This window comes from Cimex lectularius, unplaced genomic scaffold (genome assembly GCF_000648675.2).
Source record: "Cimex lectularius strain Harlan isolate CLEC.00 unplaced genomic scaffold, Clec_2.1 scaffold90, whole genome shotgun sequence".
NCBI lineage: Eukaryota > Metazoa > Arthropoda > Insecta > Hemiptera > Cimicidae > Cimex > Cimex lectularius.
This window is the reverse complement of record NW_019392684.1, coordinates 206-69751: the sequence shown is the minus strand read 5'-3', so window position 1 is coordinate 69751 and position 69546 is coordinate 206. Positions and strand designations below refer to the sequence as shown.

Sequence of the window (69546 nt, the reverse complement as noted above, 5' to 3'; positions counted from 1 at the left end):
TTTACAGTAAATGACAAAAAACAGATGGAAATATTCTAATTTTCTTTTTGTTCTTACCAAATAATTTATTACTGTAATTTATTGTAAATATCATTTGGTTTTAAATGTTTGTTTAAATTAGCGCTCTGATTTTGTTTCATGTCAGTTTATCAGTATGAATAATTAGTTGAGTATATAATCTCCACGTTTTAAATTGATAATGTATTACATGACATCTTTTGTTTTTCTTAATTTTTGCTCTTTTTGAAAAATATGTTTTCATTGATATTTTGTAATATATTTTATTTTTGATTAAGTTTTCTGTAAATACATATTGAATAAAACAATCATTTTTTTCTGTTCTAAAGACAAACAAATAGTACAATGATATTGCAGTTATTTGTGTTGTTGCACTTGTTAGGAATCATAATTATTATAGTTTCTAGAGTAAGCATTGTGATTCTGGTCATTATTTTTCAGCTATCCTAGTTTAATGTAGTTTTTTATCCTAAATATGTTCATTTCCAATGCAGTGATTGCTTTTTGTGCGTAAGTGTGGGAGCTTTTTTTTAAGTACGTATTTTCTCTGAGACTTTAATAATAAGACTGCTTAAAGTTAGTTCTTTCATTGTAAACCACTTGGAGGAATATTATGATGATATGAAAAAATTGCAATAAAAAATTTAATAGTACACCTAGTATAAATTTCCACCTAATTTTCATTTAATAATTAGTCTAAAAAAAATGACATCAAGTTGTTAAATAAGTCTGTAGTATTTTTTGATGGCAAATTTAATGAAAATTTTAGGTAATTGTAAAAAATAAATTAATAAATATGTGAACCATTTTGTTCCAGTGCCTGTTGTGATATTGTAATTTTGTAAATCTGTCCTCCCAGAACTTCTCAGGATGTTGGGAGATAAACTCCTGGAAGTGTTTTTACAGTCCTCAAGGAAAGGAAAGTTTTCTCTGGAGTTTTTCATAGTCCGGAATAAGGAAAAACGGGCAATATCAGATGAACATTATCCTGGTGGAAAATGCTGATTGTTTTTGGTCAATTGCTGACTTTAATTGCAGTGATTTCTCCTGAAGCTTAATTACCATGAACATCACAAATTTTCTTAGCAATCTGGTAATAAAAATCATTAAATGTTGAAAATGCACTATTGTTTCCTCCATTTTAAATTAGCAAAATGATCTCAAATGAAACAACAACAACAAAAGAATAAAAACACCTTAATTTCTGTAGAGTGTAAACAATAATGACTAAATAAACATTATAGTAGATGATGGGGTTTGGTCTGTGAGTTGGCGAACTCATGTTGAACCGGCACACGGGCACTACTGGGTCTGTCTTCACTCGCGAGTTTTTTGTTTGAGTTATTCAAACGCGTTTCGGCATTACACCATCTTCAGTGAAAAACTGAAGTTTAAAGTTTTTCACTGAAGATGGCGTAATGCCGAAACGCATTTGAATAACTCAAACAAAAAACCCGCGAGTGAAGACAGACCCAGTAGTGCCCATGTGCCGGTTCAACATAAATAAACATTGCTTCATAAACACTAATGATAAAATTGAAATATTGAAAAACACTATGGACTCTTTTCCAACCCAATACTTATTTTATTAACATTAAACATTAAAACACATATTGTGAAACATGGTGAAATTTGCGATGTGTTGATCTTGATCGAGAGTTTACGGTGTTCGACATTTTCTCATTTTGACTGTTATTAACTAGTTCAAAAACAATTGGCATGTACATAATTAACAAAAAATAATTTTGAAAATTTTTGTCATTTTTACATACTACATACTTAAGACAATAAAAAAATTGAATGCCATGGAAGAAGGTGTTTCTGTATTTTGTATTTTGCTTAATTTCTTAGTATCAACATCACAATCCTTTTGCATTTGAATCTTTCATTACATACACTTTGTACATACGATTTAACTGCTCGACAAATATGAAGAGCAGTACTGTGTTTGGAGCTATTTTGAGGTAGTATGGAATGAAACCCTTCCATAGGGCTGTCACTCCTTCGTTTTTAATCGTCTTTGTCCATACATCTGCTAGGCCCTTGTACGCTGGCACTCCAGAAGTTCTTTTCATCATTTGCAATCTGAGAATTGAATGTTATTATCAATTTTTTTGGGTGGGGGACGGTGGGGTCACCTTGTTTTAGCAACGTCTATTGGAGTTGTAGAAAATGCGTAAATCAGGCCTGAGGCTAAACTCGCAAGAAAGTGAACTCCTATACCATCTTTCATATATTCTGAAAAAATCATACAGCTCTTAATTTAAATAATTTTATAATTATTGGATCTTGCTTGTTATTGTTTTGGTAGTTTGGGTCAGACTTTGCCCTTAATAACCACCAAAGTTTGACTTAGAGGGTTTTTCAACAAGGATTTTCATCTCCCTGCATTACCCGTTTTACCCTAAAATCACTGATTCTGAAATACATTCTTTCTTTTGTACATAACATTTACTCAAGTAGTGTGTTGTGTACTTGATATTACCATAAATAACACACTATTCTAATTTTGGGTCAATAAAGAACTGGATATTCTGCCCACACACATTCATGCTTATAAATATTTTCTCACAAAACAGTAATCCCAGAGAACATTTTATCATCTAATTTGTTATAAATACAATAACAGAGAACATCTTATCATCTAATTTGTTATAAATACAATAAGGTTAACTGCAATAAAAAATCTATATATATACAGAAGTACCTATATTTCATACAAAAATTAGATTAGGGGACTCAAAGTTCTCAAGCACAATTCTCATATTGAGTTGCATTCCTACCTGTTCTCTATATGGAGCCAAGGAAAAGCACTGTTCAGTTAACTGGGTCACTAATTTTTCTCTGGATGCTGGACACATACACAGAAAGCACAAAGTAAGTGTCATGTGTCTACTACGTATGGCCAGTTAGGATAATCCTTCTGGGGACTCTTAGTACTCAAGAGCTTCTCAGATGACCCAGTAGCACTGCCACCATTTTTTACTATATCCTATGGATCATATAACATCAGCAGGCGGATTGCAATTGAAAGGTCTGGAGAGTGGGATTTTACTGCATTGTCTGCATGGACATTCCCTTCCAGCCTGATGTATCCATGTTCCCAGACAACTACTGCCAGTTTTTAAGATGCTGCAATTAAACGGGTCTTTTGACAAAGCACAAGAGGATCCAATGAGAATCTGCCCTTCAGAACCCACAACGCACTCAGGGAGTCAGTACAAAGTATATAAGTAGTAGTATGTATCCTTGCTTGTGATTTGAATTAATACTAATTTGTTTAAAATAAAATGTAATTATATCGTTATAATGTAAATTAAGATAAAAAGTGTAATTATATGTAAAATCCTCCAAATATTTACAAATATGTAAAAACAAATACAGTTTATTTGCTTCTGAATAGCATGAAACATGAAAAAAGGGCATCTAAAATGGTGTGAGGGCTCAAAAAAAAACCTTACTCCGGTATTGATCTAATAAATTAACCTTTGTTGAATTTAATATAACCCCATTTTTGTAAGGACCAAAAATGCAGACTTTTGTATGACTAACCCATTATTTTTGAATATTTTGTTTTGGAGTAAGAGTATTTCATGTTTTGTACTATTTAATATTTAGAATTGTAATACAAGAAAATTCTGGACACTGTGAAATTTTTTTACCTCTTTTCTATCCGTTTCTACATGCACTTAAAAGTGAACACTGTTGGTATATACAGGCTGATATCCTATTGGAGTTATTGCCAATAATTTTCATTTATTTGCCCATTTTAAAAGAGGCCTGAATGACAAAGAAGTGTAAATGCAGTATAAATCAAAATTATTTTTTGCAAACATGATAAAAAGAAAGGTAAAATATATTGTTTTTCATAGTGTCCTATCTAATTGACGTTGCCCTTGCTTTCAATAGTAATTATTTGTTATACCTTTAGACAAAAGAAAAGATTTGGCTTGTACATAAGTAACAAGCTGTGTTACATTGCCAACAAGCGCTCTCAGAACAGTGGGAATAACACCTGCCCATAAATTTACAATACCTTCTTCTTTCCTTATTCTTAAAAAGGCATCTAAGACATGCTTATATTGCCTTTGTTCATTTAGTGCGAGACGCCTGTCTGCTGTCATCCTGACTAAAATGACCTACATGAAATATTTTCTTTTAATAAGGTTGCAAGCAAACATTTGCACAAAATAATATTAATATTACGTCAGTCGGTGTTGCAATTAATGAAGCAACAAATCCAGCAGTAAGACTAGCAGCGATTTGTGGTTTTAAACCCTCATATCCAGAACTGTAAATATATATTTTTTTTAACGACAGTAAAATTTTGAAGAATCTAATGAAAACAAATTACGTTTTAAATTTATCGATTAATAACTGAAAGACACTGAGCCTGGTCATAGTGTAACAAAGTTGTCTTGCAATGTTAGCTGAAAACCCGTCGTACAAGGCCAAAGGCCCATCCCTACTTATTATATTTGTGACAGCATGAAATGAACTTTTGTGTACTTTTTTAGCACCACCCTCTCCACTTAGCTGCATCCTGTTTTTTATAACGTCTATCGGATGGCAGAATATTACCGCTCCAGATCTAAAAACATGTTTCAATGTTTGAAAACTGATAACATTAAATTAGACATCTGTTTACATACGCAGCGATACCACTAATTATGAACGTGGCATATTTGGGTATACTTGTTTTCTTTGTTTTTTCTTCCCTGCTAAGTGACATTCTGCTGTTTCGTTGATAAATTATGCCAAATTTGTGTTTTTATGATTTAAAAAAAGAATTATTATTTACTCAAACATATGATAAATTTATTAAATAATCTATTTTACATCAAAATTTCATATCCAAACATTACGACTAATCAGATATCAGACCAATACCAAGTTTTGCCCCTTTTTGCCACTTTCCACAGATAGTGATGTGTATAATATGTCATATTATATCTTCTGTTCGTCGAGACTAATAAAGAAACAATTAACAAATATAAAAAATATCATTCGGAGATTATGAGATGTTGTCAGGTGTGATGTAGGTTATAGAAAAACATTTTATTTATTGTGCCAATGTTTCACTCTTTATTGAGATCATCTTCAGGGCATGGGATTTATAAACATTGTTTAAATTTTACAAATACACGTAAGATGTGAAAAAATGAATTTATACAATGCTAGAAATTGTAGATTAAAAAAAAAGAATTTATACAATGCTAAAAAATGTTGATAAAAAAAATGAATATACAATGCTAGAAATTTTTAGATTAAAAAAAATGAATATATATCGATAATATGCATATATCATCACATCACACAAAACATATAAAACAATCATCACATTCCACACATCAAACATTTCTACATAGTCTAATTCTTCAACAATTTGGCTTTCCTTTCCCTAATTATCCCAGTCTATATAATCTTGAAAAGATGATCAGGCCGAACCATTCCCCATTTTTTCCTATTGTCGGCAACTTTCACCTCAAAGAAGCCGACTCCTCATATAAAAATGTCTTTCTTTCCCGACTTCCTGCCCCACCCCTTCAAAATCCAACGTATATAAACGTAAAACATCAATATCTCATTCGCACTCTCAACACATAAGACAAAAATGACACACCTACACGGAAAACAAACACTGAGTGAGTACAAATACTTTGATTGTATCTAAAATTTTCCAGCATTGTAGAAATAGAATTACGAGACCTCCTAGGAGGCCTCTAGCCTCTCCGTGATGGATCAGGGAGAGTCACCCACCTTTGTGCCTGAGCGACAACGAGGTTGGAGCATTGTATAAATTCAATTTTTTTATCAAAAATTTTCGAGCAATGTATAAATTCATTTTTTTAATCTAAAATTTTCTATCATTGTATAAATACATTTTTTTGAAAATCTAAAATTTTCTAGAAATGTATAAATTCATTTTTTTCCACATCCTACATGTATTTGTAAAATTTAAAAAATGTTTATAATGTTATGTCTCAGGCCCTGAAGATGATCTCAATAAACGTTGGCACGATAAAGAAAATAAGACAAAACACTAACAAAATACAATGAAAAAGTATGTATTTTTACCATTTTTATCTCTTGTACTAATCGGGTCAAAAATTGTTAACAACATGTACAAATACTTTCTTAAGCTAACGAAATATCAAAAGTTCCAAAGACTTTGAAAAGGTATGTGTTTTTACTGGTTTTTCGAGTTTCAACTACCTGTTAAGAAGGGAGTTGCGAGTTAGGGAATGGAGGATTCCAACTAGTTCAACTTGATCTCGTGTAGCAATTTTGTCAAAAATTGGTAACAATATGTACAAATACTTTCTAAACCTAACAAAATATCAAAAGTCCAAAAACCTTCAAAAATGTATGTAATTTTCCGGTAATGAATATGAGAATATTGATTTGCTTAATACATCTGCTCATGTCCTGAGGAAAGATGTATAAAACTCTAGTCATTAATTAGTGAAAATAGTTCCATTTATAAAATAATTTTTGGTTTGTTATGTGTTTAGTATATATATTGCATTTGTTTAGTATATAGATATATATAGTATAGTATTTTTCTGTATATATACTACACTGGTTGTATGCATCTGCTGTTGATAAATAAGTAAGTTGGTTAACTCATGCTGAACCGGTTGGGTCACTTATTGGCTCCATCTTGACATGTGAGTAGTTCACCAAATACGTAAAAGTGGATTGGTTCAGCATGCTTCGCCATCACCACTATGAAGTATGAACAAACTGTAAACGTAAAGTGAAAAACCTTTAGTTTACAGTAGTTCAGGTCCGATTTGGTCGTTTTAAAGGCGACAGATTGCAAAAAAATCGCAGACTGACCGACAAAGCTTCCATACTGAATTTTGAAATGTAAAACATTTACCAGAGGATTGGGGAACGTTATTTATCTCCATTAATTGACCATTTAAACGAAAGACTGGGGTTGAAAATAAAAGTAAACAAGACAGAGTTTATGTTCATACGTTATAACAGTAGGAAAAGCTTTCCCGAGTTACCTTTAATTTTTTTTTTTTTTAACAAACGGATTTTTATATTTACCATCACATGCTATTTACCATTGTTCCAGTTTTTCTATCATTGCAAAGTTGCATTTCTTGTTGTTGTATAATAAAAGTATTTATTACATATTTTAAAAAAAGTTCCCGTTTACAGTGAGTTGAGAGAACCCGCGCAAGCCTTTCAAATCTTTGAGCTTTTCATACTTCATTTGAGATATTGTAAGTCCAATTTGAAATTTTATCCAAATACCCCTTTACATTAATTTTCCGCCATTTTTAATTATATTCTATGGCTGTTTAAAGCACAGGGGATATTAGAATAAAAGAAATAATTTGAAATGATAACTCGGTATTATCATGACTACCTTGACCGTCGAAAGAGATTATTGTCCTCAAATTCTTTCACCCAAACTTAAAAAAACCACCCAAAAAATGAGTTTTTATGCCAAAAACAGTTATTGGTTTTTTTAAAAATTGTTTTGTATATCCTGGAGAAAATGAGTTTGTATTGAGTTTTATCAAAATGAACGGCACAATCGGTTGCAAGCTGGAACCCGCCAGAACAAGCAGGAACAGAATCACTGAATCAGTCTTTGGCCAACGGTCTTCGGTTTTGGGCTTTTAGCAAGTTTTGTTGAATTAAGTTTATTATTTACCCTATTTTTAAGGTAATTTTGTCTTTTTATCGTTTATTAATTGCCATTTAACTCCCGCTCGTGGTTTAACCTGTATACACTGAATTTACAATCCTGATTATAACACTGATTCTACTAACGACTGTTTTAATAAAAAAGCTTGTTTGACGAGCTGCCACTTGTTGAACATTTCTTGGCATTGTGAAAGATTTTGATACACCACGTATGATTTTTAAGTTCTATCTTACAATACAGTTGTCCAAAAGTTCAACATTTCAAGTATAGGGAAGCCTAACTGTGATCCTTTTGGAATGAACCATCGGTCGATATTTCGTGAAAAACCCTGTTGTACAACACACACAAACCGATTTGACAATTTCTTATTTTAACACACTTATTCTACTAACGATTGTTTTAATAAAAAAGCTTGTTTGACGAGCAAACTGTCACTTGTTGAACCTTTGTTGGCATTGTGTGAGGTCGTGGCCCATCATGTATGATTTTTAAGTTCTATCTTACAATACAGTTGTCCAAAAGTTCAAAATTTCAAGTATAGGGAAGCCTAACTGTGATTCTTTTGGATTGAACCATCGGGCGAATCGGTTGATCTTTCTTGAAGAACCCTGTTGTACAACACACACAAATCGATTTGACAATTTCTTATTTTAATAAAAGAGCGAGTTTTATGGACAATCTGCCACTTGTTGAACATTTGTTGGCATTGTGTGAGGTCGTGGCCCATCATGTATGATTTTTAAGTTCTATCTTACAATATAGTTGTCCAAAATTTCAAGTATATCAGGGCATATGAAATTAGCCGATAATTTGTTATTTTCTCTCTCTAATAGTATGGACAATATGATTTAAATTGCGTTTTATTTCTTCTTGCAATTGGCTCTAGTTTTAACAAAAAATTTATTATTGATCGTAGGTTGTACAAATGAAAATGAGGCAGGTGTTGAGATTTATGTTCGAATGTATAGAGATGTACTTTGATTTTTTATGGCATTTCGATTAATTTTTAAAATCTATGGATTCAGTATCAGAAGTTAAACTTGTGGAAACCTATTGTGAACCTGATTCTTCATGATCTAATTAGCTCAAAGTGGACCCTATTAAATGTGAATCATTCTTTATTACCTTTCATACTAAATTCTTGTTTGAAATGATATACTGAAAAAAAAATCTATTTTTTCATTATATCATTATCCCGTGTTATTTGCAATTTATTTAATATAATTTCTATCAAATTATGCATAATTTTTTCTGTCCATTTTTCTTTTTATTCTTGTATAAATTTTGTTTGCGACGGAGTATTTATCGTTGATCTTTGTGTGTAACTTTTTTTATTTTTTCCCATCGTTAATTAATTATTTTATAATTGGCAGTAAATCATAACACTCCGACTAGTGAATGGTCAGACGCTCTGCTACCAATATTTGTAATGTTAGGGTAAAATTAAATAAAATAAATTCCACTAATACCCCTTTTTCAAACAAGTATATAAGTAACATAGCTTCTGTATATAAGTCAAATATACCTAGTTAATTTTTAAAAAAAGTTTACTTGTTTATAAATAAAATTAAAAAAAAAAAGAAAATAAATGAATAGGTACCTCTGGCCAAAACTGAGCTCATACAAAATTATTAGAACATATAAATTGTAGAAGTATGCACAAATGGAAATTTTACTATAGTCATCTCGTCTGCGCAGACTCACACGGCAAATCTTTTTCTTTCTTTTACTTTCGCAGATCAAAAGCCGACTCTTCACCATTTCTCCCAGAGCCTCCTCCTTTCCCACTCCTGCTTGCATTGTACTATGGGGATATCTCAGCAGTAGGGGTTTGGCGAACAATTCGAAATTTCACCGTTATACACATTTCTCAAAACATAAAACCATTATTAAAGATAGCCAGATGCTGAAATACATCTGACAGACCAAAAGAGCAAAAATATGAAGGCCAAAATTTCAAAAGATCTCGTTTTTTTTTTCTCCCCGCGTGTGCCTCTAGATCTCTCACAGATCTCTGAGATCTCTGTTTTTTTTTTTTTTTGGAGCTGTGTTAGTTTTAGCTCTGTGGGGGAGCACCTGTGTTCTGAGAAATATTTTTGTAATAAAAGATTGACATTTTCTGAGCAATCTGCCTCTTGTTGTTCATTTTTTATTTGCTTTTTTGTGTTTTGATCAACCTGCTTGTTTGTTGTTACTACCTCATATGATTTTAAAGTTATATTAGGATTCAGACGTCTCGCATAAAGTTGAAACAATCTTTATTATTTAGTTTGGTTGGATCACTTTTGGCTGGCCAGTATTGATTGGCTGTATGTTTTGTCTGTTTTTATGTTATTTATAGTTTATGTGATGATAAAGTCAAGGAAGTTATGCTGCTGTTCCAGTTTCCACAATCGATGTTGTTATTTTTTTATGCATATAGTAATCATTATTAGAATTATTGTGATCATGACATACAAGCAATGAGCCAGAAAAATGAAAATAGCTAGCCTTAATCTATCAAAAACATCAAGCATTAAATAAAAAAATAAATAAAAAATGAACACAGCCAGACCCTGAAATACATCAGACAGGTGAAAAATAGAAAAGATTATACGTCAATCTCACAGCAAACCTTCAAGAAGGAATCTAACAATTTTTTACTTCAATAAAAACAGTTGTGGTTAGAGAAATTTTTCCTTAATAAAAAGACGAAATTTTTTTGAACAATGTGCAACATGAACATTTATTGACTGTGATTGTTTCTTGAAGCCCATAGTACCCTGTAAGTTGGTCGTTACCCATTCATTTTAGTTTGCCTTATTCTTGCATTTTTAGTCCTTCTGTTGTGTGTTTGTGTTAATGTATTTTACAATTTAATTAATTACACTTGCTTGAGGGAAAGCTCAAGAAGTAAAAGCCAACGACAATGTCTTATAGGGCAAACAGAGGAAAAATTATTTTGATCTGACTTAGAAATAGATATTGTAGAATCACCAAGTGTTATTTGATAGCACATGAACTGCGCCCTATATGCAGTGTGCAACGAAAGGGTTACAACAAAACCTATTTTGACAACCTGCCAAATGTTCCATAAGCTTAGAAATGCCCCTAAAGAGCTTCCATTACGCAGTCCCTTCATTTGTTTATGGACATGAAGAACGTCATAAGCCTACCCAACTGACTCAATCCCAAATTTATGATGGCACTCAGCTTGATGAACTGCGACAACCATACCACACTAAATCTGTCGTCTATTGGGAGCTATTCACCTTTCGTATTTCTACGCTCTCCAGGTTTTTTGAAAACGTTTCTTTGTTCGCCATTGGGTGGGTGAGTCATCAGACGGTACAAACCATCCTTTACAAAAAGTTAAAGTATGCATGTAAAAAAGTAGAAAGTAATAAGTCAGTCATGCCAAAGCCAGATGAAAATATAAATTATGTTGAAAACAGTAGGCTTTGGGTCACACGATGCCAAGTGAGTGAGACTTATCAAAGTTCACACAGATCACTCAATGAATAACACCAAAGGTGCGAGCCCCTCTAACGCCGCTGTCCCAGAACCATAGGACATGAATGAATATACATCCATTCATCTGTTGAAGATTTCACTGACCTAATGGATATTGTCACTCAAATTGATCAGATGTGGGACCATCGGCAAGCAGCTGACAAATGCTTCAATATTTGAAGCTGATTGTTTTGTAATCGGCATTTAATCCTTGCAATATTCAAAATTTGGAATTTCGACTCCAAGCCAGCAAAACTTGGAAGGATTGCACAAACACAGTATAGCTCAGTGGCTTCAAGCTAAGTAAACTCAAACAATAACACCATGCTTAATATTGTGAAAGATCTAATTTGTTGGAAGTGGTGAGGAGCCGTCAGGAATGAATTATTTTAGATATAAACTTTTTTCATCCCTCCCCCCAAGTTTCGATTTCTATTCGGGTCATAGAATAGAATAAAATAGAATGCTTTTTATTTCTTTTCCTCAAAAAACAACATACAAATATGAACTGTACAAAAAGGATATACACATTTGAGATATCATCTGTTTCTGAAAGTTGGCACGCATAATATGTATATAATATACATATATACAGCATTGAATCCTATATTAAATCAGCTACAGAGAAAATAAAATACAATAAACAAGCATACATATATAAACAATTTCTTAAAATGTAACAAATAAATTAGTTTATTATATGTCCATAACCCATGTATAACACATAACAACTATTAATAAATATATAAATTGTATATAGTATTCAATTTAACCTTCACAAAATAAATAGACTTTGAATACCATTAACAATACCCATACACAACATTAACAAGTTATAGGTTCAAACAACACGAAAATAAACAAAAATAATAAATAACCAGATGAATGAATAAATAGTTAAATATATTAATTTAATAATTAAATTCTTGTTTCCATTGATTTCTATATTTTAATGCGTATGTTACATAATTGTATAGTTGCTGCCAATTTCGTTCATTTAAATTTTCGAGAAATATATTCCAATTTAATTGAAATGCATGTAAAAAAGTTATTCTGTAGTTCCTCAGAATTGGGCAGATATATATAAAATGACAGACAGTATCATCTGCTAACATATTGCAGAGAGAACACATTTCTCGGCCAAAAAAAAACAAAACTGAAAAAGTTGTTAATCTTATAGCAACAAAATTATGCCCAGGCTCTCGCCTCCATTTATCCATACTTGGGACATTATTAAATTCATAATTTCTCTGAATAATCAGTCCTCGGAAAATCTCATTATAATTAGTGGTGTTTTTGCCTCAAAATCAAAGTAAGTTGTTTTGGAAGAAAAGTTATAAAAATATATGATCAGAGAGATACTTCTATATTGTTTCAATAACAAAAATATATATGACAGAACGTATTTTTGCGTCCTAAAAATAAAATAAATAAAGCATAAACTTTTGCTTTCAAGCAAATAAATAACAATAATGGGACATGAAAATGGTAACAATACTCTTTCCTTAAAAGCAAATTTAAAATAATCAACTTTGATTGTAAAAAATAATAAGCTAAAACTAAAAAATGAAAAAAAAAAATAGGTCACATGATGGAAATGAGTTTCATATATCAAATAAAATTAAAATTTATTCAAATCTAGATTGCTGTTACATATATATAACAGTTTTCCTTCTCACTGACAAGGCTAGACTGAACTATCTCCTTGCTCTTCTGCCTCTAACATGGATGGCGAGCCTGGGCATACTTTTGTTGTTTTAATCTAAAACACTTCATTCCGACCGCTCCTTAATACTTCAACAAATTATTGAACAACAGTTGCTAAAAGAACACACATTGTAAAGATGTCAGTCTGAGCCAGTTTCTAAGACAATTCTGTCTTGATAAAACAGCGTTGGCGACAAAAGCCCGGTGAACATGAAAGTCAGAGATTGCCGTTTATCTCTTTGTCTTATCAATTGCTCCTGCCAAATTCAGCAAACTTGACAAAACTATTATTACTCATATTTGAATATTAGCCAAAATAAATATTATGTGCCATTCGGTGTCTGCTTTATGTTCTAATAAACTTTAGTACTCAATGCTTCGTTTTCATTTCAATACAATATGCTAAAACCGACTCGCTAACATAAATGTGTGCCACAATACAGCCCCACACAATTTTATAATTGAGAATAATATGCAAAAAGCATTGTACTGTGGTTTGACTCATCCACAACAGAATTCAAAACCAGTTGGATATTAAACATTCCTGTATGACAGGAATTACTTTTTTTTTTTTACTAAATTTTTTTTAAATATTTAGATGGATTCAGTAAAGGTTGCTGTACAATCAGGCCACTTGTAAAATCAGAAACTGAAAATGGCTGTTGCTCTTGCATTGAGAGGACTCTCAGGTAAATATTTTTACACGGATAATTCAGAAATTGTATATTAATGCGTAGTAAATCCAAATTAGATCTCAATCGGAAAAGCTAGTCAGATGTGCACGTTTAATTATGTCTTCGATGAGTTCGAGGGACAAAGCAAGGTCTACAATTGCGCAGTGAAGCATCTTATTGAAAATCTATTTAAAGGTATTTACTTTTTTTTAAATATTTTTAATATCCAGCTGATAACTAGGTTCTAATGGATATTTGATTTATTAGGTTATAATTTGACTATCCTCGCTTATGGTCAAACAGGTTCTGGCAAACCATACACTATGGGTACAAATTATTCCGGAGACCTCGAGCTGGGCGTAATTCCTAGAGCGGTTTATGATATATTTGATACAATTGAAACAAAGACTGATTATTCTTATAGAGTGGCTTGCTCATTTTTAGAAGTAAGTAGACGGATAATATTCAAGTCGCCTGGATTTTTCAGCTGTTTTGTCTCTAAGATTTGCTGACTAACAAACCGTGTGAGCAAAGTGTGATCGATATGCGGGAGCAGCATAACGGCGTTTGCATTCCCGGTCTGACTGAAGTAGAGGTCCATTCGCCCACCGAAGAACTCGGTGTCATTGAAGGTGTTTCTCAAAATGAGGTCAATGATCTCAAAAAGCAAGTTGAATCTCTTTGCAGGTTGAAATGGACGAGCTGCTTAACCAGGTTAACAACGCTGCAGTAAATTCGGCGAACAATGCTAGCAAGTAAGAAATTTGTCGATTAAAATTATTCATACGATTTCAGGCTTATTTGAACTTTGACTTTATATGTGTTGATAATTTTATAGAGTTGCAGAACAGAGAAGGAAAAGGCTCCATGAACTTGAGCAACAGAAGACAACACTTCTTAAAAAGATTGCAGAACAAGAAAAGATAATTAAAATGAAGCAGAATTCTGATGAAAAAATGAAAGCTTTACAGGCTGATATCATGGTAAAATATTAATTTTCAAGTTGTAACATTCGATAAGCTCATTTACCTAATTTTCCTTCAATTTGCTTGTAGTCGATGATACGACTCTAGGTAAAACTGATACAGCAGATGAAGGGTGAAAATGAATAATTCAGAATGTGGAAGATAGAAAAAGTTGGGAAATGTGCTTGCTTCGTTCTCAGAACGTTAAACGGCAGAACCAGCTGAAAAAGATGGAACAACAGCACTTGCTACAGCAGAAGCGTAAGCTCGAAGCTGCCACAGCTGCCAACAAGAGAATCATGGTTGTCCTGGAAAGGCAGAAGCAGGCCAAGATGAGAAGGCAGAAAAGGCCCTGCCTCTGAGAGGATAAAAGAAAAGATGCAGGAGGAGCTCGAGTCGGAGAGGTCGCTCGATTCTCTAATCCAAGATCGAGCCTCTCTTACAAAAGAAATAACCATAGTCAAAGTACAAAAAANCTACACGACACTCGTTTTTAAAAAAAGATTTATTTATTATATATCACTAAAGTTTACAATTAATTTTACATAAAAATGAATAACTTATAAAGTAAGTATTAGGACGAGGTCGTGATTAAGATGCGGTTCAACTCCGAGTCTGAGATCGAGTCAAATTAAGTGTCAAGTCTCAAGTGTCCAAAAATGGTGGTAGAGGGTCTAATATAGCCTCTGTAGAGTTGCTGAGTCTGCAGGATCTATTATGATGACAGAAGCAGCCGGTGCGGATGTAACTCCTCCACCCATAGTTCGGAAATTTCCCTGGAAATTCTTGAATTTGGCGGATTTCTTCCTCGGGTGGCTCAGTGAAGTCTGCCGTCATCTTCTTGAATCGTGTCCAAGTCATGGTGGTGATTAAAGTCACTGCGATGATCAACATTATGATGATTGCCAGATTGCTGGAACTCATTGCAGTTAAAAAAACGTTGTTGTTATGATCCACGATGACGTTGGATGGTGTGTTTTGCAGATTGAATTCCTGAAGATGTACTTTGAACTTTGACATCTGAGAGACGTGGAAATTTAAATCAACCTTTGCCAAGATGTTTGGCTGCCCAGAGGATCTAGACTCGTGGTTCAGGTGTTTTCCTCGATATATTATTTGACTGTTGTTTGGATTAATGAGGAAGACTCCTTGTAGTAGTTTATCCTCGGCGATGTCCTGGTTGATGATTTTTAAGCGTTCTCCTGTGGGGAAAGTTGCCAGGTACTGGTTGATTTGTGGTATCCACTCCAAGTGGTTGGCAGAGATGTCCAGTGTTGTGTAGCGACAAAGTTCTGTACTGCCACTTTCTAGCAGGTTCAATTCACATTGAGCGTTTGTGTAAGTTATTAAATCAGGAGAGCAAAAGTGTACGTATGCAATTTTTTGTGTACTCTTTAGTGTAATTATTTGTGTTTTCTCAAGACCAGATTGTGGTTTGAGTAAGTATTTAACATTTGGAAGTATAGTTACAAAGCTTTCTCCGTATTTGGCAACTACGGGTACATTTCATACAGTCGGAAGTTTACATCTTCTACAATAGGTATTTCTAATAAATATACAATTTCTGTAGGTTTGATAATACAATTGACTTTGATAATTTCCTCATAGTTTATGTTTTGTGGGTGAACTTCGAAAGGTAATCTATTTCCATAGTAAGGCGAAATTTTATTTATTTCATAGAATAGTTCGGATGGGGAAATTATGCTGGGGTGTAATGTTTTTAATTTACAAAACGCTATAGAATTTTCTATATCCTGTAATGTGTTTAATATAATGTGATATAGAATTTGCATTTGATTTAAGATATTATGTTGTCTGTTTAAATCCATGTAATGGTCAATGTTCTCGTGTAGTTTTAATATCTTCTTAGCAATCTCGTGATTATTCTGGTTTATAGTTTGTACTGTTTTGTTGTATTCTTTTATGATTTCTGATTTTAGTGAGTATATAATTTTATGAGTTTTTTTATGAGTGAGTTTATAATTTCTCTCTTAAATCTATCTTTAATAATATTCCCTTGTGGGTTGATAAATTCTAATTTATCTCTTATAATTTCTCTAGTGTGGTTAATTATTTTACAGTAGCTAGTTAGAGTGGCCCCATCGGTTAACGTACTAGTCCCGCATATTACTTTTCCTTGTTGGTACAACAGTGTCGAGCGATAGTTTTTGTCAAGGACTTGTAGTTGATTTAAAAAGTGGTTTAGTTTAAAAAAATGTATTAAAACGTGGTGGGACATCTGTACTTTTGCAGTGCCTAAGTCTATAGGGATGAGTCCTGTGCATGTTGTGATATCCGTTATTATTGCTCCTGATGTGACTGCTAAGAGCATCTGTCCTGGAACAGATTCGTTTGTTAGTTACTCGTTGTCCTAGGTCATTTTATATTTTCTAAATGAATTTTGTCTGTGTTGTGTCTTTATTTTTGCGGTTTTTAATTCTTTGTTAACAGTATCTATCTATTCCGGTTTATAACGGTCTTTGGTTTTGCTCTGTTTTTGTGTGTTTCACACGTAAACGTCTTTGGGAATTTCAGGGAGGGTTTCCCTGTTTTCGTTCCGTTTGTTAATATGTTTCTCTTTGTTGATTTGGCTTAATTCTCTAATTCTCTCATATAGTAATTTAGTTCGTTCTCTGTGGTTTGCTATGTAGTCGTTAGTTAATTGCTCGTCTATATTTATATCTAGTGGGGAGTCTCTATTTATATGGCCACTGTGGATTTCAAGTGGTGTGTGTTTTGTGGCAGAATGTGTCGTGTTGTTGTAAGCGAATATGGCGTAATTCATTTTGTCTTCTATATTCTGATCGTTGAATTCATCTCTATTTTTGAGTAATCGTATGTGTTCTACGATTGTGGAGTGTAGTCGTTCTATCATCCCATTTGATCGTGGATGTTGTATGCTGGTAAAATGTGTGTTGATTTTGTAGACCTTAAATAATTCTTTGACAAGTTAGTTATTGAATTCCACACCATTATCGGTAACGATTTTCTTCGGTATGCCGTAATGTGTGAAATGCTTGATTAATTTGTGTGTTATTTCGACGGCCTGTGAAGTTTATAAGCTTGAGCAAGACGTGAGAAAGCGTCTATGGTCGTGAGAAATTTGTTTCCGTCCACTGTAAAAGTGTCGATGTGGATTATTTCGTTAGGGGGTGTGGGGGGTGACATTCAGTTCAAGGTTAAGGGGTGTTCTGTCGTATTTTGTCTTTAAACACAACTCGCATTTATTGATATAATTTCAAATATGGATTTTTATGTTTGGCCAATAATATTTGTTTTTTATTTGGTTATATGTTTCGTCTATTCCTCTATGATTTGTCTTTCTGATGTGATAACTTTCAATTATTTCCAACATCTCGTTTTGTTCAATTACATCGTACGTTAACTAGTTTTGTACAGTAACGGAATAGTATTAACCCTGATTCCTTTAAGTATTGTTTCATAATACGGCAAAAGTCTTCGTAAAAATTCGTTTAGAAATAAATTCCAAATTTTACTTTTGGTACGATAAATTCTTTGATAAAGTTTACGAAGTCTGTGGCGAAGTTGTTTTTTGAAATTTCTACTACTAACCTTGTTTTGTTCTCGAATAGTTTTATTATTTTGACCTTTTTGAGTTGGAAGTTTACAAGTGATATTATGATTTGGTTTTTACAATAATTTATTGGACCTTCAATGATTGATTGGTACCTCAATTTCTATGTTGCTTTGGTAGTTTGAATGTACTGTCTGTTCGTCAGTTTCCTCTTCGATCATTTCTATGTCACTATCATCTGGTGGGTTTGCTACTATTGAAGTCATATCTATGTCCGGATTTGTGTTGGTCAGCTCTGCAATAATTTCGTTTATTTGTTCGTTTGGCGAGTTTGCGTTTCTGTCTTCTAACACTTATGTCAAGATTTCATCTAAGTCTAGAGTTTGTGAACGTGAAATCTCGGGTTTGAGAGAGTTTCCTTCGTTTATGTGTATTTCTAGTCTAGATAGAGGGTCTGCGTTAGAATTCAATTGTCTTTTTTGTATTTAATTTCGAAATTATATTCTTCTAGTTTTAGTCTCCATCTCAGTAGTTTTGATGTAGGGTCTTTCAGTGAGAAAAGCCACTGTAATAGTTTATGGTCGGATAGAATAGGAAATTTTTTTCTATATAGGTAGGGTCTGAAGTATTTTACTGCCCATACAATAGCGAGTAGTTCTCGTTCTATTGTGGATAAATTTGTTTCGGTGTCTGAAAATGTTCTGCTGGCATATGCTACAGGTAAGTCTGACCCGTCGAAGTCTTGGCTCAGCACAGCGCCAATGGCGATGTTGCTAGCGTCAGTGGTCAAATGGAACGTTTTGGTAAAGTCTGGGTATTTTAGGATAGGTTCGTTGATTAGTAAATTTTTGCATATATTAAATGTTTCCAGGTAATCCTGGTCGTGCATGTCTATTTTTGCACCTTTTTTTAAACATTTTGTTAATGGTTTCGTCAAGTGTGTGAAGTTCGGGATGAATTTTCTGTAATACCCTAGTAGACCGAGAAATCCTTTTATTTGTTTGGTCATTTTGGGGAGGGGGTAGTTTTTTTATTGCACTTATCTTGTCGGGGTTAGGTTTGACTCCTTCATCTGACACAATATGTCCTAGATAGGCGACTTGGTATTTTAGGAATTCGGTTTTGTCTAGTTGGACTTTGAAATTTGTATCCTGTAACCGTTGGAAGACTTGTCGTAGTCTGTCTATATGTTCCTGTAAGCTTGTGCTGAATACAATTATGTCGTCTAAGTATACTATGCATATCCTGTTGTTTAGTCCACGTAATATGTGGTCCAACGTTCTTTGGAATGTTCCTCGGGGCGTTTTTTAGTCCGAAAGGCATTCGTAGGAATTCGTATAGTCCACTTTCTGTTGCAAATGCTGTCTTTTGTATACTGTTTTCGTCCATTTCAATTTGGTGAAAACCCGATGCAAGGTCAATTGTCGTAAAATAATTACATCGGCCTAACTTGTCGAGTAGGTCTGTTATGTTTGGTATCGGATATTTGTCTTCGACAGTTTTTTTATTGAGCTTGCGGTAATCAATGACTAGGCGCCACTTTTTTCGTCCAGGGGCGTCAAGTTTTTTTGGGACGACCCAAACCGGGGCTGAGTATGGGGAAAATGACGATCTTATTATATTTTGTTTTAACATTTTTTCGATTTGGTTGTTTTAGGTAGGTTTTAGAGTAGACGGGTATTTCATCTGTGGTTCAGATTTTGCGCCTAATCTAATTTGTGAATGTTAATTTGTCTCCGTCTAAGTAAAAAATGTCAGAAAATTCTTTTACTAAGTTTGTTATGTCATTTTTTTTCTTCGACATTTAAGTGTTCTGTTCGAATTTTATTGGAGTCAAATTTTTCTTTGTTTTGGGTCATCAAATTGAAATTGTTAGTCCCTGTTTGTATAATGAAGTCATTAATGTCTTCAACCGTAATCGGGTGCTCTAACATTATTTCCATATCCTTTTCTGTATCGTTTTTTACCACACAAAGAGCTGTGCTATTTTTTATATTTATCAAACCCTCAGGGATTAGATTCTAATTCATTTATTTTGATATTTCTCAATAATGATTGTCCAAGACATTTTTTATTTTAATGGGGATGATTTTTTCGGACTTTGCCTCTATTAGCAATCTGGTTTGTGTGATGTTCTGGGTCGAATCGGATTGTTCGTCCCTAGAATCATCTACTAGCAATTCGGTTTGTGTGATGTTGTTCGGGGTCGAATTGGATTGTTTGTGCCTAAAGTCGGCATCATCCGAAGTTTTAATATAAGCAATTGGGGAGTCTTTCCCCTGTATCTTTATTTTATTTTTGGAAAGATCAATTTTTGCTTTTAGAATTTTAATATTGTCTGTCCCTAGTAATAGGGCAAACTTTGGGTGAAAATTAAACAAAAAGAATTCAAGGTCTGATTTTTCAGCGATTGAGAGATCGTTTGAATTCAGAAGTGTACTGTATTTTTCCCTCGAAGAGACATGAGTGGTGATCACTTCAAATGGCTTATCTTTTATTTTAGTGTTGAAATGTTTTTTTGCTATTTCTGGATTTATGAACGGTCTCGTACTTGCAGTGTCGATTAGGATTTTAAAATTCGTCTTTTTGTCGACTATATACAGAAGTTCGTCGTTCTTATCGCATTCAATGTTCATTATGTGAAATATTCTTGTGAAGTTTGGCCTGCTTCTAAAAAAGAGTTCTGATCGGGGTTTGACTGTTTCCCCGTGTGTTGGCCAAAATTGGGATTTTGGGAATTGTTCCTCGTTGATATGCTCATTGGTGTTACTGGGGGTAGTGATGGCTTTTTGTTATATTGCAAAGGTTGTCTGTTTTGGTGTGATTGTTGGTTTTGATTGTAAAGTTGGCGGTTTTGGAAAAAATGTTCACGGTTTTGATAGTTTTGAGGGAAAGGTTGACAATTTTGAGGGAAAGGTGGGCGATTTTGGTGATTGAATTTGTTTGGTGTTATTGTTGCTTGGTTAGTTTTTAAGTATTGAAAGTCATTTCGTAATAATATCTCAATGTCCATCAATGTTTGTGTGTTTCTGGTGGCCAAATTATTTCGCCAGGGATCTCTGAGACCAGATATTACATGTAAAACTATTAGTTTTTCATTGTAATCTCCGGCGTTATTTTCCGTGTAAAGTTTGGATTTGTAAGTTCTGAACTTTTCTATTATTTCTTTAACATAGTATAATGGATCTTTTGTGCATTTCGAGTTTAATATTTCAAATAATAAACTATGAGAATTTTGAATGGTTGAAAATTTTATTAGAAATTTTTTTAATGTATTCCAATCTGCAAAATCTGAATCTTGGAGGATTTCTGCCGCTCTTCCGATTAATTTTCCTAAACAAACTATGCCATTCAAAAAGCTATCTTTGATGATGTTGAGAAAGTGAAACACGTCTGACAGCGAGAAAGTAGACAAAAAGAATTTCAGCCAAACTAATTTTTTTTTATAACCTGGAACAAAAATATTTGTGTGCCATATTGCCACCTATGCCCCCTTTTTCAGGGATTTACAACTCCCCAAACTACACGTAATAGTTTGCCTCATACCAAATGATAATTATATATATAAAAAAATGTTTGAGTTTTTGTTATTGTTCTCATTTAGTTAAAATCTCACTTAAAATCCAGGTAAGTTATGAATTTTTATGTAGAACACAGGACGTAGGGAAAAAAAACCCTTAGAACTTGATCTAGTACTTTAAAAAAAAACTTTCAATAAAATTGATGATCACATGCCCATATCCTCCCCTTTTTTTTGTGTATAAAAATATAAATAAACACTGGGAGGAAGTGGCCGAGATGAGGGGAAAATACGATAAGGACGAGGTTTGTATTTTTTTTAATCATACGATTTCAATACTTCAGAAGAACTTGTTTTGCTTCCTTTTTGATCAATAAAGAGGACAGGAAAACAGTTGGCACTGGATGTTTGAATGAGTCAAAGCCGCCACGGGAAAATTTCCATTGAGCCTCATGCACCCGGAGACCAAGTTGATTGTGACAGTCCAAGGAGGAACCGTGATAATTGAGTTGCTCACAAGCTTATAAAGACGGCCATAAATATTACCTGACAGAAATAAAAGTGAAATACGAAGTATTTGATGCTGCCCTCATAGTGTTTACCTGCCAAATATAAGTCTAAAACCAATGTACAATTAAAAGACAAGACCTTTAGGTTATTATATAAACTTGATAATCTTCAACTATAAAATATTCAAAAAGAATAATTAGACAAACAATAGAACGTGCAATTGCAACAAATATGGGGGGGGGGCTAAAAGTCTTGGTTTTTTCCGGAATGTAAATAAAAATTTTTTGTTTCAAAAGAAACTATTTAACAATAGCCATATGGGGCTCTATAAATACAAAAATATCTATAAAAAGTGGCCATCGCTTTTCGCCCTTATGCTCACGCTAAAGGTTCCTTAACCTAGAAAAAAAAAGTTGAAACTTGATTTTGTAAGACAAATGGGCTTTTAGTCATACCTCGGTTTTTTTGTTGGCCTGACTTCTAAATTTGACTTATCCTGCAAAACAGAGAACAAATTTTAATAAATTCAGAACTGATGAGCAAAGAGACAGTGGTGTCTGCCTAGTATAAATTGAAACTACACCCTGTTCAGATTAACTGCAATAATGCTAGTAGTAAAACAGTATTTATTTTAATCCATACATGGCAGGCAGCGGGTGTCTATATTATTTTCTCCACATCTTTATGTATTCAACTTTGAATCAGTGTTAAGTTAATTTTAGCATGAAACCAGCTGTTAAATGGTGTGCCATTCAGATTTTTTTGCTTTTGAAAGGTAAGATGTGATTATTTTAAAATTTAATATAATTACAGAATTAATTGATGGATAGGCTATTAAACACTAAACCATTTTTGTCATTTTCAGGGTTTTGTAAAGAAAAAAAAAGTTTAACAATTTATTAATTTATTATAACAATAAATGATGGTAAATATAGAAAAATGTATTTCTATTTTTCAGGGTTTTTTAAAATTAGTTTTTGCTAATGGTTGAAAACGGAGTCATATATAAAGGAAGAGTTGTAAAATGAAGAAGATAAAAAATTGTTATTTGGAGCATATTGCAAGTCGCTGAAATTGTACTAAAAGTTAGGCTTTCTCCTTCCAGATGTTATTTGCAAATATTTTATTTATTTTTTTATCATTTTTAATAAAGACTATGACCTCAGGGTCATTTCTGCCTTGAGTCTATTAAAAGAATGGGGTAGAGTGGGGATAACAGTGTCTGCTGACCTCAGGACCAAGCCAAGGAGAGTGAAACCACATCCGTACTCTCGCACTTAAAGCAGGACTAAAGTGAGGAAGGGTCGGGGTCCAGGCACCAGTGACACCTCCAAGCTCATTGGGTTGTTAACCCAGAGTCAGACCAATCCCGCCCCCTGCAGGGCCAATACCTGCAGTCATCACAAAGTAAGGAGCCGCCACCAGTGTTAATCTGCCCCATCCTTCGTAAGGTTACGATTGGTTAATGGGAGCTACATAATGAAGAAGGAAATAAATTGAATTGTTGAATTAAGCTTGTTTTTGACAGGGACAATTCTTTTTATTCCTGGCTGGATGGCCCTGGCATATGGAGAATATTCTACCATCCCAACCAAAGGGTCATTTCGACCTCTTGGTAGCCTATTTCCTACTCCCCTACCTTCAATGTCGAGGGGACGAAAAAGGAAAATCCTTTGTGTAAATTACAGCAAAATGGACGGTGAGAAAATGAGAATATACTTCCACCGTCTACGTTGTAGCAATGGGTGACAGAAAAATTGAACTGTTACTGTTTATAATAATTTTTTACAAAAATATTTCGAATACCTAAGTTATTATATTTATTTTAAATATACTTTCAGTCTTACTGCCTCAAATAATAACAAAACAATGAATTCGAAGTTGCTGCATTAAAAAAAAAAAAAAAAAAAAAAAAAATTAGAAGCAAAATAATTGTAATAATTAAAAATCCAAAATGGTTTTATGAAAATTTGAAACTAAGCAGTTGTATGGGTTGCACCAAATTTGGCTATCGCCTGTAGCAGCAGATCTCATAACAGACCCACCCAAAAATGCTAATTTAGACAAAAGATAAAGTGAAAAAATTATTGTGTTTTACAATTATTTATTTAACAGGTTATTTAACAATAAAATAAAAGCTGCCCCAGAGGGTTGACAACTCTCAGCCTTCTAAATAAATAAAGTAAAAAAACAATATTGTGTTTTACAATTATTTATTTAATAAAATAAAAAAATAAAAGCTGCCCCAGAAGGTTGACAACCCTCAGCCTTGTCGCATTCAAAATGTTATGGGGGGTTAACCCTTTGGTGTCTTTTTTTTTTTTTTTTGTTTTTTAATATATTAAACTAGATTATTGATTATTTTGTGTATTCTTTGGTATAAATGATCTGCGGTTTTGAGTCTTAGAATTATTTTGAGTATCATTTGGTGTAAAAGGATTTACAAGTTTAAGCCCGATTTAAAAATTCAATACATAGATCAGAATCGAGTCTACAAATGGATAAATCCCAGTATAACTTGAACCCTGCTATCTGATGGAAAGGGCTCCATATTGTCAATACTGTATGGCTTCAACGAAATGATGCGACACAAAAAGTGTGCACAAAATGTTGAAAATCAAAAATAAACAACAAGTGAAAAGTGATGTTTTCTGTTCCTTTTTATCGGCTTCTGTTCAATATGTGTGTGGTGATTAGTGACTGTTAATCGATATTGATTTAGAAATCGTGAGATGCAGTCTGGTGTGATGTAGGTTTCAGAAAAACATTTTCTTTATTGTGCCAACGTTTCGATCTTTATTGAGATCATCTTCAAGGCCTGGATTTACCAACATTGTTTACTATAACAATTACATTTTGGATGTGGAAAAGTGAATTTATACAATGCAAAATATATTTTTTATATATTCAAAGTATTTCTACTCACTCAAAGTGTCTTCTGTGTAATTGTGCCAACAGAGGAAGAAAAAGTCGTAACACGATCGAAATGCATTAGCACAATAACAAATCACTTAGAACACCTCACTACAAATAGATCTAGTCCCCTTGCTTTTAGACTAAAGCTCAAAGAAACAGTGTGCTGTTCAAGTTATTTTTAGCGCTAGTGAATAGAAAATTTAGAAAACATAGCACTGTTATTTGCCGTTTTGAGTCACACTCACATTACCTGTGTAGAATTGAAGACTCAGCTCCTCACAGGAGGAAGCAATAGCGGGATATGTCTCTACCCATCCTGAAAGGGTTAACTTGCTACATTTTTATCAAAACACCCCATATCAATGAAATATTAGCAATAAGACAGGCTTTCACTGTATACTCTTAGAATATCTTTTGAGTATTTTATTAGTAATAAACAAAATTTAATGAAAATGTGACAAATTTATATTTTTGTCAATTAATAATCGTCTACGGTCCACAGCTAACGGATGCCACAACGTAATTTCAAATGTGGTTTTGAGTTCAATGTAGCAGACAAAAAAATTCCCTTCACGCAGAATGAAATTTTTGGACGGAAACTTCTTTGACAAATTTAGTCTCAAGTCTCCTTTTCAGCATCATCAGTGACAAGTCTGTTAAACCAATCTCCTCGTGAGAGGAAGCCGGTCAGAGCTTTAAAAACGTTGCAACGATTTTTTTTTAAATAAATTAAAAATAATTTTCCAATTTTTTTGTCTACATGCAGTTTTTCAATCATGCACATGCAATAATTGATCTTAGAAAGAGTACCTTCCATGTAGTGGAGTTTGGATTTGTTTGCGTCAAAAAGTTTTCAAAAGATTCCATATGCGTAGATGGCTAAAAAACAAAAAATTTGATATTTTTCAATCATTGAACAATCCTAATATAATAATAATAATAATAAAAAGCAAACTGCCTTATGTATTTATTACAACTAAACAAAAGAAGAAACACTATATTTAAAATTTAATTTAATTATGTTAAAACTATATCTACAAATCTCTATTTCTAATATCCATTTATTAATTGCTTTTGATTCGGAGAAAATGATATTTTTTTAAAATAATATACACGTACAGGTTTGCGCACAATGGGTGCTTTCTTCAAGGTGTCTACTTCTTCCTCGATTTCCTGGACTCTGTTCCTGAGCATCCCGATTTTCTCGAGCTCTTCATACTTGATATTCTTGTATAGAACCATCTCTTCAGACTCGTTCAGATTCAGCTCATGAATGCGCTTCAACAATTAGTAGACCTACAAGAAAGAAAAAATGTTAAAACATTTTTTTTTAATATGTAGAAATTTTTGACTTACTTTTTCCTCACATTCTTTTTCCAAATTTTCCAATTCCACTTTGTGATTGGCAGCCATTATTTCCATCTTGTGAGAGTAGAAATCAAGCTGGTTGACATATTCATATTGCTGTTCCTATTAGAAAAAAAAAATTAATATTAAAAAAAGAAAGAAAAGGATAATAAAATGTGAAAAGCTGCTACAAGACCTTGAGGTCTGATATGGACTGTGTAGTATTTAAGATAAAAGAAAACTTAAATGTCAGAGTTCAAGGTTGAACAGGTACGAAATGGCAAACTTCCATCGCCCATTGATTGCAGGATATCCCAGTTCCCTTTAGGCCGATCTTCTAAAGAAAAAAAAAAGAAGAAAAATAATAGTAACAATAATATGACAAGTTAAAATAAAAGTATTAACAATATAATACCTTAATGGATATCAAGAAGCTTTTGCTGAAGGTCAGCAATTTCAGTACTCCTGTTGGCGATGCCTTCTTCAATTTGCTTCATGCCCCTTGCTAGTTTTTCTTTTTCTTCCTGCCTTCTCATCTTGGCCTGCTTCTGCCTTTCCAGGACAGCCATGATTCTCTTGTTGGCAGCTGCGGCAGCTTCGAGCTTACGCTTCAGCACGTTCTGCTGTAGTGAATGTGTTGTTCCATCTTTTTCATTTGGTTCTGCTGTTTAACGTTCTGGGAACGAAGCATGCACATTTCCCGATCTTTTTCTACCTTCAACGTTCTGAACTTTTCATTTTCACTCTTCATCTGCTGTATCAGTTTTACCTTGAGTTGCTTCATCGACTACAAGCGAATTGAAGGAAAATTAGGTAAATGAGCTTATCGAATGTTACAACTTGAAAATTAATATTTTACCATGATATCAGCTTGTAAAGCTTTCATTTTTTCATCAGAATTCTGCTTCATTTTAATTATATTTTCTTGTTCTGCAATCTTTTTAAGAAGTGTTGTCTTCTGTTGCTCAAGTTCATGGAGCCTTTTCCTTCTCTGTTCAGCAACTCTATAAATTATCAACACATATAAAGTCAAACTTCAAATAAGCCTGAAATCATATGAATAATTTTAGTCGACAAATTTCTTACTTGCTAGCATTGTTCGCCGAATTTACTGCTGCGTTGTTGATCTAGCAAAGCAGCTCGTCCTTTTCAGCCTGCAAGGATTAGACTTGCTTTTTGAGATCATCGACTTCCTTTTGAGAAACACCCTCAATGACACCACGTCCATTTGCATTTTCGGACAATTTTGCCATTAGCTCTTCTTTCCAGACAAGTTTCTTTGTGATTTGCTGAGTGAAAAAAAATTTGTTGAACTAAGAGCCGTTTAAAAATTATTTTAAATAAATAAGTGTAGAGATGAGTGACCGTTAATCGATATCTGAATAACTTAAATAAATAAATTCACTTACATAAATTTCATCGTATTTTCTGTCAGCTTTTCATGGCTGAGCATCTCCTTATCGCACTGGAGTCTCTGCGTGTAAGGAAAAAGTAAAAAAAAAAAGTGAAGGTATAAATAAAATAAAAACAGGACTTTAGGAAAAAGTTGACGTCTTTCATGCAATCAGCAAGGATTTTTGAGGAAACATGCAGGGTTCTTAGGAGTTCTTCGGGGACTGAATATACTTAAAAAAAACCAAGGACTTCTACCTGAACTTCTAGAATTTTGGTTTTGTTGTCTTGCAGAATCTTGTTCTTGTCGATATGGCCTGAGTCCGCGTTGATCGATTCAGACAGGTGGGTTAATTCGGAGAACTTCTCTTTCATAGTCTCTTCTAATTTTTCTGCCTGTAAATTTTATTTTTACTTTTTAAGCAAATTAATAGAAGATTTGGGAGTATTTTTTTATCTCATCAAAATAAAATTACTTCTTGAAGCCGGCTAAGGGCTTCAGTGGGCAAATGGACCTCTACTTCAGCCAGACCGGGAATGCAAACGCCGTTATGCTGCTCCCGCATATCGATCACACTTTGCTCACGCGGTTTGTTAGTCAGCAAATCATAGAGACTTTCATTATACAACTAGGCAAATAAAATATTTTTTACATCATAAAAATAAAACAGCTGAAAAATCCAGGCGACTTGAATATTATCAGTCTACTTACTTCTAAAAATGAGCAAGTCACTCTATACGAATAATCAGTCTTTGTTCCAATTGTATCAAATATATCATAAACCGCTCTACGAATTACGCCCAGCTCGAGGTCTCCGGAATAATTTGTACCCATAGTGTATGTTTTGCCAGAACCTGTTTGACCGTATGTGAGGATAGTCAAATTATAACCTAATAAATCAAATATACATTAGAACCTAGTTAACAGCTGGATATTAAAAATATTTTTAAAAAAGTAAATACCTTTGAATAGATTTTCAATAAGATGCTTCACTGCGCAATTGTAGGCCTTGCTTTGTCCCTCGAACTCATCGAGGACATAATTAAACGTGAACATCTGACTAGCTTTTCCGATTGAGATCTAATTTTGATTTACTACGCATTAATATACAATTTCTGAATTATCAGATTAAAAATATTTACCTGAGAGTCCTCTCAATGTAAGAGCGACAGCCACTTTCAGTTTCCGATTTTACAAGTGACCTAATTCGTACAGCAACCTTTACTGAATCCATCTAAATATTTAAAAACATTTTTTAGTAAAAAAAAAAAAAAAAAGTAATTCCTGTCATACAGGAATGTTTAATATCCAACTGGTTTTGAATTCTGTTGTGGATGAGTCAAACCACTGTACAATGCTTTTTGCATATTATTCTCAATTATAAAATTGTGTGGGGCTGTATTGTGGCACACATTTATGTTAGCGAGTCAGTTTTAGCATACTGTATTGAAATGAAAACGAAGCATTGGGTACTAAAGTTTATTATAACATAAAGCAGACACCGAATGGCACATAATATTTATTTTGGCTAATATTCAAATATGAGTAATAATAGTTTTGTCAAGTTTGCTGAATTTGGTAGGAGCAATTGATAAGACGAAGAGATAAACGGCAATCTCTGACTTTCATGTTCACCGGGCTTTTGTCGCCAATGCTGTTTTATCAAGACAGAATTGTCTTAGAAACATGGCTTTGGCGATGATGGGCTTCAAGAAACAATCACAGTCAATAAATGTTCATGTTGCACATTGCTCAAAAAATTTTCCTCTTTTTATTAAGGAAAAATTTCTCTAACCACAACTGTTTTTATTGAAGTAAAAAATTGTTAGATTCCTTCTTGAAGGTTTGCGGCGAGATTGACATATAATCTTTTCTATTTTTCACTGTCTGATGTAATTCAGGATCTGGCAGTGTTAATTTTTTAATTTAATGCTTGATGTTTTTGATAGATTAAGTCTAGCTATTTTCATTTTTCTTTTGGCTCATTGCTTGTATGTCATGATCACAATAATTCTAATGATTACTATGTGCATAAAAAAATAACAACATCGATTGTGGAAACTGGAACAGCAGCATAACTTCCTTGACTTTATCATCACATAAACTATAAATAACATAAAAACATACAGCCAATCAATACTGGCCAGCCAAAAGTGATCCAACCAAACTAAATAATAAAGATTGTTTCAACTTTATGCGAGACGTCTGAATCCTAATATAACTTTAAAATCATGTTATGTGTTAGTCACAAGCAAGCAGTTTGTTCATCATACCCCAAATCAGTTAATAAATGTTTAACAAGAGGCAGATTGCTCAGAAAATGTCAATCTTTTATTACAAAAATATTTCTTAGCGCAGTTGTTCTCCTTCATGGATGTAATTCTAACAGTTCTTCAATGAATAATAAACATAGATTTCTTAGATCTTTGTTAGATCTCTAGTTGCAGTCGGTTGGATTAAAAAAACTGGAGATCTTTTGAAATTTTGGCCTTCATATTTTTGCTCTTTTGGTCTGTCAGATGTATTTCAGCATTTGGCTATCTTTTATGATGGTTTTATGTTTTGAGAAATGTGTATAACGGTGAACTTTCAAATTGTTCGCCAAACCCCTACTGCTGAGATATCCCCATAGTACAATGCAAGCAGGAGTGGGAAAGGAGGAGGCTCTGGGAGAAATGGTGAGGAGTCGGCTTTTGATCTGCGAAAGTAAAAGAAAGAAAAAGATTTGCCGTGTGAGTCTGCGCAGACGAGATGACTATAGTAAAATTTCCATTTGTGCATACTTCTACAATTTATATGTTCTAATAATTTTGTTTNCGAAAGATCGACCGATGGTTCATTCCAAAAGGATCACAGTTAGGCTTCCCTATACTTGAAATGTTGAACTTTTGGACAACTGTATTGTAAGATAGAACTTAAAAATCATACGTGGTGTATCAAAATCTTTCACAATGTCAAGAAATGTTCAACAAGTGGCAGCTCGTCAAACAAGCTTTTTTATTAAAACAGTCGTTAGTAGAATCAGTGTTATAATCAGGATTGTAAATTCAGTGTATACAGGTTAAACCACGAGCGGGAGTTAAATGGCAATTAATAAACGATAAACAGACAAAATTACCTTAAAAATAGGGTAAATAATATACTTAATTCAACGAAACTTGTTAAAAAGTAAAAGACCAAAAGCTAAGACCGTTGGCCAAAGACTGGTTCCGTTCCTGCTTGTTCTGGCGGGTTCCAGCTTGCAACCGATTGTGCCGTCCTTTTTGATAATACTCAATACAAACTCATTTTCTCCAGGATATACAAAACAATTTTTAAAAAACCAATAACTGTTTTTGGCATAAAAACTCATTTTTTGGGTGGTTTTTTTAAGTTTGGGTGAAAGAATTTCAGAACAAGAATCTCTCTCAACGATCAAGGTAGTCATGATAATACCGAATTATCATTTCAAATTATTTCTTTTATTCTAATTTCCCCTGTGCTTAAAACAATCATAGAATATAATTAAAAACGGCGGAAAAATAATATAAAGGGTATTTGGATAAAATTCAATTTCAAATTGGACTTACAATATCTCAAATGAATTATGAAAAGCTCAAAGATTAGAAAGTCTCTGGTTGGACGGGTTCTCTCAACTCACTGTAAACGGGAACTTTTTTAAAAATAATAAATATTTTTATTAAACAACAATGCAAAATGCAACTTTCCAATGATAGAAAAAAAACTGGAACAAAAATAAATAACATGCGTAAAATGCGTTTGTTAAATAAAAAAAGTTTCTTGTTTACTTTTATTTTCAATCCTGGTCTTTCGTTTAAATGGTCAATTAATGGAGATATATAACGTTCCCCAACCCTCTGGTAAATGTTTTACATTTTAATATTCAGTATGGAAGCTTTTTCGGTCAGTCTGTGATTTTTTTGCAATCTGTCGCCTTTAAAACGACCAAATTGGACCTGGTCCGCTTAGTCTCTTTTCACTACTACTGATACAGTACAGCCATGAATTGACCGAGAATGACCTCGGTCCCTCAAATCCCTCAGACCTCAGGAAGGAATATCACAATTAACTAGTTTATAATTATATCATAAATCAGATTCAAATGATCTCCCGTTATATGAAGTTTTATAATAGAATTCTTCAACTACTGTAAACTAAAGGTTTTTCACTTTACAGTTTGTCAGTATGTTCCAGACTTCCGTTTTTTCCGACGTTTCTCTCGGCATCCCTCTCGGCGTCCCTCTCAACATTTCTCTCAGCGTCCCTCTAAACTTCAACTTTTCCTTGCCTATTCCTATGGCCTGCAGGGGCCGCCCCGAATGCGATAGCTCTCCACTGACCACCTCTCTTTTCAAATCCTCATTGTCTCCACGGGACTCCCGGACTACGGACTGCAGACTCTACTACGAACTCTACTCCGATTATTTTTGTTTCAATCCGTTCAGGAGGTGGGGAACAGCTACACTTAGGAAATACTGCTATGCTTCCGGGTGACTCGACTGCCCTTGTCCTCTCCAGGTCATCGAGCCATTCCGGAAGAGTCTGGGCATTAGCTAATCCTGGGGTTGACCAATAAGGCCGCTCGTTAGCACAACAGTCAATTTTTCTAGGGCGATTGCCCAGGATCAACCCACATTTCTTAATCGAAAACATCCAGCTGTTATCATTTTGCCAGCTTTGTTTAGCGTTTGGAGTTCTCGAGAAAGACAGGGTCGGCTCCCGAGATTCCAGGCTACTTCCAATTGCCCAATCCTGCACAATACGATTTCCCAACAATTAGCCAAAATATTCTTATGTCTAATCTTAGTATTTACAACAAACTTAATTTCTACAAAGCCCTGTTTAAGATTCCCATTTGGGAATCTCCGCAGAATGTAAGGCACTGGGACAAATATAGAGACACATAGGAAACTGTATATTATAATTTAAGCTGGCTCTATTTGCTAATGACACGGTGTTTATAATTTATAAATACAGTAGTCTCATTATCCATGCTTTCATTATCTGTGCTTTCACTCATCTATGGTTCCCCCCCCCCTAGTTGAGTACTTACCATACATTGATTGAATATTAAAAAAATATTTTTTGCATTGTATAAATTCACTTTTTTCAACATCCGACATGTATTTTTACAATTTAAACAATGTTTATAAATCCCAGGCCCTGAAGATGATCTCAATAAAGATTGAACGGCATGATAAAGAAAATGTTTTTCTAAAACCTACACCACACCAGACGGCATCTCACAATCTCCAAATAATTATTTTCATAAAGTTTATTGATTTTCACCTTCTTCCAATTCATAAATCATTAAACTCAAATATTGTCCTTTAACCACAACATGTTGAAACTGTATTAAAAAGAATATGGATTAAACAATAAAACGATCCGATTTCTCAAGGCATATACTAAACCATCAATAACAATCAATTGTGCAATATGGTTGATCTATAGTGCCCAAAGTTTTTTTTTCCTTGTTTATTATACAAAACAACTGTAACTGCTCTTAAAAATGCTAGAAATTGATAAATCAAATAACGATTCTGTATATAAAGAAATAAGGAAAAAAGAAATAAAACTGAGCAAAATTATTAATATTATAATATTATTTATAGTTGGTTGCAATAACAAAAGATCAATCAATGCAATAGCCATCTTACAGTATCACAAAATAAAACTGTCATGATGTTATTCATCAAATGGAACCATGAATAATTGTAAAACACAAACAATATTTTATATACAAGCTATATGAAAAAAAATCATTGTTTAAATAACACAGTAAAACTAGCTAAACCATTCATAGAAAAATGAGGATGAACTTTGAATTTTAGATGCCTCAGTCTCATTAGAATGTTTGTCAACTTTCATCACCTAAAAAATTACAGATACTGTAAGATACTGTCATAAAAGTATCATAATAATTTTTTTGTGTATTAACTCACCTTTGGCTTATTACTTTGATACAGCCTATTTGTAGGGTTTGTAATTGGCAAAAGCGGAAACCATGTTTTAGCTGAAGATTTACTCATGGCAAGAATGCATGCATCATCAGACATTTTTATCCCTGTACTTTCCTCAGAGTGAAATTTCAAACCAAACATGCCCTAAAGTGGCATAAATTGAATTATAATATTATTAGCAAATAATAATGAGTAGATACCTGAGTCTTCACTATTGCAGCTTTTATATTTGTTCTTATTAATGGAGAAAAGACCTCTAAATCAATTGGGTCTATTGTACTTTCAAGTTTAGATATTTTTGTTTGACAAAGTAAATTTAATTCCTAGAAAAATATGTATTATTATGTAAATTATCATAGCTATAAAATTGTCAAAATTTTCTTCAAAATTATTTTTAATCCATTTTTATTGGTTAAAATGTGGATATACCTTATTTGTTAAAGGAATATACTGAGCTGTAATGTATTTGATGTCAAAGAGGCTCTGAAGGGATTGTGCCTGGCACAATTGTGTTTCTGTGTTATAACAATCCAACAATATTGGAACAACTTTTTGCATAATGTTTTCAGCAATCAACCTAAAATTTTGACAATGGACTCATATTGTGCACATACAAGTTCAAAAAAATTATGAAGCCTTACAGGTCTTTCTGACTGTATCCATCAGAAGTGTTTCAGCTTTTCTCTATCTTGTCTGTAAGAATGACTACTAAAGATAGCAAAAATGCTGAAACCAGGATGTTTGGAAACAATCGACAAAAGATTCACAAACTTACTTTGGCACATGAGCTTTCCCGATCTCTGTCATTACTTGCTGCAAAGCAGACTGTAAAGGAAGGCTGGGAGCAGATGGCACTCTCAGTTTTGATTTCTGCTTGTCACTACCTTCTTCTTCATCTTCAATACAAATCATGTCCCATTGCTGCAAGAGAAAGTGTTATTTAGTGCCTTTCAAAATTTCAATTTTTAGTAAAGACCCTCTTACAGGAATGGAAGTTAAGAGATCCGCATATGTAGCTGGTGTTTTCATAACTTCTGGTATGTACTTGTTGAATCTTAGTAAAGATTTTTTCTCCCATATGCTCCAACAATACAAACTCTCTGAATTAAACATTTTTAGTATTTGCCAAGCATTATCCTAAAAAGAAATTATTATAAGCCAGTTAATATACTAAACCATCATATTAAACTTACTTTATTTTCCCCAAGCATAAGGCACTTTTGAAGCATAGGGCATATTTCCGGAACCGCTTGAAGGAACCTAGCTAGTATCAATACATCGCCTTCATTTATAGAATCCTTGTTAACTATGTCATGAATATGTTTGATCAATCTAAAATAGTTTATTTAAAAAACAATAGTGTCAACTCTTTTAAAATAATTAATTTACTTTTGTATCATGGAAGAACAAATAGCCTGTTGATGGTTTTTTAATTCATTGCTATCAGGATCAAGGATGTCATCAGGTCTGTACAGACCAGAGAGATCTCGATATAAACTATCAAGCTTTTGCTCAAATGCATTACAAATTTCATAAACTTTTGGTGTTATTCCCTTTGATTTCAAGCTGATTCCTGAAATTATATTAACTGGATGGTTAGTTTTCTTTGTATTTTAAGAGTACTATTATAAAATAAACCTTTTGATAGACTCGAATTATTGGTAGACATATCTAAATCATCGGATGTTTCCTTCCAAATAAACCATCTTAAATCTAAATCTGACCTTTTTCTGTCAACAGATTTTCATAAAAAACAAACATTCAACTGAGTAAGAAAAACCTTCAGAACTTGAAACACTTACACATCCTCTTCTGATACTGAAGTTTGAATTTTTTTAATGACATTGCGAAATGTTTCATCGTACTGGATTGATATTAATTCCTTGGCCCTTGATACGATCAAAGGTTTGAAAACTCCATCCCACAGGTCAAATTTGTTCTTGATGTTAAATGTTGTTAACAGCTGTTCCCAATCAGACGCAGAGCAATATGTCTGAAAAATATATAAAAAATGTATGAGTTACATACAATTTCATGAACAGCATAAATATATCATTAGCCGAAATAAGAAGTTTTCCTTTGTGAAATGCTTACTTTATGTTTTACACTTATTTCGTTTAAATTATGCAAGATGTTGATTTTATTGAGAAGCATCTTTCCTTTTATAGAGACGATTTGTTTTATATTGTCCAACCAATCAGCAATAACTCTCTCTAACTTTTCAATCTCTAAATCATTTTTACTAAGTGGCTTTATTCTATAAAAAAAATGGAAATTCTAATGTCATAACTTAATTACATAATTATACCCTTACTTGAAATGAAGGACAACCGGTGGTAAAAATGAAATCTTAATACTCTCTTGCAATAAATTAATAGGATTTTGATTATTTGCTAAAGAATTGTGAAGCTGTTTCCATACAAGCCCTTTCCCTGATTCCCAAGGTTCTGAAAGATAAATTTTATCATAAATTGTGTTATTGTTAAATATAATGTTTTCATACCTAAAATTAATGAATACAGGAGAGATAATGATGTGATAATGGAAAAACAACTATCCAAAATTTGTTTCTTCACATCACCATCACTGACCAACAGAGAATTCAGGGCGTCACTTCTCAAAGAGAGAAATTTTGAAACCAAAGACGTGTCCTGAAGAATAGCAATGGTTGCAAGGCACATACTAGCTTCCTGAAATCAATGCTTTATTAATCAATCCATACGACTATCACTCAACAGCGTTATCACCTGATTGCTTAAATTAATTTTTTTCAAGTCATTTTCTGCCTCTCTTAGAATTGTGTTTGAAAAATGAGACAATACAGACCACTGTTGTTCAACAACTGGCAGCTGGTTTGAGAACTGTTTGAGACTTTTGTCCGCAGTAAAACCTTGAAAATGTAAACATTATTTTATTTGATTTTTACTTTCCCATTCATACAAACATGATTTAGTTCCCAATGTACTTCTACTTTTCCCATACTTAACTTTTTGTTTGTTTATAGAGTAGATGTAGATGTATTAGTCAGGGTGTATTATAATACGCTCTTTAAGAGTTATCGTATCGCCAGTGTTTTTGAGTAGATACTTATAGCATGTTTTTACCTGTTTTAATGTGACGCCCAAGAAGATAAAGCTGTGTAGCTTTGACAAAGTTTTTAACGCCAATTTCAGTCCAAATAAGCTCCGGAAGCTCAACAAGAATAGAAATTTGTGCAGCAATAGAATCCATTAACGAATCACAGCTAGTTCTAAATACATACATTTTTTGTTTCTTTTGATATAAAAATGTGATTTAATATTTACCTTTCCTTTTGGCGATGTTCTGGCTTGTATGTTCGCTGATTTTTTTGAAGATCAACCATTAATGAATTAATTTTCTCGACATCTTTAATAATCCTAAGAGAGAGTTCCTTCATTTCCTTGATCGTGTCAGCAGCTTCTATAAAGTCTCTATATCTCTCCCTTCAAACGGAAAAAAAAAATCAATCTTCAACAGTTTCATGATAGTAATGTTTATGATAAAATGTTTTAAAGACAAGATTCTACCGCACTCTTCATCATGTTCACCTACTGAACTGTGTTATTAAACTGATCTTTTTATAAACTTATACTGTGTTGACGTTCACAAGTTATTTACTGAGTAATATTTTTATTGTATGGTATGCCTATCCCCGCTTGTTTAGTTTTCAGACATGTTTCAGCATATTGCCAATTTTAGACCCAGCACAGTGGCAAATTAGATACTTTCATTAGGTCTAGGCTGATAATAATGAAGAGAATTTAAAAAGAAGAAAATTATCTTCAGTACTGATGATTGAAAATGAAAGCAAAAGGAAATAAAATTTTAAAAAAAATTAAATTAAAATAAGTTACACTTTGCCTTACATGTGAACTAAATTATTTTTCTACAATAAATTGTTTCAGTTTTAGTGATGAAATTATAAACTAATAAAAATTATTAGCCTCTTCTAATGTTTTACGGCATAAGTCAAAGTAACATTGTCTGGGAGGTAGTTAAGAAAAAAGTTTTCCCTCGATTGTGTCATGTCATATACAGGATAAATTAAAAGGAAATGCTCCAACGATTTTAACTCCTACTGATTACAAATTGAGCAATGGGTTTGAGAATCGGTGATGTATTTTTTTTATTTGCATATACAGGTAGTATTTACATTAGTATACAGCCAAGACTTAAGTCAAATGAATATCCAGGGAGCAAAGATGATTTGAATATTTTGCCACTGAAGGTTTAAATTGTAATTTTCCGACACAGACTATTATGTGAAATAATTTCCTCACCAACAGAAAGCAGATTAATAGAAACTGCCCAATTGTATTTTTTTTTAAATACCCCTCTATTTCTTCGAGAGAGAGAGTTCTTTTAAAATGGACAATTTATTACATTTTAAGTTTGACTCAATCTCACAAAATAATTTGGAGTGGATAATTGAATGAAACTACAGAACTTAATAAAAATAGTTAGTTAGAACTTTTTGGTTCCATTTTGAATGTAGAATCTACTGGCAAAATTTGTAACACGAGTAGCCGAACGCCCTGTATATTTGCAAATAAAAATTTCTGTCCTGTTTAATCATTCACAAAATATGCTGAGCCTCCAGGAAGAAATACAATATTTTACTTAAGGCTAATTAAAATAATTGGTTTAAAAAAATACTTTAAAAGATTTTAATGTTCATACTTGAAATTGTGTCAAGATATTTTAATAATCAAATTACCCGACAAGTGTCCTCAACTCTTCCTTCTTCTTTTCAATCTCAATACATATCAGCTTTTGCACCTCGTCAATCTCCTCAACGGAGCTCCCTTCGAATAATTTGTCTGGGTCAATTGTCGAGAGCATTGTTTTTATTAAAAGAAAACTGGTAAAACCAAATTATCAACAGGGAGAAATCACATAGTTAAGTAAATGGAAGTGTTGTTCAAATTTTCCTATGGCCAGAATTTCCAAAGAACAATCACACATAGAATCCATAGATACAACGTGTCAGATACGGTACATTAGAACCAGCACCATAAGGCATAAACATTAAACTCAGTGATACTAGATAAAACTGAAATCGAAACTGTCTAGCTATCCATCGATATTTTCAATACGTAGGTACACAAGGCGTGTTATGTTTGAGAGGTTCTTATCTGGTTCTCCACATCCAATTATTGTCTATTTAAATTTATTTATTAAGATTTTTATTAAAAATATTAATAAAAACGATGCCACGAGATGTTCATAAAAACCTTTAATTTTTTTTAATTTCAAAAGCACTCGTTATATTTCCAAAATGGACTATAAATTAGAAGATAGGTGGAGGCGGTATGAAAAAATAGAATTTTTGGGAGAAGGACAGGTAAAATTATATCAAAATATTTAAGATATTTTATAATCATTTTTTAATATTGTTAATTTTGGTTTTGACTTTACAACCAGTTGATACTGTTGTTTCATTGCTCTTGCCTGGATATAAGTTTTGACTCATTTTCCAGTTTTTGATAAATTTGTTTTTAAAATAATTAATGTTGTTTAAACGCTGTCACCACTCTTGTCAGCATGTGCATGTATGGTGGAACTGAATGCCATATCCCTCATGCTCGGGATCATTGACAGAAAAAGATCCCCAAACAATTAATTAGAAAAATACACAGTTGAAAGGTATCGATGTCAGCGGGGAAAAGGTCTAATTATAACTTGGCTGGAGAAACAGAAAAAGAAATTAGTAGCATTAAATATGAGAAAGACAAAAAAAAAAAAGGCTGGTGATGAGTGAATGTGACCAGTCTTGTTTTGGGGGGTGAATAGATTCGACACTCTCGGAATATTCAGTACCACCAGATATGCACTTTTGGCTATCTGACTAGGGTCCACGGTGTGTTTTTGGTGGCATGTGCCGACTCTTCGTCAGCACATTGAGTGGTGGGTTCCTCTTAGGGTGGGAAACATGATAATATTTATGTTGTTGTATTACATGTGTCTTCTTCTTCTTTTAATAGTAATTTAACAACAAGAAGTAACTAAGAAAGATTTGCTTATTAAAAAAATGTGAGAGAGTCAGTGACAAAGATGCGAAAAATCAGTTTAAAGCAGTGGGCTGGTGATGATCACTAGATGTCTGTCTGCTCATAAATAATAGATACACCTACTACTGAACCCCACTTTTATTTTATACCCACTGTTGTCCTTAGAATTTTCTGATCTTTCATTCACAATTATAGTTATGATGGTAAAAGTAGTTAGATGTTAAGCAAAAGGATCAAACTGTAACTAAAAATTAGAAAAACAGACAAAATTCTAAAAAAAAAAAAAAAAAAAAAAAAGAGTTTCTTATCTTTACTTTTATGCATTATTATTATATGCATTTAGCAGTCATAATTGACCATATTAATTATTTTAATTATACTTTTAATCTAAGTTCTTGGTTGAGATGAAAAGTATAATTAATTTATATATTATAATAACATTTACATTATAAATAATTTAGTAATTAGTTTTAAATTGGATATTATAACACATTTCAGATCAATCCTTTTTAAAAAGATAGTTCCTACTCACAGTAAGATCATCATCCCTAACCATTTCAGATCTGCTAAATATTTGTGATCTAATTTTAGTTATTCGTGTTTTTTAGTTTGCTACTGTCTACAAAGCCAGAGATGTTGAAACAGATATGATCGTTGCTGTCAAAAAAGTAAGTACTTTTCACAAATTTGTAACACTACAAATCATTAAATAAAAACACAGGCCTAACATCGTTTTGCTACATAGTTACATACATTAATTTAATTAAACTGTATGGAATTTACTTTTTATTTTGTTTTTAGATAAAAGTTGGAAGCCAGGCCGAGGCGAGAGATGGAATAAACAGGACTGCTTTAAGGGAAATAAAACTTCTACAAGAAATAAGACATATTAATATCATAGGACTCTTAGGCGTGTTATTTATAAAATTCTAAAATTTATTTAGTAATACTATTGGAAATGTAGCACTAATATAATAAATTTACAAATTTCAGATATTTTTGGCCACAAATCTAATGTATCATTGGTTTTTGACTTTATGGATACTGATCTAGAAGTAATAATCAAGGATACAAGCATAGTCCTTACACCAGCACACATTAAAGCTTACACTCTAATGACACTTTTAGGATTGGAATATTTACATAACAATTGGATCCTTCATAGGGATCTGAAACCTAACAATCTTTTAATAAATGGTGATGGAGTACTTAAAATTGGTGATTTTGGTTTAGCAAAGTTTTACGGTTCTCCCAATCGAATTTACACCCATCAAGTTGTCACTCGATGGTACAGGTGTGTGTTTTCAATATTTGAACATTTTATTTAAAAATTATGCCATTTATTAATGAAGCAATCAAGATCTCCAGAGTTACTCTTCGGCGCAAGAATGTACTCGACTGGTGTTGATATGTGGGCAGTAGGTTGTATTTTTGCAGAACTGCTCTTACGAGTCCCTTTCCTCCCAGGGGAATCTGATTTGGACCAGCTGACGAGAATATTCTTTACACTTGGTACTCCTACGGAACAAACATGGCCAGTGAGTTCTTCAATTTTATTAAATTCCGCTAAATGTTGGACTTTAAACTCTACGTTTCAGGGAGTGACATCTTTACAAGATTATATACAATTTAAAACTTTCCCTGGGACACCTTTAAAGCAGATATTTACAGCTGCGGGAGATGATTTACTAGATGTTATTGAATCACTGCTAGCGATTAATCCAAGGGAAAGAATTAATTGTCCTCAAGCCTTAAAAATGCCATATTTTAGGTAATTTAGAATATTTAGTGACCATGATTGTTGGCCATTTTTTGAAGTAATTTCATCTAGCCATAAAAGAATTCTTAAAATCCACAGTTAATATTTTTTAAACAAGAGGGTTGAATTTTTGCAATTATTTGACCATATTGTATCAAACAAAAAAATGATTTCTACTTAGATTTATTGTATTTTATTTCATTTTGCTTTGTACTGTTCAAAATAAAGTTTTTGTTGCATGATAAAATTGTATTGAAATCCTAGCCTCTATGTAATATGTTGTTGTACTTTTAACATTCATGATTAACTAATTCTGCAATGGCATAAATACATATTACAAACTGATATTAATATTTGCATTATTTTTTACATTATTTATTGCAGTAATAAACCAGCTCCTTCTCCTGGATCTCAACTTCCATTGCCTAGCTCTTTAAGACAACAACAAGCGAAACCAGGCTCAAAAAGGAAACTAATAGAATCTAATCTAGGAGGTTTGTATTGTGATTTATTCATTTAAACTTATTCAGAAATCGTGAGATGCAGTCTATTGTGATGTAGGTTTCAGAAAAACATTTTCTTTATTGAGATCGAAACATTGACATGATAAAGAAAATGTTTTTCTGAAACCTACATCACACCAGACTGCATCTCACGATTTCTGAATAAGTATCGATTAACGGTCACTAATCACCACATATTAATTTAAATTTTTTAATCATTTTATAACTTGTAATATTTACTTTCAGCTATTCAGCCAAAAAAGTTGCAGTTTGATACTAGTACGTAACAATAACATAATAGAGGTGGTATAATTCTTCTAAGAAGAATGAATTAATAATATTAAACAATTTAAGATGTACTAATTTTATAAAAGATGTGTATAAATGTTAAAAAATATTCATAATATTAAATAAATACTTTGATAAATGAATAATTATGTGTTTTTTTTTAATTATTTTTATCAGTTTATGCTTTATTATATAATTACTCAATTAATTATACACAATTTTTTCGAAATGAAAAATTTGTGTCACAAGTGGGATTCGTACCCATGACCTTACCTATGCCACTGCTCTACACTTGAGCAATCATGACTTTGATCGCCCATGCCAAAAACTTCCAATTTTGACTCCACATTTTATTCCAATTGTAAGCAAATCATGCCTTCATATAGAAACACTTTTTATTAACGATTGTACTATGTTAGCGGGACTGTGTACGATACACAGGTGTGATTCTAGATTATACTAACTTTTTCATTTTAATTAATAATATTTTAATAAAATAATTAATATTTAATCATAAAATTTATATAAGTGTCAGTAAATAAACATGAAAAATAATGTATTCATAGACTTTAGCTTGAAACATATAACTCTATACATGTACGTTTTCAACTCAACCTTAGATAAAAAGATAACTAATTGAAATAATTAATATGGTCAATTATGACCGCTAACTATATATGGATTAACATATATACATTGTTGTATAATTTGTATGTATGTATCATATTACATGCTACTACAATTTTTCTTGTTGATTAAAGTTTATCATTGCAAGACATTGTAATAATCAATTTAGCCCGTTATTTTAATTTAAAATGTTTGCTTCCATTTCACTGAATTCCATATTTAACTTAATATTATTTTTAATTAAATATTTTACTTAATATAATTCAAGTAAGTATGCACAAAATACTTTTATTTTTACTTNCGCTGCTCGGTCAGCCTCCTCGTTGCCTTTTATACCACAGTGACCTGGGACCCACAAAAAACTAACTGCTGTACTCGTACTATTTTTTATAGCAAGTAGAATCTCTTGGATTCTTGGATTTATGGAAAATTTTTTCTTTTAAGCTATTTTTTTACTTTACATATTGTTTACTACTTTAGTAATTTTTCCTTTTTCTCACTTTTCCTTTTATATTGTTATATTTTATTTTTGTATGTTTAAACATTTTTGTAAATTGGATTAATTCCGTAAAATATATTATTATAATTGTTTGAAGACTTTCTTTACTGACTGTAGATTTTTTTGGGAAGAGGCTATTTTTGAATTTCCCTCTGATTCCAATCTTATTTAATTCGTTGTATAAAGCAAATATTTACATGATTTATGAATACATATATTATATAAAAAATATTTTCTATAGGCAATATTTAAATTATAAATTGGAAATCTAGATGTACAAGTAATAAATATAAAATGTATGTCGTGTATTTGTTGGAGTGTTTAAACGGCTGGAAAACAAAAAAAATACACAACAACATACATTATATTACAGACAATTAAACTAGCTAAAAATTTAAAAAAAGTTTTTAATATATATTTATACATTTCGATAACCTTGTTATCGATATTGCTGATATTATAAAGAAATGTATCGAAAGTTATCAGAATTCAGAAGTGTAAGAACACCTCCTGTTATCGGTTATTGCGGTAGTTTTTGCTGTTTAATTTTAACTAAATTTCATTTCACTATTTAATCACTTTGCCTTACTGTTAAACTCCTATTGTTATATAAAGCTATTGTTATGATTTTTCAAAATAAATTATTTTCTGTGCTAAGGAATTCTGTCAGGTGTCAACATATTTATAAGACTTCATACTGCCCTTCCAGTGAGTTAGCTGAGAGGCTATGCAACAATTTAATTTACAACGAAAATGGTAATTTTCAAGCCAAATTTATTATTGAAATTATCTGTATCTATGTTTGCACACTGTTGGCCCTAGGTTTCATTTTATGTTAACATTTTAAGGAACCGGTTGAAAATGTATCTATAAATGTTTTTGTGAACATAAAAACATAAAAGAAAGCAATGACAGTAATCAAATAATAATAAGTGATAATATACAAGCAAGTTGTTTTGTAGGGAAATGTATATATTTTTTTTATAGCCAGATTAAAATGTCAGGGTCTGCGATGTAGCTGAAATTATAGTTTGAAGGTGCCTGATAATCGTGGTGTGCCTATAGGTAGACACTAAGCAAATCTCGGTCAATGAATATATTGAGCCAAATGTTGGTCGCCAGCACATTGGCCATCCTTGGCTCATCCTCATCAAACCAAGGAGTTGGGGCCAAGGGATTCAGCCATGTGCCACAGTAAACCCTGATGTTACTGCTAGAGGTCGGAACTCAACCAAGGCTAGCAAATTACAATCAACAAAGCGGTTGGTTGGCTTTCGCTAGCTGAGCTTTCTTTAGTGTATATACACTAGCTGGCACGATTTGCTTCAATCAGGATGGTCAAATGATCATGATTATTGTTGTTTGAATAGATGTGATAATTTATAAATGACTGTAGTTTAATAAATTAATTTTCCAGGAATTGTTGTTTTTAATAAGCCATATGGAGTAAGTTTTGCTCTGAGTGACCCACCAGATCGTAAAACAAGCGAGCCTAATGAGGTGTCTTTGAAAACTATGCTTCCTCATATTAAAAAAATTCTAGGCTACCCAACTCTATTGAGTGCTAAAGTTCCAGAAAAGTGAGTCAATTTTTTATTTTGTTTCTCTTTTTTTTTTTAATGAGGGTATTTCAACTAGGATGTTATATAAACCATTGGGCTTTCAATGTTTTTTTAAAGAAAAGCACATTTATAAGTATATCCAGCAGCCCTGAATTTGAACTCGGGATCTTTTCCTTGATGAGCGGTGTGTCAAAGCCTTAACCACTTTGGCCACCTCCACCCTTTGGATCAATCTTTTTAAAACAATCGTGAGGGGAAAATGTGTTTATTATATACAGGGTGATACATTATATGCTCCACCCACTTTTTTTATGAAGGCAAATTAAAAAATCAATAAAATAAAATGCAAGTATATCATGGTTTCTGATGTACTTTATTTTGGCTAATATGATGGATTTATTATCTGAATATTGCAGAATACACCAACCAATTTTATTTTTCAAAGGGGACCTCTATTACTTTTTTCCAAATTTTTGATACCACTCCTGAATACATAAAAAAAGATTTTTTTTTAAAATCTTACATGCCTTTCAAAATTTATTCCCAAGTTTGTGTGACAAGTAAATTGCTCCTCTATAATTCCACATCTTAAACATGTTTCAATGTCTCAGTTTTATGTAAATAATAAAAACATATTTTAAAAAAATTCTCAATTAATATTTCTAAATGAATTATTTCTTAAACAACCTTGTTGACAAGGACTGTCGTTGGTTTTAAGCCAAGAGATACTTATTTAATTTTTATCTACCTTTTATTACAAAACTACCAACAACACATTTATCAACAGCTTCTTTTACCATAATTTGTTGTCTATTTTTTTCTTATTTGATTAATAATTCATTTTTGTTAGTAATGTAGAAATAATTTTTTAAAATGTTTTTGTTTTTTACACAAATTTGAGATTGAAACATTTGTATGAAAGTGTTGATTATAGGGGAATAACTTATTTTTCACACAAAATTGAGAATAAATTTTGAAAAACATGTCTGATATATAAAATTCTTTTTGTGTGCTTTCAGGATTCTACACTTATCAAAAATCTGGGGGGAAAAGTAATAGGGTCCCATTTGAAAAACAAGTTGGTTGGTGAATTCAGTAATAGTTAGGGAAAAAATCAATTTGTAGTAGCCGAAATAAAGTATATCATGAAATATATGTATTTTATTTTATTAATGTCTTTATTTAAAAGTAAATAAATAAATTTAAAAAAAGTAAAAATGAAAAAAATGAGCACATAACGTCGATCGTCCTGACTTTTTGTAAATGATGGTTCTATTCACATTTCTTCTCACCCTTGGACCCGAAAAGCTACTGGATTCATTTTAAAATCTATCAGTAAAACCATCTTTTATAAAAAGTGAATCTTGTCAGTTATCTTGCATATTCAGTTAATTATACTTGATTTTTCTAAATGAAAAATTTGTGTCACTGGGTGATTCGAACCCGCAATTTTGGATAAGTACTCCAATGCTTGTGCTTTTGTATGAAGCCGCGATTTGATCATGATTGGAATAAATGGGAAATCAAAATGAGAAATTTATCATTAGCATGGGTAATCTCTCAGGTGATGAGAGCCGCAATATTTATCGAAAGATCTTGTTTTGTTGTTCTCCTAAGATTACCTGCCTGTAACATAAATTTTTCGTTTCAAAAAATCATTTATAATTAATTGCATCTATAAAATAAAAACAAAAATGATAATAAAAAATAAAAATTGGTATATAGTGTTCATTGTTTTATTTTTAAGACAGATATACTTCTGGAGTGGCTATTTTCTGCACTGATGAAAACACTGTTCTCAAAGTTAAAACTGCGTTAACGAAAATGAGGTCACTTGCCACCCCACAGGATAACTACATTGCAGTAGTAGTCGGTTCGCCTACATCTTATCAAGGAGAATTTAAAGGAGGCATTACATTAAAGCAAAGCCTTGTTAATAAGAAACAAAAAAAGGTAAACTGCCAATTTTACTAAACATCCTGCTAGTATTGGTAATTATTATTATTTTTTTAAGGGTATGTTGGTAACGACTTATAGTAAAAAGTCAGCGAAAAGGGGTGATGTGTCAAGTGTTATAATCCATTACCATACAATTAACTCAAGTGATCATGCGAGTCTTGTTTCTGTTTCGACCACGAGAAACCGATGGTACTGTGTTCGGACATTCTTATCGACTAATCTGTTATGTCCTGTTCTCGGCGACAATATATTCGGCTCGAGAGTAAAAACCGTCTTAGGTTCTCCTGTACTCGTGGATATATTAAGCCAGACTACGCTTAGCCCCCAGGTACTAAGATGTACAGGCATAGTTTTTTAGAAATGAAGATTATTAATTTTCTTGTTTTTGCAGAAGCTGCCTCAAGAAATTAAGAAAAGACTTGACATTGTAGACAGGAAAGATTTGATGGTCCCGCTGCATCTCCATTTAAACAAAACTTTAATTCATAACTTTAATAATAAAGAGTTGATAGAATTTAATGCCGATCCTCCAGATACGTTCAAATGGACTTGTGAACGTTTGGAATTAAATTTAGTTTAAGACAAGATTTCATGTGTATAATTTTTATTTATTGTATATAAAAAAATTTTTTTTTTTTACAGTACATATCCTAATGTTTTCATTAACCCCTTTGTGTATTATGTTGACATATGTCAGAAAAATCAACAATGCCAAATTTGTAATAAAGCTGGATTTTTCAGACTGTGTTCAATGATTATCAACTAAATAAAAAAAGAAAAATATATTTAAAATACAAAAAAGCTGCACTTAACCAATGACAGGCAATTAGGCTTTTTATACTTCAATAAAAGTGGTTGTAATTAAAATACTAAATAAAGCAAGAGTTCATTTATAATTTGTTTGGAATAATATTTATTTGTTTAAAATAAATTATATACAAATTTTAAATATTTACAACTGGTACTCTTTATATTTAACTGTATAATCTTACAGTACCATCTGCACCGCTTGTGAATACCCAAGGCTGGTAAGGATGGAAAACAACATCAAAAATAGAGAAATCGTTAACTTGTTTGTGACAGCTAAATCGTTTTAAAGGCACAATTAGAGCATTTTGCAAAAGATCATTGTACACCATTCCATGAGAAATAATTAAGCTTTGATCATCAGAAGTCGAAGCGAAGAGCGGATATCTTTTGTGAAATGCGACACTCCTCACTGCCTGGCTATGAAGCGATAGAGTCTTGTAAGGTTTAGTCGATAGATCTAAGTCAAACCACAAAACCTTTCTGTCGTACGTTCCTACAAGTAGATTATCACCGCCTGGATGAATTGCCATGTGAGAAATCCATTTTGAATTGGTTATTAATTTTTTCATCATTTCTTGATTGACCAAATCGTAGACACGGACGTTCCGCTGTGTCGCAACAAAGAACAAAGGCTTTGTCGGATGGAAAAGAGCAGCTTGGACAAGACCTCTTGTCTTTGAAAACGGAAGCTGAGATCTTCTTTTAGATAGTTGGTGAATCAAAACAGATCGATTTTCACCTTCAGGCATTAACGTGAAGAAATAATCACCACGTCCGTGCCAAGAAACTTGTTTGATTTCTTTAAAATGATTTAGTATTATTCTAACGGTGGAATCGTACAATTCACTATTTTCAACATGTTCCCATTGGACTGCAGCCTTGATTCTGTCAGACATTACTTTATCTTCAGCCGGTAGTTCTGAGAGGAGAGTATCAGTTTTGGATATAACAAGAGAATCACCAAGCTTTGTGTTAATAATAAATAATTTTCGATCAGATGCAACTGCTATAAGGCTCAATGCTTGATTCGGGCACCAAGCAACACTTCGCGCAATTCCACCTAGCTCAACAGTCCTAAGGTTACGCCCAGTGCTAACTTCCCACAATCTCAGTGTACCGTCATCAGAAGCAGATGCTAAAAACTGACCACTTGGATCAACAGTAATCGACCTCACCATGTCCGTATGTCCTGTATACACGATGACCATCGTAGTAGGGAACGGTTGAAGATCCATTGGATTTGGAAGCTGTGGCACTAAATCTTCCGGTTCTATAGTCAATTTCATCTTGATAGCCCTAGGGCACATGTAAAGGTCAAGACAACGAAGGAACCTTTCCCGTATGAAACGTTTGTAAGCAGGCACTTCCCTCAACGAATTATACTTCTGTGGTACAAAATGAAGTTTTTTATTTCCTAAAGATTTCTTCTCCCTTTCCCATTTCTTCATTTCCGCTTTATTAAACAGATATTCTTCAGGAGGGTTGTACGATTCGGAATGATCTGGAAGAGGTCTCTTGGGAGCCGGGATATGGTTCTGAATCCTCCTCATCTCTTCAGCGGCATCATCACTCTGCCAAAGTAAATAGAACTGCGGTCCTTTCTCTTCCAAAGCTTTCTGTTTGGCCTTCATCGCTCTTCTAGTTTTCATCCAACCCATTTTCAAAGCGTACACATACTTAGATACCCTCTTCATTTCGACCTTGCTCGGCACAAAAGACCTTTTGTGCTCGGGAAATTTCCTCAAAGGCATTTGCATAACTTCAGAACTGAACCACTCCACCCAGGGAGCGTATTCATCGAACGATTCATCCGGAATCTTCTGGCTTTCTAATCTTTTAATCAAATTTATATCTTTATCGCTTAATATTACATCTTGACCGGTCTGAGGGTCTTTAACTGTCCTCCAGAAATTTGGATCTTCCATTTTCTTTAAGAAATAATCCAACTGGTCTCCATGCTGGGGTTTTAATATCTTCTTACCACCCCAGTCATAACCGACATGTGGGTAATCATCGTACCAATTCATTGGGATGTTGCCTACGGTGTTTCTAAGATCCTCTTCATCAGATGTGTCTCCACTTTCATATTCATCTTTTGTCACAGTCGGAGGATCAACGGGTTCCGCATGTTTTTCTGGTGTCTCTTTATTACCATTGACGGATTTGTCTAAACTATTTTCCGTTTTATCCTCATCTTCATCGCTCTCCCATTCCAACTCATCGCTCCCGACGGTCGCATCCGACTCGCCTCCTTCATCATCCTCGCCACCTTCGTCTTCATCATCTTCGCTCTCCGGTTCGCCAGCCCCGTCTTCATCATCTTCGTCGGAACTGTCACCGCCTATTTCACCCACCTCATCGTCAGAGCTGTCCTCATCAGTTTTAATTTCACCATCGGGCTTCAATAGTTCATAATCGTCAAACGCTTTTTCTTCCTCTTGCCCCAACACTTCCGACTTGCTAGGCAATTTGCGTTTTACCATGATTAAAACATAAAATGCTAAAAAAAAAAAAAATTATAGTTTATGGGCGACACGTGATAGTTTAAAGCTTTAAACTCAAAGTGTAACCTTTTGAAGATCAAACTGTTATTCTCGACAGGTGAAATCGATTAAGGGAATCGACCTAGCCCTAATACTTGCCAAACAAGTCCCTTATTTATTTCTTTTTTGGTACAAATAGGGCTTAAGCCCCCTTACATGTACATATTTTAAAAATAAATTTAGCTTTATAAACGTAGTAAAATAATAATAATAGCAATAATAATAATTTGTTGGATTCGTGAGGAACAGTCAAGAATAGTGCTAGGAACACGAATCCACCAAATTATTAAACAACCTGTCTCTAAAAAAAAAAAGCAATAACAATACTAATAACAAAACATAAAAATATACAAAACAATATAGACAATAATATATTCATTAAATTAAATAATATATAAAATATTAATTATTTATAATTGAATGACGAAATCACATTAGGAAAGAAAAAAAAGGTAAAAGGAAACAGCCTGAAAAAAAGGAAGATGGAAAGAAAGGAATAATTCATGTCGTATTTGATGACAAACAACGAATTTCAAAAAAAGTATGAATTGGGCTCAAAATTAAACCTGGATGTACTCTTGTATGTTTTTATTGTTTAGATACAATAGATTGACTACATGTACCCATGTTAGCCATTCACCATATTCAGTGGTCGGTCTATGACTTAATTTGAGAAAATTTTTTTTCGACAGATTCTTTTTTTATACATATATACTATCATAAGAACACAAACAGGGTATTAAAAAATAATTAATTTTAATCAAATCTTTTATTATTTACAATGACTGTTAATACATAAATTGCTCCTGAGCTTGTGACAAATAAGGTGAAAAATAACACCAAGTTATAATGATTTGTATCACCAACTGGAATATCTATTTCAAGATATTCTAAATTCTATGGGGAAAAAAATATTATTTTTAAATCTATCGGTAAAAATATCAAAAATAAATATAAAACTGGTTTCAAACTTACAATGTGGTAATTCATGGGCTGAAACGAGCACGTTTGTTGAACTTCAGAAGAGCAAGGAAGTTCCACAAAATTATTAGATCTACAGAAAGTTGGAGATAGCAAGCAGGTCATGAATACAGATGGAGGGCCGATCACAGCCTTTTTAAAGCCTCCGTTTGGTTGGGCCTCATGATAACGGAAATGAAAAGGAAGATTGACCGAGGAGGTCAGAATGTTAAAAGTTCGGGTAAGATTTGTATACAACTTGACATTTTGAGGCTCTGACTCATCTTCAGGTTTTTCAATATTATCTGTTGCGTTGACTAATGCAGAAATCTGTAAAATTAAGGAATATAATAAAATAAATAAATAATGGGTGAAGCAACATAAAAGTATAGCAGATTATAGTGGATGACCATTGTAATTAACAAATATGGAAGATTGTGAAATTCCTTCATTTTGTCTGCAAAGTGATGAACCTGTTATTTTACCCTTACTGATTTCTCTGCCTATACTCACTGAGTTGGTCCGTCAGATGCAGTTTCGGCATTTACTACCATTTTCGGTTCGTCTGTAAGTTGAAAATTATGTTAGAGTGTATCAGTCCAAGACTGAAGAAGGCAAACATGTCCAACAGACAAACCCAGCGAGGATGGCAAGCCAAGATGATCAGTAAGGATCAAATTACAAATATGGAATAAAATAAATATTATTTTTTATGATGGTTTAATTTAGAAAAATGTAAAAAGAAGAATATTGCCTCTTTGTCATTATTTCCTTTTATAGAATCTGATCATCAGAAACAACAGATTTGACAAGCTTTTGTCAACCTTGCCATCGAATCTTTCCTCACATTTTATGTTAGAAATATATATATATATATATATATATATATAAATTTATCCAACTTTATATCGCATATATTTCAAACATATATCGATATATTCCAAACCTATATCGCAAGCGTGTAGTGAGCCTAACCTCCTGCAAATAAATAACTGTCTCAAATAATAAATAGTAGAACTTATAAAAAAGAGAGAGTAAGGCAAAATTAAAATGTAACTGACAGAAAACTTTGAGATTCAAACCTGCGTCAAAGGAAGAGCACAAGTATTAATGAAAAATTAGTTTTCAATATTTTAATTTTACTGCACAATTAACTTGTTTATAACAAACAAATTTCTCTAGAATTCCTATCGAAGTGTTTTGAAAATTGATAATTTTCAATTTTGTATGTTCATACTTATTATTGGTGTTTTCAATTAGTAATGAACTTCGGTTGGTCATTTCAAATCTTTTGGTAGGCAAACCAGTGAAGCCCAACATGATCGAAAAGGACCAAACTTCACTTATTGGGAACATCTTTAAAAATGGTATTGTAAATTATAAATAACTGTGTTTTTTCATCTTTGTTCAATTTGGTGTAAATAGTTAATATTACTGACAGAAACACTGTTAAACCTGCCAAACATTTATGCATAGAGCACTGATGGAACTAACTGGTTGAAATGAGGGCTAGCTGTCCATTTTCTTGAACAAGTCCAATTGTATTTAACTATGTGCAGTCATGTAAATTAAATAGAATTTCAAAGGTCAGACATTGAAAAAGCTTATCAGACAGTCAGAAGAATGAAACCAGCTTTAGAGTTAATTGCCTCAATGGAAAAAATTAAAACGTGTACTGCACCAGATAATAAAGCATACTGTAGACTATTTGCGAGGAATGTTTACCAAGCATCACCCATGATAAATATTTCTTTATTTACGGAAAATATTTCCATTTACACAGTAAGTATACATTACAAACTTCATAATAGAGGCATTTACAAATATAACAAATACATCATAAATAGTATAACCAGACCTGAATATGTACATGATTTCCTTCAGTGGTTTAGAATTGACAATAATTCTTTTTTTTATAACAGTTTTGTGACTGGTAAAATATATCTAGTTGGTCGTTTACACACTTTATTGTTTTATAAGCATTTTTCTTACAATTGTTTTTATGGTATGCTATTTAAAACAACTTTGTTTATCTATTTCTATAGGCAGGTACATGAAATTTTATCTCTTCTAGTAGAGAGGGGCATTTAATTATATTGTTAATTATTTTGAAAAGTATTAGAGCATCAATCATTGATCTTCTAGATTCTAGAGAATTTATACCTAATTCGGATCTCAGTTGAATGGTTTGGCCATCTGGTTCAAGACATATTTGTAGTTTGACTCCACAGAATCTTAAAAATTTGTTTTGCACTTTTTCTAAAGTATATACATGATTACTGCAATAGGGTGACCAAACAGGTGGGTGAGTTGGTCCCTCTAAGTGGGACCTGACCAAAGTGAAATATAGGTTTTTAATGACATTATTTACATTAGTTGCATTAAGCTTAACGAAACCTAGCATTTTTAGGCATTTGTTTTTTATATATTCTATATGTTCAATGAATGTTTACTTAGAATCAAAAATTACCCCAAGGTCCTTTATGGAGTCTAGTGAAGAAAGTTAATATCACAGATCTTATAATCACAGTTTAGAGGGCATCAATGGAAGCGTATTAAGTTACATTTTATAACAAGATAACTATTACTGTGGTAAAAGGAAACACCTCGAATTTCAGGCTTTGAAGCATTTTCTTCTATCAGCAGAAGAAATCAGAAATTAGACACTTTTTGCATCGTGCCTATTATCAATGTTAGTATAAACTTATGTACATATATTTCAGGGTTTTTTTTTTTAATAAGAAAAATACAATGCACAGTAACATAAGTAAAGGATGCAGGAAAATAATTTGTACATTCATACATCAAACTGGTATGCACCTTTGCACGATGTTGAAACAAATGAGAGAAAAATTAGGAGCCTAAAAAAGATAATATATAAAATATCAGTTGTTTTTCTATGATTCACAGCATTCTCAACTAGGAGGGTATGCAGATGAGTAAAAGCGTGAATAACGAAAGGACGAATAATGATAGCAATTATAACAAAAGTCTACTTTGATCACTGTCAGTCATAGATTTGCAAAATTGGTCTCAGAATATATAAAACAAACATTAGCAATAATAAATCCTGTTACAACTAAAGTGTATACCTTTCCAAAACGTTCAAGATCTTCAATTTGGTTAATATTGACAAATAGACCTTTCGGTATTTGCTCTTCTATACAAAGTCGACATTCCTCCCAAACACCGTTGGTTATTAATTCAAACGAATATGACAAATCCCTATAATTTAAGAAAAATAATTATAAAACACATATTCACAATGTACTGGTTATTAATCTCTGCCTGCCTGTGAAAACCGAGCTTGTTAATATTCCTTGACACAGTCAAAACAAAATTACACTCTTCAATTTCAGAAGATGTCCCAAAGAAAAAAAAGGAAGCTAATACACAAATGTTAAGTTTTGGATTCAACATGATTTATACCATGTAACATTTTTTACATTGAGTGCATTTCTAAAATTAAGAGTACAATCAACTGAGGCAAAATCATAACAAAACCGAGGTTACAGAAAACTACCCTTTTATCATATTCTGTAACCTACAAACAAATTAGGCTTAGTTTTAACCTCGTTGATATTCTAAAAATTAAACGGTTTTTTATTGAAGACCTTTGTTTAATATTTTTGCAGTTTAGTATAGTAATATGAGATGAGTATGCAGTAGAAACAAACGTGAGAGAAAAATGAAGATAGTTAGAAAATTCAGTTTTATCCTTAGAAGGAATTACTGTTCCACAAGCTTAATAGAGACAAATGAAGCAAAATACCCTCCTATTTTGGATTTGTCACCAGAAGCAGTGAAGGTAAGGGAGAGGCAAGAGAAAGCTAAGAACATCGAAGTGATGAACACCGTCGAGGAGAAACTCTTCGCCATAAATCTCGACAAGTACTATGGCTGGAATTCTCTAATCCTGACTGAAGGTGTTTACCCATACAAATTCATGCCTTTTGCCAAGCATGTGACAAGGACTTACGTTCATGAAGTTTCAAGAGAGGAATTCCATAATATACAAAAAACGGTTGTGGATGAAAACAAGGAGCTTGTCGAGCGGATTAGGCCTTACCTGCAAGAAGCACTTCTGTTAGAACTTAACTGTAAAAAGTAAGTGTATTGTGCATTTCTAAAATTTCATGATGTATGTTGGTAACATGTAAAATCAATCACCCAATTGATTTATAATACATTTTTCAGGAAAAAAATAGATGTAGAAAGTGAGTTTTTCAAATCACAATCGGATATTAACAATGAAGCCTCTAGGCCAATACTTGAAAGTATAAATCAAATATTACTCTCCTCCCTGTCAACACAATACCCACATCTACTTGAAACAATGGTAACTGCTATTATGTTATTACAATTCTAAATTTAATGTTTTATTTATTAATTATTTTTTTAAGGTTGATTACAATCCAAGAGTGGAAGCTTTTTGGTTAGTCGGAAACTTCCAACCGTCTCAACAGCTTATTGACGAACGTGAGAAATTTAATAAAGACAATGAAGGCGAGAGAAATGTACAATTGCTCAATACTACAGAATTGGTAATATGCACTCTAATACCATTAATATTTATTGTTATAAGTAAAAATGGTTGCAGGTTGAACATTGGGTACAATATTTCGGTAAACCTTTACTTCAGCTACGTGCTACGTTACCACTACAAGTTTTGGACACTGAACGAATACCAGAATATAATCAAAATAAAGAACCAAACGTACTTGTTCCAAAGATGGATCACGATCCCTCCTTAAGTTACAATTTAAATTTTCAAAGACGTTTTGGAACTAACATACCAGGTTTTTTAAAAACATTTTTATTTTCTAAAATGTAATAATGAAAATTGTTATATCATTTTATTTTAAGGTTTTTGGCCTGGAGATAAACACGAGTTTGGTATACTTTCATATCATCAACAAGGACATGTGGTAGATCGTCCACCTCATTTTGGAGAAAAAGAACTTAAAGAGACCCTGCAAGCCCAGGCCGTGCTGGCTGGTTTTAGCTGGACTCACGCTCAGGCTTGTTACCAAGGTTTGTTACGTTATAAAAGCCCGTTGTTTGAATTTTAATTATTCTGCCACTTTTTAGGTTTTTCAACATATTCAGACGTGACGTATCCATTTGTGAGTCAACATATATTATCAGATGGAAGAAATTTCTCGTTTTATCTCTATCAGTTAAACACTACTCTCTTACATTCAGACTTTACAGAAAAAAATCCAAGATTAAACGTTTGTGTAGCTCTTCCTTCTTCTCAGCTGTATCAAGAAATAAAAGGAAATGAGTTTGTTGGTAATTGTCTTTTTTATGTGGATAACTTTATTGTTCGTCATATTCAGTTCAGTTTAGCAAATAATGAAAAATATGCATTAAGACTAATTGACATGAAACATGTAAGGAAATAATTATATCTGATGAGATAAATATTGTAGTGAGTTTTTAAAAAAATGGTGGTTTTAATGGTTAATAATAAAATTTTATAACGATAGAAATGTTACACCCATACTCAGTGGTTCATTGTCAGATGCTCACACACAGTTGAATGTCATTATTACCAAATTTCGTAAATCATCATTTGCTTTTTAACAAACTTGAACTATAAAATGCGGGCATCCTTTTGAAAAATTCTATAAAGTAATATAGCTGGTAGGGAAAAATGCAAGTTATTAATTTATTTTTTGTAATTTTTAAGGTTGGGATGATTCAGTTTTGTCAACTCTTATTTCATGTTATCTCAACCAACCTCAGGTAAGGTCAGGAGTGGATCTGAAACCATTTTTAAACCCAGCTGAACAAAAACTCGCAGAAATAGAAGACGAGGAAAGAAGAAAATGGTTACATAAACAATTTAAGCACATGTACAGCAATAGGTATTACAAATTTTCTTTTTAAATTGTCCAATCCTTTGTTATTGTGTTTACTTTTTTCCAGGCCGAGGCATAAGCTTCCATATGAAATTTATGATTGGGAGAGAATTTATAAAATTAAATTCAATACAAGGATGTTGGAAGCTAGAAATAGGCCATTTGAAAGGGGGCAAAACCCTCTAGAAGAAAGGAAATACTATGAACACATGCATGAGTACATACCTAAGAAATTTAGGCCCAAGAAAAGACATTGGATGGGCTGGAGGGCTAAATTTGCAAAAACCTACTATCCTGAAAAATTTTAATTCGCTTGTGTTTATATTAGATTTTTAACTTATGTTTATAATTTCATCATTTTTCATTTTACACTTAATAAATGAAATAATAAATATAAGGTTTATATATGTTTTTTATTTTATACTGATTATTGGGTGTTAGCTAAGATTGAAATCTAGATCCACTAACATGACAAACATGAATTGGAGGTCCTAATGACAGCCACCATAGTCCCTCAGTTAAAACTTATTTTTGATATAAAAAAAAAAAAAGTATAACTTTATTTACACATTTACATAAAAAATGTTACATTAAAACTGTAAAATTTTGTTCGATGTAGCACATGAAAAAGTATCTTGTTCCCTTTGAGTCGAGTCATTTAGTTCTGGTGGAAGTGTTAACCTCTAAAATAAATATAAAAATGTTAAAATATCACATTTCAGTCTATAAAGCCACAATGACAAACCACTATGATTAGCTTTTTCTTGACCAGTTTAAAAGCCCAATCTTTGCCTTCTGTTACACTCGGACAAAGGGTTCTGATAGGGCTGACTTTAATGAACTTGATTAGTCCGTTATATTCGCTGTAAAGCGGATTTGCATCTCCGTTTAGAGCTTCTAATGAAATTACTATATCACTCATCTGCTCACTTCTTGTAGAAAAATAATCCTCCTGGAATAATTTGAAGAATTTAACAGATAACTGTCTATATGATCGGCATAAAATTATTTGTTAGCATTCTGAACAGTCTGGTTTTGTCTGTTTTGATCATTTCACATCTTTATCTTTAGTGGCTATTTCATTTACTTATAAATTAACACAATTTACAAGGCAACCTAATGGAAGATGCAACCAAACTGCACTTGACAGACAAAATCAGTGCCCTGTTCTAGGTCATCCTTTATCTGAGATGATAAAGGTACAGGTTTAACATATTGCAGAACAATTAATTAAGGTTTTTAGTTGAGATGAAAAAAGTTAATGGCATGAGCGGGATTCGAACCTACGATCTTCGGCTAGATATGCCGCTGCTCTACCACTTGAGCTATCGTGACCTCGATCCACTCGGACATCAACTTCCTATCTCAACCCCACCTTATGAGTTTTACCTCCTTTTGCCATTTTTCAAATGTCGTGTAATCGGGTTTGATTCTCGACAACAATTGAAATGGCGACGGAGCTTTAGTGAAATGTACTTCATTTTTTAAATCATTAATTCACTACTTTTGTGGTCCGCTTGACCAATTAATACATGACAATTAATTAAGGTTTTTAGTGGATATGAAAAAGTTCTCTGTCGCCATTTCAATTGTCGTCGAGAATCAAACCCGATTACACGACATTTGAAAAATGGCAAAAGGAGGGAAAACTCATAAGGTGGGGTTGAGATAGGAAGTTGATGTCCGAGTGGATTGAGGTCATGATAGCTCAAGTGGTAGAGCAGTGGTGTATCTAGCCGAAGATCGTGGGTTCGAATCCCGCTCGTGCCATTAACTTTTTTTCATCTCAACTAAAAACCTTAATTAATTGTCATGTATTAATTGGTCAAGCGGACCACAAAAGTAGTGAATTAATTTTGCAGAACTTGATTTGTATATATTTTACACCTTTTTTTGTATTAATTACCTCCATAAGATGTTTTGGCATTGTAATAAGGAAAACAGCTCTTGAAGAGTGGCAAATCGACCTCAGCCGAAAGAGAAAACGTGGTATTTCCTTTTGGTTATTGTTCCAAAAAAATGAACCTAAGTTTTGTATGGCAACCCGTAATATGCTTTTATCATCTCTCTTTCGGTTATTTTGAAAATTATTAACTCTTAAAGCTGTCAAAATAGTTTCCTCCAAATCTTGAAATGTGCCAGGGCCTAAACATTGTAATTAATATAATAAAGAATATAGTTTTATTTTGTACAGTTACTGTTATTATCACCATTTCCAGGCCAGTGAGTTATATTTGAACTGTTGAATTTATCCTGCAAACCTGAGCGTTTGAAGAAGAAATTATTACTCAAAGTCCTGTACCGATTAACTTCTATGCGGGGTTTGTAGTGTTTTTCATATCGCCAGGCTATTTGCATTGATCCAGAGGGCACTTTTTCCAATTCTTCAGTTTCAACATCAGCAAGACATGGTAAATGTTCAACCTTAAAAAAAATTGTTTTAGTAGTAATAATTAAAAGAAGTTTTATAGAACAAGTTAGCACACCGCTCGTTTTGTATCACAGTCATTACTAGCAAAAATCAGATGATCATCATTAACAAGACCTTGGGCTATAAACACTTTCATAAATAGGTCTGAATAAATGCCTTCTTCATCCTGATCTGCAATTATGTAACAAAAAATTAATAATTAACAAGATAAGTTTTGATTTTGTTCATATGTACATTTAGAAGTCTAATATGAAGTATCATTTTATTATGGAGCATACTTCTCATGGCTAGTAATTAAGGTGAGGCTAGTAATAGGATTTGTGATAAAACAAATTCTATTATTCAAGATAACACATGCCTTTCTAAAGCACATTTCCCACTTTGGAGAAGATATTCAGAAACAAATAGTTTATTTTTAAAATGATTAAACAACATGCTCACTCCAATTTTATCATTTCTACAAATAGCCTATCGTAATGAAATTCAACTACAAGGTGTCTTGGCCATAAAGGGAGAAAACTTCTTAACAAATGCCAAATTGTTCACTTTTTTAACACCAGACGAACACCTCTTCCCACCACCTAGTGGAAATTGTGTTCAAACGGAGAAACAGAAACAGAATCTCTGGGCCATTTGTGTTGCTCCCTCCAGCCAGCAGTGACCAAGTAAATTCATAATTTAAATGAGAAGTATGCTGAACAACTCCCCTCAACCCCCCCCCAATAATTATTTGGAGGTCGTGAGATGCGGTCTGGTGTGACGTAGGTTTTAGAAAAACATTTTCTTTATCGTGCCAACGTTTCGATCTTCATTGAGATCATCTTGAGGGCTCAAAGAGTTTGTTTCCCATGTAGATGTGTCATTCTTGTCTGTCGTGTTGAGAGTGCCCAAATGTTTTATATAAATCTGTTATTTTCTAAATAAATAAATATTATTCTTTCCCTATCGCTAATATGTAAAATCCCCTATATCAATCCTCTTTTTTTTACATTGATGGTATGGCATTTAGCCAAACAGTTCTTTTTTGCTTTTATTTGTTCTTTCTACGATTTGTTACAAAGAAAGAGAAAATAAAAAAGAACTATAAAATCTAATTATTCCAAGGTAAGGTCAGATCTACCTAAAAATATTTGAAAAGTGCCATGATTTAGTTATAAAATCTCCTCCCATGACAAGTGTTACCTCGTTGCAAATATATAGAAATATCAAAAACAAAACATGGCCACAACGGGACTCATCACGGTACGGTAAAGGTCCCAGGTTTGAATTAAGCAGCCCATTCGAACAACATACAAAAAGGCTTTTCTCCAAAAACACCGGCACCTTAAGGGTTAATATGACTTTTGCTGTTGCAAACCCCTTTAAGGAAAAAAAACGTATTTAAAATTAATATCATTAAATCTTACTTTTTCTGAATAAGATTAGATTACAAAAGCATCCAGGTTTTTTGTTTAACTGATGATAGTAATTTACTGATTTATATAAGCTCAATTCAGCTATTTTTGTTTTTCGTGAGTACAAAAGTGGATGATAATGTAACATATTTCAATTGCCAGACAATTTCAAAAACTATTTTACTGTGATTTTTTTTAGCCCAATTGCTACATAATTTTATTTATTCCATTTTAATTTTTAGTTGGATAGATACAAAAAATAGTAATGGAGTCATTAGACCATGGTATAGTAAGGCGATACCATTTCCATTTAGTTTCTACTATCCAGGACAAATGGCAACTAATGCTCAAGAAATGATCACAACATCGTATGAAAACATCGAATTAGATAAAGATATTGAAGCAAAGGTAATTTTATCTTTAAAACATTATTTTAAACTAATTACTGATTTATATAAGCTCAAACCTGCACAGACACATACACGTACGTACGTACATGTAGAGAGTTGAGCCTATCACTTCTTGCAATCCACTATCTATTTCAACTTTTGAATATTTACAAAATTACCAGTAAGTCTCAAGAATCACTAGCCCTGGGTGTCTGTCCGAGATCGAATCTCAGTCCTATACTCCATTAATTTAAAATATTCTTGATATAGAGCATTATAACTTTTTTTTTAAATACATGTCTATAGTGATACTCAAAAATGTTTTAAAACTTTATCACTTAGGCTAGGAAATAATGATCACTGCAGTGATGATTCCTTGCACTGCTGCTCAAAGCAGCCCTTTAGAATGTTTCGCTTCAGAATCAGTTAAAAGCCTTCACCATTTTGTCTCGAGGATAAATCAGATGTTAATCTAAAGACTACTAACTATGGTATTTTAATTGGAAAAAAAAAGTTTGCTGCAGTTTTAAAATGCTTTCTCTCTCCAGATAATGAAAATAAAAGGAAAGAGGAAGTCAAATCTCTACAGCACTAAGATTCTGAATTTCCACATAAAAATATAAACCAACTTTTGGCCGTTCTCTTTGTGGTGATTGCAATGTTTAGTTCTAGAGTCAGACTTCAGACTTATTCGTACTGTTACCGAGGTTGAGGCTATCAACAGCTAGGCCAGGCTAGGCTCCAAATCTAAACCCACTCAGATTAGTGTTTATGATTTTATGTATGTTTTATGATGTATTTTATTTGCAGACTGCACATAAGTTTACAAGTGTTGACAAAAATTTTTTTTAAAATACCAACAGATCACCTTACTTATCAGAACAAGTGATCCCACAGGATACCCTCCACCTAGAAAACAAAACAGTGAAACAATATTAATTATAATTAATCTGTATTTATTATTATTTTAAATATATGACTTATTAAAGCACGTTGTTAAATGTAAACGTGGTATTACAAGAACAATTTACCTATAACAGCGTCCAGTGAAGGAATTCCTGTTCCAACAAATTCATTTCCTTTCGATAAACTCATGGGTTTTACGTTGGATTCAGATGTCATGTTTAAAAAATATTTATTTCAATTATTTAAAAAGAAAATGTTTGAAAGAAACTACACTATCAACAAGAGAAATAAATAACCTGTGGTCGTTTAATGTGTTCATTCCGGTTTAACAGTTAAGTAACCTTATAAACTTTGAACTCTGAGTGCCGAGTCCAAAAGTCCAACTGGTACTGTTTTTTCCAAATCTGACCTTAAATCGGGCAAAATGACATCCGTACCATCAGATGGGATGTAAGGAGGAAGTCAAAAATACCTGTCCATCCATCAAATCCAACGTTCCCCACTGAATTCAAATGGCTCACTCTTTTTTAACGTCCATAAACAAGCAGATTAGTTGTAATTTAGCCGAGCATAATATAGAACCGAGGTAAATCACGTTGTATATGTTTTGTAGAAGTCTTTACATATTTATCTTGTCCATTCAGGAAAGATGCTGGGTCTGGTGTTTGGCTCTCTCTACTTCTACCTTCTGCGGTGATCCTTGGTGGAATTAAATACGAATCTAGTCTCAAATACCAAGTTGCAGCATGTATCTGCACTGGTATCCTAGTACAATCTGTCATTGATATGTTCAACGCTTATTATCGGAAGCCAACTCCCTTTGGAGCTGTAATATTTTCCTGTACCAGTTCAACTATACTTTTGTACATTTTCACATCAAAAGGTACTTTTAATTTCTACTTTAAATTGTACCGGCACTCATGGTCCAGACACCTGTACTGTCCAATCTATGTCCTACTATTCACATAAGTTTTCAAACTGAACTAACACATTTACTTTAAAAACCTTATCTATTTAAATACTTTGTGTTAGAAATAATTAAATTATAAAAACATATAGTTAATAATGTTTTCATTTTAATTATTCAATTTTTAAAAAAAGTCAGCCTCTGCCGGATCCCAGGACATGTGGGAGTAGAAGACAACAAGAAAACACACACCCTTGCAAGAAAATACTTGCTATACGGTGTCAGTTATTATTGGTGTCAGGATTCCATTTGTACCTAGTAAATTTTTACCTGATTTTAACTTCTTCAAAGCTTCATCAAAACTAAATGATTGGTTTGTCAAATGTCACACCTCTTTCTTAAACCTTATGATATGTCACAGATTTTTGAACACTACCTTCCTTTAACAAAAACAATTTCTTCAGCATCAGCAGAATGAATAAAATCATTTTCTACCATAGCCGTTGCTCTGAAAGGACCCGAACCCTTTTCCTTTTGTGGCTTAGGAACCCACACTGACAATGAGTACCTCAAACAGAAAGATAAAAAGAAAATGAGAGAACAATGGAACTCACTCATTGGACATAAACAATCCAAGAACCTCCTATTCCAATTTTGGAAGGAAAGAAGTAATAGAAGGTAGAGAAGCAGGAAAACCCTACAAATCCTAACAGGATTCTTAACAGGACACTGCAAACTAAATAGACATTTGAAGAAGATTGGCATAATCTTACCCAGTGAGTCCACTATCCAGTGGGTAAAGAAGCAGAGGAAACACCAATACATGTTAACAAACTGTTGTGCTACACTTGCCCACAGAAGAAGTGCTTTGGTATGTACAGTGTAACCGTAGAAAAAATTCAACCACTGAAACCAGGCCTACTAATCAAATTCCTTGATGAACTAGGACTTACCAGTATGCCTTAAGCACAGAATGAGGGATACGATAGCTCTTAAAGGGTGCAGTATAAAATACGCCCTCACTAATCATCTACATCTACAACCAATTTTAAATACTGTATCGTGAAATATTGAAATTTCTTATGATGAAATTTGAGATGTCTTCTTGGCTTATCTACTCCATTCCTCCAAAAGTGCTTTCTGATTTGCGAGATCTGACGATGATAGGATCTCTTCAGATTGTTGTCAAAAGAACTTGGTGGAGTGGCAGGCATATTAAAAATAAATTTGTTTAAAAAAAAATCTTAAATTTTTTAAACATTTAATTTAATTTTTTTTGTAAATCAAAAAGTATCTGTCAGGTTTGCTAGAGATTGTTGTAATCTTTCATATTGAAGCTTCCTCCACATTAGCTTCCTCCAATTTTAAAAGACAAAAATTATAAACATCATATTTTGCATAAATACTACTTCCCAGTTCTAAATTCTAGTAACAAATTGTGTATTAAATTAATTAAACCACTTTCCACTATTTTACCACTAAATGAAATCACTTTCCAGGGCCAATTTTGAGCATTCTATTTGGGTTTTTAAGCATATTCTCTTATCATAAAACCATTTTGCCAGTGATGAAACTGTGCCCAAAAAATTTTACTTATGGAGAATGCACAACGGTTTGCCAAGGATTCATCTTATTTATTTTTTCATCTGCAGTAAGGGAAGTACAGCCACAGATGAACTGTTTTTCTGTTGCCACCACAATGATCCAGGTTAATTTAAATGGTTAAATACTTTTTTAGCATTTAACTTAAACATCAACTATTTTGTCATAGGGTTACGTTTATATGAATGCTTATAATATTTAATTTTAGCTTGGAAACTTGTGCCTAATGGTGATAGCCACTGTATCTTATTATCATAATATGAAGGAACAGCCTGGAAAATTCTACAGCTTGATTGGGTTTGTTTTTGCATTTGTACTATTGCCATCTTTGTATCTCTCAATCGGAGAAAATCCGCTTGTGTGGATTTATAATTTGTTCACAGAAGACACTACAGCGGTAATTTCAATTAATCTACTTTCAACTGATGCTTTTTAGTTATTACAATGTTTGTGCTTTGTAGATCCAGTTAGTAGTTTTTTGGCTGTTCTGCTGTATACTAGGTGCAGCTGCTGTAATGTTGCAAATTAACACGAACCAGAAAGCATCGACTGCTGTGAGAAAAATTTTTCATGGCCTCATCATTTTAGTATTTGTTCCAGCAGTGATTTGGAAACCATGTATGATATATCTTGCAAGTGGAGTAGTTTTTGCAATATTTGCCACTTTGGATGTATGTCATGTCGTCCCATAGTGTTTCTCTAAATAAGTCAATTAATATTTTCACTCAATAGATGATTCGAATTCTCAAAATGCCCCCGTTGGGTGAAACCCTTCGGTCTGGATTTTTAAAATTCGCCGATGAGAAAGATGAAGGGCCTCTTGCCTTGACGCCCATATATCTTCTTGTTGGCTGTTCCTTCCCACTTTGGATCCATCCAAATCCAAATTACTCGGACCTGCTTCCTCTGCTTTCTGGGATTCTTGCAGTTGGCATTGGGGATTCCGCAGCTAGTATTTGTGGCAGCTTGGTCGGAAAAAACAGATGGCCAGGTAAACAAATTCTTTGAAAACCTCGTACCTTGAAAAAACTAACTTACAAAAAAAAAAAAAACAAGTCTCGCGCCAAAAAATGGTTCTAATGTATTATTTGTTTTATGTCTGAACAAAGTGATGTTCTATCATCTTTGAATATTATAGCTGCTTTTATCGGTACAAAGGCGAATATACTCCAGTTTGCATAGAAATAGATTTTTTTTTATATGAACATTATTGTATTTGTACTCAATAGTTTGAGTCTAAAATTTCTATCATTGTATAAATTAATTTTTTCACATCTTACATCTATTTGTATAATTTAAACAGTGTTTATAAATCCCAGGCCCTGAAAATGATCTCAATAAAAATCGAAACATTGGCACGCTAAAGAAAATGTTATTCTTAACCTACATCACACTAGACCGCATCTCACGATTTCCAAATAATCATTAATTAACAACGGTCACTAAATACCACACATGAACATTTATTTTTTGTATACCTTATTATTTTGTACATTATTAGTATTTCTTAAAATAAAATTGACAATTTTATGACATTTTTGTGATCCTGGGCTATTAAAAGCAAATGCATTTTATTTCTGGAAAAAAAAATTTAATTTTGAAATTATTCTTTTAAAAATGTTTAATATATTACCTTGATATGATCATTATCAGCCTTAATATTATAATTATATCGAAAAGATCAGGGATAAAACAATTAATTTATTCATAATATGTACCATATTTTTAACCCATTTATGTTGGTCCAATTGACCATATTAATTATTTCTATATATTTATTTGGTTGAGATGAAAAAGTTGGTGTCATGAGAGGGATTCGAACCCATGACCTTCGCCTCAATATGCCGCCTCAAACCGGCTGAATTGAGCCAAAGGTTGTGGGTTCGAACCCCTCTCATGAAACTTTTTCATCACAAGGCCTTACATAAAAAACATATTTTTAACATTGAGAAAATATACAAAATGTTGAAATTTTGTTGTTTTTTATTAAGTTTTTTCATGCTTCAACCATTCAAAAGTATATTTCTTTTTCCGAATCAATTGAAATTTATTATCCATATTTTATTTTTAATACATGTCGTTATAATGGACATTTTGAAATTACAGGTTCGAGAAAAACCAAGGAGGGGACTATTGCATGTTTTTTATCACAGCTTTTTGTCGTTATACTACTTATACACATAGGTATTGACACACGCTTTAAACTTTAACACGATGTTTCACTTTAAAATTTTAACTGAAACCCATTTCTTTAGGGTACGTACCGCGCACAAATCTTATCAAACCTACTTTTGCAATCGCAATGTCTTCGTTTGTCGAGGCGAAAACTGATCAAGTGGATAATCTCGCTCTCCCTTTATTAATGTATGTGATGATGTTATAAGGCTGAATTGTTGGGTCCTGATCAACGAAAAAATGAATATATTGCCAAACGTCATTCCAGATTTGTGATATAAAATATTAATGTGGTTCTGTGTGGTATGTATTCATGACAGGTTGGAGAAATTGTCCAATTTTTAATTAAATTTAAGTTGGAAAAAATAAAAAGCCCTTGGTTTATTATTTTTTATCCAAATTAAATTTATATAAATTCCTATAATCTCTAGGACTTGTCATTATTTATTTGAATTATATTGATTGTTACATATATTTCAATTAGAGAGGTGTAAAAACTGTTAATTTTGAATTAACAAGTTTCCATCCTAACGTGCACATGTAAAATTGATGCTGTACTATGTTTCAGAGTTTATGAACTGTTTTATTGTAGAACTTGCATTTTACAATATTTTATGTACATTTTACAATATTTTGCTGTAAACAGTTTTACCCACTGAGCTACAAAATGATTGTTAACAATCATTGCAAGGATTTGTTAGAGGTTCTTTTGGAAACTATTGCCATGACTATTGCTTAGCTGATAGATTTTTTTAAATCCCGTATTTTTTACTATTTATTGTTAAATTATTTTAATTTTGATACTTAAAGTTGATAGATGGGTTGTTGTTAGTTCCATATATAATTAGTGTTCACATTTGTTCCTTTTTTTTATATCAGCTTCACTTTAAACTTAATTTATATTAATAATGAATGTTAGAATTAATAATTGGCTGATTTGTTCATAATGTTAATGAAATCCTATATATTAAAATTTTCTAATAAAAACAAATGTTACTGTTAGTTCTATCAGCAATAATTAAAGTGTCACATACAAAATGCACTAGTTAAAAATGTAATGTTATGTAGTTATAAATGCTACAAATGCACCTGTTAACGTTAGCTATTTTTAGAAAGATGGGCTGTGTCGTCATATCAGTTATTTATTTAGAATGTTATATTGTTAAAAAAAAAGGCTTAGTTAAACTCTACACTCAAATGAGGTCACCCATTACTTAATAAAGATTTTTAAGAAATAATTGGGTTTTATTATTTCATTAATAAATATCTGCTATTATCCCGAGGAACATGATGAGTAAACTGATGTCTAGAAAGTTGCATATTCTACCTTAGGTCCAAGCCTAGAATTTCTTGTAGGAAGTTTCACAATATTTTTAGAAAAAACATGGAGAAAAGGAAAAATTTCAGGCATAAAAACAATAGCCTTTATTTATACAATAAGAATTATTTATTTTTGTTGGGCATGAGCTTTCCTCATCTGAGTCAAGATGTTGCTAAGTTCTTCCCTCTTCCTTTTGGCCCTGATGTGAGTGCCCAACTGGAAAAAATAAAAATCAACATAAATAAATATTTAAAGGCAAACATCAGGAAAAAAGCATACAGATAAATGAATGTGATGCATACGTATGTCACAGCTATTATATATTAATTATCAGCTAAGAAATAGCAACAATATATGAGTACAACTATTTAAGAGTGGAACCAGCGTTTCAGTAGTGCGGAACCAGAATAGTTGGCAAATTATTTGGTGATCCAGTTAAGTGGATCATAATAGTGAACAAGACAGTCTAGGTTTTAGTTTCATTTAGGTCAACGTGGTGTCATTTCCCAGGTGATATTGCACTCCATTCCCTTCACTTTTAGTTTAAAGTAAATACAAGTAGTGTGCTGTTCAAGTTATTATTTTTAGCGCAAGAAATTTAGAAAAAAAGTGTCATTGTTTACTGTTAACCTTCGTGACGTTGTTTCATTCACACTCCCCAGGTTTTGTAACAAGTTATGTTCTGGTGGTTTTTTTTTTTTTTTTTGCATTTTAAGAGCTCTAGCTGAACACGAACAGTATCGATTGGGCTGTACAGATTTGTACAGACACATCAGTAGTAAATGGACATACCCTTCCTTTCCCATCCTCATCATCACATCTCACACTCCCTTCTGTTCACAATCCCATTTGGCTACAATATTAGTCTCATTGGGTATGTCCTACTTTTATATACCTCTCACCTCAGCTCTTCCATACCACATCTACCCTACAGACTTTCTTTCTTTTTACCTCTGTCAAATGCCCAGTTTTAATTTTAAATTGTATATGTTTAACATTGGCATTTTTGTTGTTCTTATTTACACATATTTTTTCAACTCTGTACTCGTGTGTATGTTATATGTACACAAATGTATTTAATCGAAAATTTTTCACAAAAAGTATTTATTGTGTATTAAAAACTAATAACAAAAAAATATATATAAATTTCCGATTTCAATAAACTCTGTACATAACCCACAAACAAGTAAAGTTTACTGAAATCGGAAATTTATGTATATATATATTTTTTTGTTAATAGTTTTTAATACATATAATAAATACTTTTTGTGAAAAATTTTCAATTAAATACATTTTTATC

General features: G+C 32.6%; 10 protein-coding genes and 1 pseudogene across 13 annotated transcripts in view; 5 read left to right on the top strand and 6 right to left on the bottom strand.

Moving 5' to 3' along the window:
- LOC106666481 (mitochondrial carrier protein Rim2) overlaps positions 1–671 on the top strand; it is a 34598-nt gene extending 33927 nt beyond the window's left edge. Inside the window, exon 7 of the mRNA XM_014393708.2 lies at positions 1–671. This exon is cut by the window's left edge and continues 344 nt beyond it. The gene's annotated coding sequence lies outside the window, so the exon portion shown is untranslated.
- A 906-nt stretch (positions 672–1577) lies between these two features.
- LOC106666479 (mitochondrial 2-oxoglutarate/malate carrier protein-like) lies at positions 1578–4844 on the bottom strand. The gene is made up of 6 exons (XM_014393706.2): positions 4671–4844; positions 4373–4609; positions 4225–4309; positions 3944–4157; positions 2157–2256; positions 1578–2103 (listed from the first exon to the last, which is right to left on the bottom strand). Exons 1-6 carry the CDS (start codon positions 4748–4750, stop codon positions 1878–1880), a joined length of 942 nt encoding a protein of 313 aa, XP_014249192.1. The 5' UTR covers positions 4751–4844; the 3' UTR covers positions 1578–1877.
- An 8987-nt stretch (positions 4845–13831) lies between these two features.
- Positions 13832–28826, bottom strand: LOC106666437 (annotated as a pseudogene).
- A 4506-nt stretch (positions 28827–33332) lies between these two features.
- LOC106666542 (conserved oligomeric Golgi complex subunit 1) lies at positions 33333–38764 on the bottom strand. Of its 2 annotated transcripts, none has more exons than XM_014393816.2 (17): positions 38451–38764; positions 37018–37176; positions 36817–36962; positions 36460–36602; positions 36216–36402; positions 36027–36159; positions 35807–35969; positions 35515–35705; positions 35351–35442; positions 35102–35285; positions 34906–35044; positions 34697–34849; positions 34488–34633; positions 34142–34289; positions 33913–34035; positions 33695–33856; positions 33333–33623 (listed from the first exon to the last, which is right to left on the bottom strand). In XM_014393816.2, the coding sequence occupies exons 1-17, from the start codon at positions 38573–38575 to the stop codon at positions 33537–33539; spliced, it is 2481 nt and encodes an 826-aa protein (XP_014249302.1). In that variant the 5' UTR covers positions 38576–38764; the 3' UTR covers positions 33333–33536. The 2 variants fall into 2 exon arrangements, with proteins under 2 accessions (XP_014249302.1, XP_014249303.1); XM_014393817.2 differs by having other exon boundaries at positions 36817–36956.
- An 87-nt stretch (positions 38765–38851) lies between these two features.
- LOC106666543 (cyclin-dependent kinase 7) lies at positions 38852–42434 on the top strand. Its single transcript, XM_014393819.2, has 8 exons — positions 38852–39077; positions 40353–40412; positions 40546–40654; positions 40738–41038; positions 41105–41282; positions 41343–41515; positions 41888–41997; positions 42253–42434. Exons 1-8 carry the CDS (start codon positions 39012–39014, stop codon positions 42291–42293), a joined length of 1038 nt encoding a protein of 345 aa, XP_014249305.1. The 5' UTR covers positions 38852–39011; the 3' UTR covers positions 42294–42434.
- A 1474-nt stretch (positions 42435–43908) lies between these two features.
- On the top strand, positions 43909–47688 carry LOC106666541 (mitochondrial RNA pseudouridine synthase rpusd4-like). The gene is made up of 5 exons (XM_014393815.2): positions 43909–44176; positions 44838–45000; positions 46734–46935; positions 46997–47269; positions 47333–47688. The coding sequence occupies exons 1-5, from the start codon at positions 44044–44046 to the stop codon at positions 47519–47521; spliced, it is 960 nt and encodes a 319-aa protein (XP_014249301.1). The 5' UTR covers positions 43909–44043; the 3' UTR covers positions 47522–47688.
- A 142-nt stretch (positions 47689–47830) lies between these two features.
- On the bottom strand, positions 47831–50333 carry LOC106666539 (ribosome biogenesis protein BOP1 homolog). Its single transcript, XM_014393814.2, has one exon. It carries the CDS (start codon positions 50232–50234, stop codon positions 47916–47918), a length of 2319 nt encoding a protein of 772 aa, XP_014249300.1. The 5' UTR covers positions 50235–50333; the 3' UTR covers positions 47831–47915.
- A 715-nt stretch (positions 50334–51048) lies between these two features.
- Positions 51049–54778, bottom strand: LOC106666487 (phosphatidylinositol-glycan biosynthesis class X protein-like). Its single transcript, XM_014393720.2, has 4 exons — positions 54547–54778; positions 54347–54479; positions 51270–51584; positions 51049–51191 (listed from the first exon to the last, which is right to left on the bottom strand). Exons 1-4 carry the CDS (start codon positions 54672–54674, stop codon positions 51051–51053), a joined length of 717 nt encoding a protein of 238 aa, XP_014249206.1. The 5' UTR covers positions 54675–54778; the 3' UTR covers positions 51049–51050.
- A 27-nt stretch (positions 54779–54805) lies between these two features.
- Positions 54806–57494, top strand: LOC106666483 (39S ribosomal protein S30, mitochondrial). Its single transcript, XM_014393713.2, has 8 exons — positions 54806–55361; positions 55452–55593; positions 55658–55798; positions 55855–56053; positions 56121–56288; positions 56346–56549; positions 56950–57127; positions 57189–57494. Exons 1-8 carry the CDS (start codon positions 54943–54945, stop codon positions 57427–57429), a joined length of 1692 nt encoding a protein of 563 aa, XP_014249199.1. The 5' UTR covers positions 54806–54942; the 3' UTR covers positions 57430–57494.
- Positions 57495–57588: 94 nt separating this feature from the next.
- LOC106666486 (elongator complex protein 4) lies at positions 57589–62621 on the bottom strand. Of its 3 annotated transcripts, XM_014393715.1 has the most exons (7): positions 62367–62557; positions 62209–62244; positions 59608–59723; positions 59332–59545; positions 59028–59266; positions 57867–58073; positions 57589–57804 (listed from the first exon to the last, which is right to left on the bottom strand). In XM_014393715.1, the coding sequence occupies exons 1-7, from the start codon at positions 62455–62457 to the stop codon at positions 57712–57714; spliced, it is 996 nt and encodes a 331-aa protein (XP_014249201.1). In that variant the 5' UTR covers positions 62458–62557; the 3' UTR covers positions 57589–57711. The 3 variants fall into 3 exon arrangements, with proteins under 3 accessions (XP_014249201.1, XP_014249203.1, XP_024081503.1); XM_014393717.2 differs by lacking the exon at positions 62209–62244 and having other exon boundaries at positions 62538–62621; XM_024225735.1 differs by lacking the exon at positions 62367–62557 and having other exon boundaries at positions 62204–62222.
- LOC106666485 (dolichol kinase-like) lies at positions 62598–68163 on the top strand. Its single transcript, XM_014393714.1, has 8 exons — positions 62598–62827; positions 62886–63124; positions 64648–64856; positions 64959–65147; positions 65212–65421; positions 65483–65741; positions 66857–66934; positions 67006–68163. Exons 1-8 carry the CDS (start codon positions 62754–62756, stop codon positions 67131–67133), a joined length of 1386 nt encoding a protein of 461 aa, XP_014249200.1. The 5' UTR covers positions 62598–62753; the 3' UTR covers positions 67134–68163.
- Positions 68164–69546: the final 1383 nt, after the last annotated feature.

Coding starts and splice junctions, on each gene's coding strand:
- LOC106666541 (XM_014393815.2), top strand. CDS start 44,044: ATGATTTTTCAAAATAAATTATTTTCTGTGCTAAGGAATTCTGTCAGG. Junction 44,177..44,837: donor TTTAATTTACAACGAAAATG/GTAATTTTCAAG, acceptor TTAATTTTCCAG/GAATTGTTGTTTTTAATAAG. Junction 45,001..46,733: donor AGTGCTAAAGTTCCAGAAAA/GTGAGTCAATTT, acceptor TTTTTAAGACAG/ATATACTTCTGGAGTGGCTA.
- LOC106666543 (XM_014393819.2), top strand. CDS start 39,012: ATGGACTATAAATTAGAAGATAGGTGGAGGCGGTATGAAAAAATAGAA. Junction 39,078..40,352: donor AATTTTTGGGAGAAGGACAG/GTAAAATTATAT, acceptor CGTGTTTTTTAG/TTTGCTACTGTCTACAAAGC. Junction 40,413..40,545: donor TGATCGTTGCTGTCAAAAAA/GTAAGTACTTTT, acceptor TTTTGTTTTTAG/ATAAAAGTTGGAAGCCAGGC.
- LOC106666479 (XM_014393706.2), bottom strand. CDS start 4,750: ATGTCACTTAGCAGGGAAGAAAAAACAAAGAAAACAAGTATACCCAAA. Junction 4,158..4,224: donor TAATTGCAACACCGACTGAC/GTAATATTAATA, acceptor TATTTCATGTAG/GTCATTTTAGTCAGGATGAC. Junction 2,257..3,943: donor ATCTTTTCTTTTGTCTAAAG/GTATAACAAATA, acceptor TGATTTTTTCAG/AATATATGAAAGATGGTATA.
- LOC106666539 (XM_014393814.2), bottom strand. CDS start 50,234: ATGGTAAAACGCAAATTGCCTAGCAAGTCGGAAGTGTTGGGGCAAGAG.
- LOC106666486 (XM_014393715.1), bottom strand. CDS start 62,457: ATGACATCTGAATCCAACGTAAAACCCATGAGTTTATCGAAAGGAAAT. Junction 62,245..62,366: donor TTCACTGGACGCTGTTATAG/GTAAATTGTTCT, acceptor TTTGTTTTCTAG/GTGGAGGGTATCCTGTGGGA. Junction 59,267..59,331: donor AACTCACTGGCCTGGAAATG/GTGATAATAACA, acceptor TACAATGTTTAG/GCCCTGGCACATTTCAAGAT.
- LOC106666487 (XM_014393720.2), bottom strand. CDS start 54,674: ATGTTGAATCCAAAACTTAACATTTGTGTATTAGCTTCCTTTTTTTTC. Junction 51,585..54,346: donor ATCTTGAACGTTTTGGAAAG/GTATACACTTTA, acceptor TTAATTTTACAG/ATTTCTGCATTAGTCAACGC. Junction 51,192..51,269: donor AGCCCATGAATTACCACATT/GTAAGTTTGAAA, acceptor TTTTCCCCATAG/AATTTAGAATATCTTGAAAT.
- LOC106666483 (XM_014393713.2), top strand. CDS start 54,943: ATGAAGATAGTTAGAAAATTCAGTTTTATCCTTAGAAGGAATTACTGT. Junction 55,799..55,854: donor TGCTCAATACTACAGAATTG/GTAATATGCACT, acceptor AAATGGTTGCAG/GTTGAACATTGGGTACAATA. Junction 56,550..56,949: donor AAAAGGAAATGAGTTTGTTG/GTAATTGTCTTT, acceptor GTAATTTTTAAG/GTTGGGATGATTCAGTTTTG.
- LOC106666542 (XM_014393816.2), bottom strand. CDS start 38,575: ATGCTCTCGACAATTGACCCAGACAAATTATTCGAAGGGAGCTCCGTT. Junction 36,963..37,017: donor GAACATCGCCAAAAGGAAAG/GTAAATATTAAA, acceptor GTATGTATTTAG/AACTAGCTGTGATTCGTTAA. Junction 36,403..36,459: donor AAATTAATTTAAGCAATCAG/GTGATAACGCTG, acceptor CATTGATTTCAG/GAAGCTAGTATGTGCCTTGC.
- LOC106666485 (XM_014393714.1), top strand. CDS start 62,754: ATGGCTCACTCTTTTTTAACGTCCATAAACAAGCAGATTAGTTGTAAT. Junction 65,742..66,856: donor CGGAAAAAACAGATGGCCAG/GTAAACAAATTC, acceptor TTGAAATTACAG/GTTCGAGAAAAACCAAGGAG. Junction 66,935..67,005: donor TATACTACTTATACACATAG/GTATTGACACAC, acceptor CCATTTCTTTAG/GGTACGTACCGCGCACAAAT.